The 72089-nt window shown below is 38.9% G+C and overlaps 1 protein-coding gene across 1 annotated transcript; it reads right to left on the reverse strand.

Moving 5' to 3' along the window:
* Positions 1 to 4580: 4580 nt before the first annotated feature.
* PIWIL1 (piwi like RNA-mediated gene silencing 1) lies at positions 4581 to 29141 on the reverse strand. The gene is made up of 20 exons (XM_063087300.1): positions 29064 to 29141; positions 28632 to 28743; positions 26560 to 26685; positions 25828 to 26042; positions 25335 to 25456; positions 24116 to 24196; positions 23314 to 23511; positions 22785 to 22896; positions 19027 to 19153; positions 18703 to 18820; positions 18041 to 18155; positions 16652 to 16839; positions 16195 to 16267; positions 12689 to 12889; positions 12467 to 12570; positions 11507 to 11577; positions 11196 to 11349; positions 7247 to 7372; positions 4906 to 5053; positions 4581 to 4744 (listed from the first exon to the last, which is right to left on the reverse strand). Exons 1-20 carry the CDS (start codon positions 29139 to 29141, stop codon positions 4628 to 4630), a joined length of 2586 nt encoding a protein of 861 aa, XP_062943370.1. The 3' UTR covers positions 4581 to 4627.
* Between the last annotated feature and the right edge of the window lie 42948 nt (positions 29142 to 72089).

Consider the following 72089-nt stretch of genomic DNA (forward strand, 5'->3'; position numbering starts at 1 on the left):
AATAGTCAGGTGGGAAGCCAACAGAGACCTTGGTAAGAACACCAGATTCAAGAGGACAGGGGAAAGGAGTCGAAGATAATAAAGAAGTTTTGCTTTACGGGGAAGATGGAAATGGACCAGTAGCTCAAGGGGAAGTGGGGGCCCAATAGATTTTTGTTTAACATGAAAAATATAACAGCAGGTTCATAGGCTGTTGACATGAGGAAAAGGAGAAAAAACAAACAAAAACCCCCAAACCCCACGACTGATGCAGGAAAACAAGGAGAGATGAGACTTCAAAACAATGTCCTCAAGAAATGATGTCCTGTGCATAAGTGGGTGGGGTTTGCTTCAGACAGGAGCACAGTCCCAGTACAACAGAAACAGGAATAGATGTGGTCCGCTGTAGGTAGCTGCTGAGTTCACGTAGGAGCTTATGAAGTTATGCTTGAATTTTCAGTGAAACTGAGAATTTGGTGGTATTGGGAGTTTGAGAAGCATGGAAAACACCTCTGAGAGCCATAAAGCCAATGACTGGACATAGCTGAGCAGTATTAAAGTCCTGCTCGTGAGCAAGAATTAAAGTGTAACCCACTGAGCATACTTGTATGTTTTTCTCTAGCCATGTTCATTTGCATGGGCATAGACAAGTAGGCAAAACACTGAATTAACTGGTTTGTTTTAGCCAGAAATGAGAAAAGTAACACTGGACAATGTGAGCAAGCCAGGAGCTAAAATCTGAGGACTGAGACCTCAAGGAGCATTAAATAACAAAAGGGAGGGGGAGTAGATGACAAGTCTGATGATAGCAGATTCAAAGCTGAGTTCTTCCGAGGTGGATCTGAAGTATGGAGAGCAAGGAAGAGACACCTACACCACTCCCGGACCCAGACGGACAAGAAATGTGGGAGACATAACAGTAGCACCCCAAGTGGCCTGTGAGAAAGCCAGGCTTGTTAGAGCCAAGAAGGTAAAGGGACTGGTCACAGGAGGGGTGCTGATACATGAATTCCAGAGGACACAGTAAAGTTTAAGAGCAGGGAATGGTGTCAGAAAAGGTAATGAAATGAGCTCCTTGGAGATTAGTCTGAAAAGAGGGATGGCAAGGAGCCCTAAGTTTGTGGTAAGACTTCAGGGATAGGGAGCATAACATTAGTCCTAATGGTTCTCAGGCATCTGAATGATGGGTGGAAGGAGGGCTGGGGCTTATAAAGGCAAAGTTCTGGAGTTCCCACTTGACTTCTGGCAGCACAGGGCTCTAGAAGGGTCTTAAGCACAGAGGCATACTAGCCTCTTTTTTTTTTTTTTTGTCTTTTTCGTGACCGGTACTCAGCCAGTGAGTGCACTTTGGCCATTCCTACATGGGATCTGAACCCGCAGCGGGAGCGTCGCTGCGCTCCCAGCGCCGCACTCTCCCGAGTACGCCACGGGGTCAGCCCTAGCCTCTTTTTTTTTTTTTGTCTTTTTCGTGACCGGCACTCAGCCAGTGAGTGCACCGGCCATTCCTATATAGGATCCGAACCCGCAGCGGGAGCGTCGCTGCGCTCCCAGCGCCGCACTCTCCCGAGTGCGCCACGGGCTTGGCCCCCTAGCCTCTTTTTAATTGTGGCCTACGGTGATGGGTCATCTTACAAGTGCATGACTTTAAGAAGGCTTGAAAATTTTACAATTTATTTTTCACAATGTATTTTTAAAAATAATTGGGTTGGAATAATTAATATAAACTAAACCTAGCCCTTGAAATCTTTTATCTGAATAATTATACCAATCACACACACTTGAATTAAACATTTACTTAAAAATATACAAAATATCTGAAGATTCATTTCATAGCATCAGAATGAAACTGCTGCTGAAAATGGACTTTCCATGTGAATCAGGAGAGAGGTGGAGGAGTCACTATTTACAAACAGTTCTAGGAAGAGAGTACTCAGACAAAATTCCTATGCGCTCCAGGGAAGACGTAAAAGTACTCAACAGAAAGCTTCAACGAAGGACACATTTTTGGGTTTTGAGGAAAAACTCCTATGTATTCAGAAAGTAGACATTTATTGTAGTGATGCACTTTTGCAGAACCACCCTCCAAACCACTTGGCTCACTCAGGAACCTCCGGCGGACTGGTCAGACGAAGCTCTGGGAAGGGGGAGCCTGAGGTCAGTGTGATTTTGACACTGCACATATTTCAGTGCATATTTCTCATTTTAAGGAAGAAAGCTGTGTATTTCACTCAGTTTTTGCTTTGTTCTTTACAAGTGTTACAATGAATTCCCTTATAGGTGCTCTGAGTACATGTGTCTCTAGGGACAGGTGGAATTGCCACTTTTTTGAAGAGCTGATTCACCTTTAATAGATGTGGTAGACATCCACTCTGTTTACCAGTCCATTCCATCTTCTGGTTGCAGCACCCAAATTTTCCTTACCAACTTCCAGATGAGCCTGATCTTATCTAACTCCAAGGTATACAGCACATGAGCCAGGCCCAACCTCTCAGAGAAGTGCATGCCTCAGATTCAAAGATGCATAGACAGCCTGCGTTTTGTTACACCCACTGTGAAAGGGGTGTTCTTTTCATAGGGGTGAGGCCAAAACATAAACCACCTAGACTTTGTGGTGACCACTTGTCACTTCATGCAGGAAGTCTGATTAAAACCAAAGGAGAAGCAGAACCAAGATAGACGTTAACTAGACCCAATATACCTTCTCAATGAGCATTTGCCAAAATTCCCTGACAAATAACTGGAATTTGTTTAACAGACTGTTCACCTGGCCTCTTCCCTAATAGTTCTTATTCCTAGGTCTAGTTTGGAACCCAGTAGTCTGTCTCATCGCAAAGCAAACCAGGTGATGCCTAACAAATTAAATTTGGGAAGCACTATCTAGGATGATGAGAAAGCCAATCAACACTCCTTTGGACTTAAAATAATTTGAGGTTTTCTGTCCCTTGCAACTAAGTCTTTATTAATATAGCAAGGGTCAGGTCTCCACACAACTGGAACTTGTCCAGAATTATCACATTTACCAATTTTTCATGGTTCTAAAGACATTAAAGCCTTTTAAATTTAAGGTAGAGCTTAAAACCTGCTAAAAATGAAATTTTAATAAGTTACTGACTAGCCATAAATATCCATAAATAAACATTAATATTCTGAATTAATCTTTTACAGTTATATGACTACATATCCCTATACTCCTTAATGTGGTGACAACCTTTAGCAACTTTTATCATCTAAATGTTTGTCTTAGGCATTCTTCTGAAAGGTCACAGTCTCCTGTGTTTCTTTTCTTCTAATGCTTGGAAATTGAACAGGTTAAGGAATCTGGCTACCAGCCCAGAACAATGTTAACAACAGTCATTAGCTCTAAGAACTAAATGGAAAATAAAATGGTTTTCATTCATAATGTGTTAATTAGACTAAATCCAAAAGGTATTTATACAATGAGACCAGGTACAATAATGGTAAGACAACTTTACTGAACTGCATTAGTTTGAATTACAGTTCCAAGGACTTGTGTATCATCATTAATGCTTAAATTCATCACATGTGAAAGCAATGTTTAAAGGTGTTCTCATGAAATACAGAATTCATTAATTTCAAGCCTGCTGTTTGCAAAAGTTCCTAAAAATGCCTATAAATCTATAGATGTAAACAATGACAATGCCTAACTTCACAATCACACAGACTTCTCAGTCCGCATCTCCTTACAAGCGATGGACACCCATTCTCATATTACAATTACTGCAGGTGGCAGCATTTCTTAACAGAATTTTACTCTGATATTAAAAGTAACACTAACTTAGCTTTTGTAAATGGAACTGTATCCTTTTTGTGTGTACTCTCCAACAGTTTTAAAAAAATAAGTGGAAAGAAAATGCACATACCTTCAGTAAAAACAAAAACTACACTGTTATTCAAATAAGGTAGCAATCACTTCAATTTTTATTTTATAACAAATAGAATGGTGTCCCACTTGCAAAACAAAATAAATAGTAATGTTAATATAAATCTTCACTACTGGCTTCTTTTGTTAAAGGGTCTTAAAATGTTTCTTTGGACAGAAATTTAAAACTTTTCGACTATCTTATTTTTACCCCCATACCATCTAACCCCCAAAAAGAAATAAAAATAAGAACTTTTTTTTCTATATCTTGTTGTATGTTACGTAATGGTAGCTTTTATCTTTAAAATATGAGATATCAGATACCCAAATAAAATGTGGTAAGCATCCTACTTTATGCCTATTCTCTCCCCTAAATTCAAAATGGATATTTCAAAAATAAAGTTAATACAGGTTTTACAAGCAGGACTTGCTCATTCCTGAAAGTACTTTCAAGTAAATCCCCACTTTTCAAATACTTTCAGAAAGTCTGTTTATAATACAAAGTACCTTATCCACATATCTTTTCAAAATAAACAAAAACAGTCCACACAACATATTTACAAGAAGCAAATAAGATAAAATATAAAATCTTAATTTTTACCTATAAAATATGAAAACCAGCTAAAAGAAATATTAAAAAGTCTAGATCTCCTAATTCCTTTCCCAAGTTTCATCTAGAGATAGTTTAAAAAAAATAAAAGCTTAAAAAAATCCCAAAGTTATAATTTCAAAAAGAAAAAACAGCTACATCTTGTCATCTTCTGTAGGTTAGAGGTAGTAAAGGCGATTTGACAGTGACAGATTTGGTTCTCTGTGAATACTCTGGCCAACAAGGAAAGCCAGTTTGTGGGCATACTGGCAAGGAGCAGGAACACGAATGACACCCTTTAGTGGAAGGAAAAAAAATGGTTCTATTACTCTAGATTTAGTTTCTCTAAATTATAAATCTCAGTATTAACTACAAAAGCCTTTTTAAACCACAGCAATTTCATTTTGTAAAGTGAATCTCATTGATGTGAAAAAACATGAATGATAAAAATACTTACTGGCCAGTTATAATAGACATGACACAGTTTGTAAGTTAACCGTTGTATGTGGTCTGGCTTCAGGCCACTGCTGTCATAGATAACATTATAATGTGTGGGGGAAACGCTACCACTTCTCACAGCCTGGCTCACAATAAAAAAATCATACCTGGAATTACACAAAACATATAAGACATAAGGCTTATGTTTTTGAAAGCTAAAATTAAGATGATTCAAGTTTCTTACAGTGAAAAGAACTTGTACAGTACTGTAACCTAATCTCTTGATTTGATATTCATTCGGGACCACTTATGTGTGAAAGATGTTTAAGACATGATTATTTAGATTTAAAAATGTTTGTTATGATGCCCCACAGCAAAACCAAACATTTAATATGGCTACTAATTACTATGGCATACACCACTAGTTCTTATTTTCCACTTACACACCTGAGGATTGTGAATGACCCATCACAGACGCTCAAAACAGCAACCGTGGGGGAAATGAATGAGTCTAGTTTCAGGGACTGTTATTCTTCAAATATGCTTTTATGATAGAATCTGTTTCCCTCCTAACTGTCTCCATTGTTATTTAATAAAAATATAATTAACTAATTTTAATGATTAAGGATATGAAGCAAATCTTTAAGACAAAGAGAACATTAAAGAATATAAACAGATGTAGTATAGGACCCAAACGGAAAAACAAAAACCAAGTAATACAAATATGAAGAAATATAACATCAGAATTTTTTCATTTTCTTGGTACCAATAAAACATCAATCCAGAAGTACTGCAATCTGGTTTGATAAAATATAGGAAATTAACTCTGCAATTTAATATGTTCATCGAAACAAGAGAAATTAGAAAATCAGAACTGATCTACAACAAACTCTACAGTTTTGGGGGGTTTTTTTTTTGAGGAGGAATGAGGGGTTCATAAATGATAGATGACTTGCCCAAAAAGAACAAAAATCACAACAGAGCTATGATCAAAACCTTAGTTTGTAATTTAAGCACACATCATTCAAAGTACTGGTAATTAAAAGTGATTCTGGTATTCATTAAAAGTGTACTTCAAGTGTTTGAACAGCATCAGCAGGTGTTAAGTTTTAAATGGCATCTAGTAAAAAGCAATGAAATTTTTTCAGACTTCATAATTCAACTTGGATTTTACCCAATTCATTTAAAGCATTTATTGCCTTCAGGTCAATGTTACAATCCGGGCTTTGGTATTCAGAGCAACAGTAATGTCAGAAAGCATTAGGGGTCATTCTGAATGGTTAAAGAGAACCCTGCAGGAAATAAATTTGCTATTTTAATATCTTAGCCAAGTTTTGTCTTTCTAGCTGATTCTTCCCCAATAAGTTAGAATCCTTCTGAACTAATGCCATAACATCTGCCTGAAAAAAAGATAGAAATCCAAGATAATGCATTTCAAAATAAAAACCTCAAGATAACAAAGGTGACTAGACAGAATGAAAATCTGTATTCTATTATCATTTGTCCATATAAAGTTAGTACAGCAATGCCTCATTTACCCAAGGTTCATACAGGAAAGTGTTCCACATATAAACTCTGTACTTAGGGCAACACTTTACCCTGATTAAAGTTGCTTTCTTTAAAAGAGCTCCAAAACACTTATACGTAAAAACAGAAATTGTCCTAACTATCCACTCTCATGAGGAGGGTGAGAATGAGGCTGATAAACTGTACATCTCCCCCAACAAAAGGGTTTTTGAGGAACTCACTAAAAATGAACCAAGTTTCATGACGTTACAGTTGAACACCTGTGTGCAACTAAGGCCTTGTGCCCATTGTTACCTCCCTGTAAATTCTAGCTGGCTTTCTTATCTTAGGAAAATGAGCTACAGAGTATAGCTCCAGGTTACATACAAAAGCTCTGCTTACTCAGAAACCACTTTTCTCACCTGCAGCTGTGTCTCAGATGAACTTTTTTACCTTTCAATAACTAAGTGCATTACGGATCTAAATACTTTCATTAGAAAGCAATAATCTGTGGATGAAGTTATTAAAAGCAGTCTACAGAAGTAGTTCTTAAACCTCTGTATGTGTAATTATTGCCACAGAAAATAACCTTCTAAAAAAAAAAAAAGAAAGTAAACTTCTCCCAAAGAAAAACTGCACAGAGACCTTTGTTCAGTTTCAGATACTAAGAAGTTATGGGCTTTAGTAATAATGTTAGATCAAATTGGTTGAAGAATTTAAATTTAGTATTTATAAGAAATATGGCATAAGAACTTAAAAAATAAACATGTTAAAGTTGAAAAGTATAAAGGTCATGTTCAAAACAAAACAAAAAAACCCAGAAAACCATCTTCATCTAATCATACAGAACTTACCATTCTGGTCTGGTAACCTCTACATCAATAACTGTTCCAGGAAGTGGGTTCTGAAGTCTTCCTCCAGAATGAGCAAAAAATCTGGCATTCACTCTTTTCTTCACCACAATTACCGTTAGTCTTGGGCTTAAAAATGATGATGCATGTAACTACATTTAGTCAGTCATATTTTTAGGGCACTCATTTATTCAGACAGTCATATACTTAATTTAAAAAGGAATACATCTCTCTTGGGGCATATCATCTGTCCAAATTGTGTAGGAAGAATCAGAATCTTCTTCTTGACAGAAAGAAGGACCAGGTATAAATTGTGTGTAAAAAAACAAATGGTATATATGAGGGTACTTCAAAAAGTTCATGGAAATATTCCCATTATCTTTTAATTCTATTTTTCACAAACATTATAAAGTGGTTTTATATATACCTTGTGATGCAAAAGACTAAATACATTACATATCTAACACACCAAAATAAAATCCAGCATGTCTTCAAAATTCACAATTTAAAATTCTTCAGTGGGCATTTTCTACTATGTGAAAAATATATTAACTCTAAAATCTTTGATTAGCTAATTTAAGTAGTCTCAAAGTCTAAACTACTGCTTTTCAAAATTACTGGTTCACAACATATCAGGGAATACATATATAATATGAATACACATCTTCAGGAGGAATAACTTAATTTTGGGGATATTTCATTGGACTCTCAAAGAACATTTTTTGCAAACCCCTGGAACAGCTCAACCACTCTCAACCTATAATACAATGGACACACAAACACTCACTAGGAGGCTCCCTCTATCCACTTACTCCCCAGCTTGATTCCTCAGCTGGCTCTCCCACATCAAGGTCAGCCAGACTCTCAGCATGGTCCTGTGGACCTTCAGCTCTACATCATGTCAGACCCTGTCCCTCCGCTTGCCTTCTGACTTTCTGGGGAGCAACCTTCTAACTGGCAGTGTGTTGTATCCTAGATATTTCCCACACCCTTTGCTGCCCAACTCTTGGAAACAGTCACATTTGTACACACATAGCCTATTTAGGAATCAATGAATTGGAATGTGTAAAGCACTTAGAGGTGCTGGCATATGGTAAGTGCTTGGCAAATATCTTGACTACTAGCACCTCAATTTTTCCAAATAGAACATTAGTTCCTTAAAAGCACAGATGCACTTGATTCCAAACATTGAGGAGCCAGAGGGTTTTACAAAGAATATGGACCTAGTAATCTTTGACTCAGTATTTCTGCTGTTTTTCAGTGAAAATTAAGTAGGGTAGATAGTTTCCAGTATACTGGACAAATGGTCAAAAAGTCCCCAAATTGGAAACTTCTGTTCAATGATAAACCTAACGGAGCTCTTTCATGATAGTACTAACCAAATATAGAGAGGACAGGAAAGTGATTTTACTTAAATAAACAGAACATTTTTAGAAATATCACTATCTACTCACATACAGCTACTACCAGCTAAAAACAGCTCTGGACATAACAAAGCCATAGCAGATGTGCTGAAAAGGCTTAGAGGCCTCAGTTTCAAATGCCTTTGCCACTTACAGAGATTAAGTTCGGAGCAGGGTCTATGGTTATATAACTTGTTGGAAAGTGATTACTACTTAGGGCTTGATAGCGTCCAAAATAAGCATCAGTCTCAGGAATAAAAAGATAAAATGTGGATAGTTTTAATCCTGTTAACATCACAGGAAACAATTTAGCAAATGTGGTAATGGAAAGACAAGTCAGAAATGTGCTGAAGTAATTTTTTGATTTGTTCTTATATCAAACTTTGCAAATCAGCTAATCTGTGATGCATCTCAACATCTCAATTAAAAAGCAAATATTATAGTTCTAAGGATAACTACAAATACTTAATAAGTCCAAACTTTGCATTTCTCAAAAGTGAGGAATAATCCTCAGATATTACTTTACTTTTATACACAACTTGAAGCTTTTTTCTGGAAGAACTGCCTACCATTATTGAGTGCTTACTGGATACTGTATGAGGTGCATTACATATATTCTCATTTATTCCTTTCAACAACCTTGGTGAGCTGTTTCCCCTGTTCCACAAATGAAGGCAAAGCTAGGATTGACCCAAATTATCTTAAGACATATTACTCTTGACCACTAATCTCTACTGCCACCCAGTAACAGTGCAATTTGCAATGTAAAATCTACTTCATGCAATAGTTTGTTAGGTGTTAGTCCAAGAAATTAATTTAAGTTCTCCTTCCCTGCAACAGAGTGCTATTAGCTAAAGAGGCCCTGGGCAAGTAAACCCCACCAGCCAAACCCCTTGAAGACCCCTGTTCAGAGAACAGACTCAGCACTGCATACTGAGGATGACTCTGTTCACAGACACTCACTCACTAGGGCTGGAAGCGCCTCTTCAAGAGCCATTTCTGCCAATCCTTCTGGTAACCAAACCCAAAGGACTCAAAGAATTGGGCCCCAATAAGGATCATAGTGTGTACTCCCAGTAGCCGAATATTTGGCTCATGGGAATAAAATGAACTTGCACTATATTACTTCTATTTTTCACTTCTTAAAAATTTCCTTTACTTTAGGTAAGAGAAAAAGGCAATGAAGACTAGAAAATGCTGAGTGCTAAAGTAGTAAATGATAGAAAAAAAGACTAAGAAAGAAACAACCCATTTCAGACCTTCCTCTCCTCCCCACATGGACAGAAAATCTAAATCAGAGAAAAATATAAAATAAGGCTTGTACAACTTTGAAATCCAAGATTTAAAAAAAAGCATTATTTAAGTGAGAAAATATAAGCATAAGAGGTAAGGGGATAGGAAAGAATATTAAACTTCATTTCTATAATATTAAAAAATGTTTAGCCTTTTAATATGAAACTCAATTATTACAAAAATGAAAAACAACCCTGACTTGCTCTGAGAACATAATGGCATAATATTTCATTTTTAAAAATGTCTAGGGATCAACACTGACTGGAGGGAGTCTTTTAGAATTTGGTTAAAAACGACTTGGAAGGATTTTCTCATTGGTTAGCTAGAAATAAGATGTTTATCCCATGAGCCATGTAAAATCAAACCAAGCCCCAGGTATCATCAATGGCTTTTAAAACCCCTCATTTCTATAATGATACCAAATGCTAGCTGGGAAAGCTGGCAAAAATAATCAATGTTTCAACATGCATGTGCAAGCACACACAAACAAACCTCGCACATGTTCTAAGTATCATTAAAAATCAAAGCTGCAAATCTTTAATATATTATGCACTAAACCCTTAATACAACCTGATCTTGAATTGCTCACAGTCTGATAAAGAGAAACAGAAAAAGCTAAACAGCGTAACATATTAGAACAGCTATCTTGAGGTATTCAGTTTGCTTCCAAATGGTAAGGACAGTGATGTCTGCAGGAGAGCAGACGAAGGCAAAAACCAATAGGGTTTCAAAGAAGAACAAGTGCAGCATTCAGATATAGACAGCACTATCTTGGATGTCCACATCATCTACAGAAAGGAAGTAAAACCATTTCCTCCTAAGAGACTAAACCCTTGCCAATCACCTTATTGACTGAGTACTAGTCAAGTTCACAATGAAGTTAATTATTCACTGTACAATGAGGCTGGAAAAGAGTAAGTTAAGACTATTTGGAATATTGACTCCAATTCTATGAGTGCCTATAGATGTAGCAGAATAACCAGATACTTGCACTTCAAGGCTTTAGGTGAGAAAGAAGGTGGGCACATGATTGTTTCTGGTGTCTCTATCCTCCCATTCAACCCAGTATTTCCCCCACAAAAAATCCCCAAGGGAAACTTTTCTCCTCCCCATTATATTACAACAAGCACTACTGAACCTATCAAGTTAGGTTCTCACTCACCTTTTCATCTTGTGACACTAATTTCAAAGAGAGAAACAAACACAGAAAGGTGTAACTTTACAAAGGGATAATGCTTTACAATTTGCATGCTTACTTGTAACCTCTACCAACAGATTTTAGGCAATCCAAAAACTGTGGTACTTCATAGTTAACCAATGTTTTAAGTTGACCATCTCCTACACCATCCCGATACACAATAATTCGACTAGGCATGTATTCATTGCAGCTATTCCAAGCCCTCAGAGCAGCTGAAAGAAAGCCAGAAAAGCGTGAACTGAATTAATATTTAGAATAGAAATGGTGTTTCTCCCTAATTCTGGCTTATTTTTCAATAACACAGCTCTTAAGATAATTACTTGAAGACCCTTATTTAGAGAACAGATGAAAACCCCGTGAGAGACTAACCTTGCAAGCAGACTTTGAGCCCATCAACCAGCTCTTGTCCTCTATCTTGAAATACACAACGCGAGAACCAGCTATTCAGAGAAAAAACATGACTAAGGTGAGAATGCAACCGTCCACAAATTCTTCCTTTCTGAATTATTCTATATTTTGTGCTTAACAATTCATCATCTCTGTAATTTCCTTTAAAGATATCTGCTAACATCTCCAAATATTTGATGAAACCTTAAATAAACAGAAGTAGCAAGATGTAGTAAACCCCATAATATACATCATAAACTAAGTTTTCTTTTATTGTAAATCAAGACATAATTCATCTACAGGAAAAAAATAAAATTAAAGCAATACCCAGAGGTATTGTCTAGGTTTACACCAAAATACACACAGCAACACACTCTTCTATGCTATGGTCCTGACAAACCATTCATTATAGGCTTCACTCTTCGAAAAGATAAGACCTTGAAACATACCCATAAAGTAATGCTTACAACTAATATCCCTTCAATTTTCATTGTTTCCTATTCATGGCAATTCCCAAGAAATACATTAAAAAATAATTTTACTATGTTGAAATACAAGTAATGGGGTAAACTGAAGTGGTTTTTCTACATGAAGACTTGAAATTACATTTCAGTAGCCAATAAAAATTGTTAAAGAAGTTTTCAGAGATAGTCACATTTAATGAGATGCACCACCCCCCAACATAAACGATAAAAAAAAGAAAAAAAACCATGAAATGCACTTTACTATAGAATGAAGGCCAGTGAGAAGGCAGGATAGGTAATAACTGTTTTTTTCTTTCCTAAGTTTTCTGACTGGGTATACTATAAGAGAGAAATCAACAGGATAAAAATAATTAACACAACTCCTGTACTGCTCTCAGTCCCCAAGACATCAGCCCCAGATCTACATCCTCTCTTGCCTTTATCTAATCGTCACACAGCTATCCGATTTCTCACTCACCGGGTCATCCCTTCATTGATGCTCGCAACAAATCCTGCAATTGACCTCCGTCCAGCTGCGGTATCATGGTAACAATCAATACCAACGATCATCGCTAGCTTCAACTTTAATAAAAATATTATAATTTTAGATATGACAGAATACTAGAAACATCTAAGTAGTAAATCAATTTTTCTTAAATATCAATTTAACGATTTTATCTACCAATTAAATCAGACTTACAGGCATGTCAACCCTCCAAAGCTCTCCACCCATCTTGCAATTCATCTGTAGGGCAATCTTCGTAGCAATGGCCATGACAGTTTGTTGTTTGCCTAAGGTCCGAGCTACCACACACTGACTTGGGGTAGGGCAATCTGTACATAAGTATTTTTTAATAGCATCATATTTGTCCTTCCGGTTACTTGACAACAGACAAACAACCTGAAAACAAACAAAATACTCTTATTACAAAGAAATCAGGAACCTGAGGATTAAGTTCGAAGGAGAGGACAGGAAACCAAACTCACCTGTGGGGTATAAATATCAAAAAATCATTTATTTTACTATTCATTTCTGCCATATAGCTAATCGATGCAACATTAATAACTTTTAGATACTGCTCCTTATATATTCGACTAAATGATAGATGCTCATAAAGGAACGAAACCATGTTAAGCAAACGTTAACTCAAAACTAAATGAATACTCTGTTCAAACTTGAGAACCTTGCTAAATATGCTCTACAATCAGCTTGGAATAATTTAGAGATAAGGAACAGGGACACATAAGTTACCAATAACTTACAGGGGGATAAATAAAAAATTTTCAAATATGTTCAGTTTTAATTTACTAATGATTCGCCTAGGATCATAGTGCTTAAACTTTTAAAGCTCAGGCTTGAGAATCTGATCAAACTATGAACTTTTCTAGGAAGTCCATGGACAATTTGGGGGAACATTCTGGAATGAGTGATCCAAATAGAACCCTGCCCAAATTCTGGGAATCCAAGTTTAAGTTGGTTCTTGAACTCACTCCTGTATTCTCCAAAGTAGATTCCCAGCTTACCATCTTTTCTACTGTCCCCCTCCCAGTCATTTTCCCACATTGGGTATATCCTTTATTCCAGACAACAATAATAGTTACCTGCCTGTGGCATCTAAGCATGAGATGAAGGACTAAGGAAAGGAACAAATTACATGAAGCCAATTAATTTCTTAGGTTTAAAGCAACATAGATATGATGTTTACCATTCAATTTGTCTTTGCCACCTCATTATCATGGGGCCTCCCAGGAGCTAAAGGTGAAAATTCAAAGGTGCGAGAGAAATTCTTTCTAATACTCAATTTCCTACAACTTGTTGCTATCTTCAGAATGTTTCTATATGAAATAGAAATATACTTTCAACTAGTTTTTAAAAGCAGCCAAAGATATAAACTCCTAATAGTCAGTGAAACAGCTGAACTGATTATTAGTTACATGCAGATCAAGTCATTCTTCCCATCCTACTTTCTGTATAATCACAGGTAAGTTTTCCCTTTCCACTGAAGTTTTAATCTCATATTGTCATTCTATTATTTGCTACATGTTCTCCCCAGCAGATCTGTGGGAACCTTATGCTACACCATAAAAAGCTATAGGAACTTACTGAACCACTATGTGTTGGCGACTAGTTTCAGGTTACAAAACTGACAAAAGTAATGATAAAAATAATCAACTGACTAGATCTCTTCTGGAAGCCCAACTCTGTTAAGAATAAGATGTCTGAAGTACCTGTCTTGGAAATTTTTTAGATAGGGTTCTAACAAATGAATGGAATACTCAAACTGGGTAATTTGAGGAGATTTTAATAAAAGTACAATTTGCAAAGTATAAACAGTGCAGAAGTCCCCCTCTACCACACCCAGGGCAAGCAAAAGCAAGCACCACTAAGGTAACAGGGTAGGGAGTGGTCACGGGAACCTGGGGAGGAAAGGGTATGGAGAAAGCTCTTCAGGAGCCGTGGCCTACATTTCAGCCACCAGCTGAGGTCCTGCCTCCTTTTAGTAAATTTCCCAGCTTTACTGTCCTTACATTTTCTTTTACTATGGAACAAGAAGTCTTGAGGCCAAAACTTAAAATTCTTGAGTAAAGACAATGCAAAGAAGATTCTGTACTGATGTGTTAAGATTTGGACAACTCCTACATTCCCTGCTACTGAGTCTAGGAATCCATTTTGCTACATTATACTAGGTATGTGGACTTACAAAGAAAGCTAAGGCACTATCTCTCATGATTATGAAAGCCCCCTGCATTTCACATGGTATTCTAGAGTGGCTAAATTTCTAAGAACATAAAACTGGACAAGTAGTGAAGCCAGGAAGTACCTGCCAGACTGAAAAACTTCTAGTTTGAGAAGAGTGGGATGATGTTCTTTTTAATGGTAATTCAAGAAATTTATCAAAACTGGGAGAAAACAAAGAGTTAACTTATAGACTAAATTTGAGAAGTTGACTGGCATCAGCAGCAGCAACAGTGAGTAACATCTGTTGAGCTAGTCATAGCTCAACATCTGTTGAGTAGTAGTAATGTGCCAGGCTTGGCAATATCACTTAAACTTCAGAAGCGCCTATGAGACCAAACTATTACTGTTATTATTACAACCCTATTTTTTTTCAGATAATAAAACCAGAAACACTTGCCTAAGATCATGCCAATGGCTGAGCCAGGTTGTGAACCCAGGGACTTGACTTCAGAGTTTATACTCTTAATGACTACGCTACAGATTAAAACAAAAATGAACAAACAGAAAAACCCAAACCTGGTCCCAAAGACCTAAAATTTTCAGATTACAGATAAAAATCATTCATGATAACCAGCTGCCATCATCTAATTTCCCCTTCTCCAATTCCCAATCCTCTGTACCCCACAAGCATATACTATGCAACGAGACTCCACAAATATGAACATGGACTCTCTGGAATTCTGTTTGCACCATTTTCCCCAAGTCACTCACCTGGGTGGATAGGTACAACACACACAACAGCACATTAAAAAAAATACGACAAGCATACAGAAAGGACATTGTTGGGAGGGAGCGGGGAGAGGGAGGAGGGGGGGGTTTTTGGTAATTGGCCACAATAATAAACCACATTGTATATTGACAAAATAAAATAAAATATAAATAAATAAATAAATAAATGAATGAATGAATGAATGAATGAATAAAAATTTTAAAAAATTTTTAAAAAGACAAAAGGTGAAATAGCTTAGGAGAGTGATCCCATCTATATGTTCAAACTCTCCAGGTGATTTGGATGCACACTCAAGTTGACAAATTCTAGTTTTTATGGCCTGCTCACTGAGATTCCTGCTCTTCCACAAATCTTACACCATACTGTCTAGGAAGTTTCCATTTAATTGTACTTCCATGTGTGCTGACAACTAAGAGCTCATTTTTAATTTTGTACTTTCTGTTTTTCCCAAGTTTTCTAGAGTAAGTAAAGCTCTTGAGTCAGAATAAATTAAAGACAACTTTGTCTCCATCCTTTCCTCATTTTTTGGAGAGCACAATTACAAGCTCCTAGTCACACAACTAAAGCTAGCATCAGTTTAGCTACCTTATAGAGGAAAATATATATATATATATTTGTGGTTAGTCTGGGAACCTAACTATAACATTGGAATAATGAACTCAAAGTTTTACAGTTTACAAGTGCCCCTTTTAAAACAACTCATTCACTGAAAACTATGTATCAATTAGCTACTTACTATCTGGGTATCTGATGTAACTTTTCGCTGTAAGACTCTTAAATAGGCTTCAGTTCTATCATCCACTTCAATCCTAGAACAAAAGGTATATAATCCAACATTCAGAAAAAGTAACAAAAATGTACCATGCATAAAAAAGTCCTATAGATTATAACAAATAAAACATCTCTGTATAAAATATGAAATAAAACATCAAGAATACTATCGAAGCAAAAGGCTGTTTCTAACAAAAACACCACTTATACTTTAAAGCACATATATTTGAAAACTAGTCTTACTTGATCTTTTTTCCCACCCATTCTTAGTTAAAATATATTTATCTGCATTACAGGGTGCCATATAAAATCTCTAAGATAATCTTGTTACTGTTTTTAACAGTTCCATCAATTTTGAGTTCCCACACCCTCCAAAAGATTACTAGTCAATTTTCAGAGTAGAAATGACTTGATAAACTTACATTACTGCTTTTTTCATTTGTATGCCCATGGCTGGTGTAACTTTAAATAGATTTTGAATCAATGAATTGGCTGCTTCATAATTTCTTCGAGTATAGATCAACAGCCAGTTATCTAGTGGCTTAACACTAATTAATGGTGCACCTCTTGTTTCTTTTGACCAATCTGCAAATTGTGGGTTGTAATCAAACTAGAAGAAAGTTCAGAGACACTGTAAATTCCGTCGTAAGTTCTCAGTGATAAAGCCAAAAAGTCCTCAATAATTCTACCATGGCATCTTTTGAAACTTACAGTACTACTTTTAAATTTGAATTAGAATGACAGATAAAATGCCCAGAGTGGGGAAAAAAGATACAAAAATGTATCTAAAGGACGATAGCAATTTTATTTAAAATATGTTGACAGCTACCACTCAAGTACTTACTTGTACCAAGTACTCTCCTGAGTGCTTTTTTAGTTGTATTCTCCTTAACCTTTTGTACAACTGTACAGGGAGAGATTTTATTTTCTTCATGATATAGATATTAAAAAATAAGACTCTGGAAGTTAAGCAATTTGATTGAGATGTCAGACACTGAATGAAAGCAAAGTGCAAAAACATCTGATAGCAAGGCAAAAAGTGAACACAAACTCAAAGCACAGCAACCTTCTGATAGTCATCATAAAGGAAAAAAATCAAGTGTTGTTTACATGTCCTACCCACCTCCCCAGCTATCCTTACACAGGGATATATATTTTTATTATTTCTACAGGAGATAATACAAACAGCTGCAATTAAAATAAAGTTACATTGTTAGACCGTTATTCATAGAACATTTAGAAGGCAAGAAGGGCACAGTTTTCTATAAAAAGATTTAAAAATTTTTGACATGCAGTGCTTCACTTACATAAAAAGTATTTTTAGAATACTGGCTTTTCCTTTTCTGAAGACGAAATATAAGACATCACAATAGTTAATATGTATTCTTACAAACAAATGCTTGCGGCAAAAATGAAACCAATTAAATCAGGAGTTTTTCATGTAAAAGATTACCTTAGTAGCAGACAAAAATATTAACCCAATCATATAGTTAAAATTCTTCTACACCTTAAGTAACACAGGTTATTAAAAAAATATTAAACCATTTAAGATATTAAAAATCTTTTAGCTAAGTCTTACAGATTACTTTGAGGACCAAGCTACAGACTCTAATCTTCCATATTTCTCCTCCTGGAGTGCACCCATTTCTGAAGTCCTGCGTTGCTCATGAGTTGATAGAGAGTGGAAGTAGATGGTGAGAAGAGAAAGATGAGGAAAGAACCATTTTGATATGTAACTAGGTTATTCCTACTTGCTTTATCATGATCCAACCCAAATCTCACTTGACTGACAACTTTAAAAACCGCCTTACTGTTTTTCCACCTTGGTGAATCTTTTCTGCTTGCAAAATTCTTCCTGAGAAGGACAGTAAGTTGGAGTCAAAGCTCAAACCCCAGTCTCGAAGCTCCCTTTGAACATTGTCATCTCTGAAAATTTAACATATTTACATGCCACTAAACTTCAGGAAACACAGCAAAAACAAATAGACATATGCAAATAGGGATCTACTCCAACCTACGATAAATTTCAATGTTTCTTTCAGGATTGAGATCCTAAGTGAGAATGCTAGGAAACACAGAGAAATATTTTTCTCTCATCACATCTGTGATTCTCTTTATGACATCCTTTAATTTAAAATTCTGATGCCCAAACTATTTCCCCCTCAAAGTAAACCCCTTGATATAACAAAGACAGAAAACAGATTTTTCCCCAAACATTTCATTTTTCTATTCTGCCACCTTTTTCTAATGAAGAATTAGAAAGGGCACGGGCTACAAAGTTTAACTTTATTATTCCTGAGAAATAAGTGAAATAGCCTCATTTACAAACATGAAGAGCCCACCCCAAATACTGCAAATACAAAAGGAGAAAGTTACTTTCTGACACCCGCCCCCAACCACCCCCAAATCCACATAAAATACAAAACAAAAAACTGAAACCATGCCCCAGTGAAATGTACATAACTTAACTTACTTATGAATATAATCAATGAGTCTTCCTACTTCACGCTGCCTTTGTTCTGGAGTGAGTCTTGTATGAACGGCTAAGTCTTTCATCACATTAAAATCATTACGCATTTTATCAGTTAGACCTTTAAACAAAACATTTAAAGGTACATGGTTAAAGAAAAACAATCAAGTCTAAATAATATTTGGTGTGTAATTCCAAGGAGACAAAGCAGTTTCAATAAAAGGGTTTTTGGGGGTGGGGGTGGGTAAGGGAACGTTTAACAACTTTAAAAAAAAAATAGGTAAATAATCTAGAGATTTCATCCACATAAACACAATGTGGCAGTACCTGTGAGGTAGCAGAGCTCAGGAATCAGCATTGCAGGGCCGGGCATTGTGCCCCCTGGGCCCCTCCTCCTCTTAGGCTGACTCACCAACACCGGCTGTTTCATGTCAGTGATTTCTTGGTTATATTGCTATTCAAGAGAGGAAAAGTATCATTGGTTCATAGCAAATGCCTTTAGTAACATGTCAATGGGCAAAAGGTATAATTTTTGCTTTTGTAATTAAGAATTGATATCAATAGTATGGTCGGTATCAGTTTCCAAAGTTTAAAAAATGCATTTTTTAAATCCTCCTAAAACAGGTTGTGATTTGTATACTCTGAGTACCTCATCTTTTTCCCTAAAAACTTAGATGGTCAAGGACAGTAAGGTTCTGAGTCTCAACATTTAGTCAGAATTCTACTTGCTTCATTTTTTCATTTCTTGGTTTAGAAACAGTAGCCTATGTTACTGAGTCTTCACCACACCATAATTCCTCTAAAACTACTTATAGTGAGAATTTCTAATGAACAAAGTCTCACTATAAGAATAAATAGGGGAAGAGGTTTTCATGTTACAGGACATTTTTAACTATAAAATGCTTTTATAAAATCTTGATACTTTCAAAAGTCAAATGAAATGGGCTCTCTGGCCTCCAGCTCATCTCTGCAATTTTAGAATCACAACAGACTTCTCTTATGTTCACTAAAGTTTCTGGCTCTGAGTCTTCCAGATCCTCTTTCCTATCATCTTCTGAATCTCCCTGACATCTTTTAACATCTTACTTAATTCAGATAACACTTTTTATTTTTAAAAATCAAGTATCTCCATTGAGCATACAAGAGGAGCATCATCACGGCCATTAGTCTCAGTCTCTCATCAACAGACTAAGAAGTACCTGCCTATTCCTTATTGCTATCATATGGCAAGATCCTGCTCACCTATTACAACTCTTGTGAATTAAGAAACCACAAACTCTAGCTTGTCCTTGACTTTGTCCTGTATTGAACCAACCATCTAGGCAAAAAGTTCATTTTCTTATTTCAGACAAGAAAATTTCAAGTAGAACACTCATGTCTAATTTCTGCTTCATGTATCTACACTACCTATTTTATCACTCTTCTCTTCATTAAGGTCTAACTGTTAACAGTCACCCTCCTCATACCACATCACTTAATTGGGAACACATGGGACAGAAGAGTGTAGTCATTTCAGAGTGTTCCTGTTTACACTCTGTTCCACCAGAAGCCTCATGTGCACAGTACCTGACACACAACTTGGCAAGTCTGCTCTTTTATTCTTAGGGACCAAACAAAAAGTCTATCAATTCTTTTAACATTTTTCACATATCAATAAAAAAAAAAAAAAAAACAGCACTCTCATTTCTGTATAACATTACTATTAAAACTTTTCTTTTCAAAACCTACTGACCCCAATCTTCCCTTCCAAATGCCCCTTTTTCTTCTGCTGAGCATTTTCTAGATACTATCTTCAGTCCCAAATCATCGCTTACTACTAAAAATGAATTTCTACTAAGAAGTCCTAAGAATGCCTTGATTCTTTTAAATATCTTAGCCTCACGCCCTTTCAATTACTCATATCCACTAAAGGCACCTGAGTACCTACCCATGGCTACAAGAGAAGTCTTCCCTATAGAAATCATCTGAGCTGAGATTTGAACATAAGAACAAGATTCAAGTATGCAGAGTGTGTCCAACAGAGGGGACAGCACGGGCTAAAGCTCCCCTCCAACAGAGGGGACAGCATGGGTTAGTAAAAAGGTCAGGGTGGGGGACAAGCCATGAGGATAAAGAAGCAGGCAGGGACTACATCACACAGGGTCTCATAGAATAAAGACCAACCTGTTTAACAAGAGGCAGAAGCAATGGGAAGCCACCTAATTACTTTGGGTAGAAGAGTAACACCAGATTTGTGTAAGTTTGAAAATGAATCAGAGAGCAGAAGAAATGAATACTAAGAGACTAGTTGAAAAATGGGGTTTGAACAGAACAGTCACTTACAAAAAGAAAAATGAAGATATTTCAGACGAGTTAACGTAATAAGTAAGAACTAACAATGAGTTACGGAAGGTAAGGGAGAGAGACCTGGAGGTCTGAAGTTTGAATTATCCATTATTCATTTGTTCATTCAAATACCTGAGATTCCTGGCACTGATCAAGAGCATTGAACAAGGGCCAGGTTGGGGGAATATAACACGTTCAATACTGGTAACGTGTGAGGGTTATCTTTCAGACAGCCAAATGCTTAGAACAAGGAGGCAGTTGAGCTTAGACATGCCTGGGCTGGAGCTAGAAATCTAGGGATCATTAACATATCGCATCTGAAGCCCAGGCATAGATGAAACTGGAGATTACCTAGAAGTACATATATAGTAACAGGCTGGAAGTATGCTCACATGTAAAAAGCCACTCAGAGAAGAATAAGCCAGCATGTGACATTCAATACTCATCAGGGATGGGAGAATTTTCCCTGACCTTCCTTAAAGTTTAAATCAAATTTTCAACTGATGTTTTCTTTATATTTGCTGTTGACATATACCAGCCACTCCCATCCCTGATAGTGATTAATAAACCACATAAAAATGCCATTAACTCATTTCTCATAGTAAGGTCTGACACCCAGAAGAATCTAGGTTGGGCATGTCTGAAGTCGTCAAAGAGTAAAGAGGGTGAAAACAGCGTAGAAAAATCAAGCTGAGATGACCCCAGGCCTGTATTCATTTTGCCAGGAATAAGATCAGCCCTTAATGCGACTTCTCAGAGAACCCTTTCCCTCCACAGTGGCCTCTGATCTTTTCAGTCGCAGCAGAGCAGGCAAAAAGTAGACATCAGCAAAAAGACATTTTGAAGGCCAGTAGTCAGATGTATACTTTCCATGCAAAATATAAATATACAATAACTCATTTATTCAAATTTTTCTAAACAGGAAATATTCTACTGGAAGTAGAAAAAATTAAAAAAAAATAGTACTTCAAAAACCTAGTTTTAAGACTTTAATAGTTTTTGAGAAATAATTTCCCTGTTCTTTTAACAGAGTATTTCAAATAGAATGTGACCTGAGGATTTAGGGGCGAGATCTGCTCATCACTGAATACTAAAACAATGTTAGTATGCACTTCTATATAAACATTTTATTTTCTTCTAGTCAGTTGTTCTTTCTTGCTATTTGCCTCTAGTGATCTTTTCAAATTGGTGATCACTGTGCCAAAAGCTAGAATTATCTTTATAAAACCATGTTAGAAGATCACCCAATAAACTGATCTAACCTATATGACTAAACAAGCTTGTCTGAATTTTGTCAATATGTAAATCAAAAGTTAAGAATTAACCCACAGACAGTAGATTTAGCACAACTGATACTGAGGGTTCAAAAACCTTCAATTCCCCCTCCACCTGCTCCAGGTGAAAACTGTTGATTGTAGAACGAGAAACAGTACTGTAAGCTATTCTTTTCCACCTGTTATCCTATTTGTCCTCCACACATGTAAATTCAAATGTAATCTGTCATTCTACTGGAAAAAAGAACCAGGACAGGGCACTTCTCATTATGTGAACTATACCAAACAAAAGGAGGCATTTAAATAATTTGATGAGTTAAAATTAACTATGCTGTGATTGTCCTAACACATACATTTGCATATAGACTTAAAAGAAACTTGTTCATAACGTGCAACAAGCCGTGGAAAATTCTGAGGATAATTCAGATTTCTACTAAGTTCTAAATTCCTCATATGAAAAAGAGAAAATCAGTACTAGCATCTTACCTTCCTGTAGTACTCTAAGAAGCTGACTTCAGAGCCATCAGCTTTCTTAAATGTGCTCTTTGGATTCTGCTCCCAGTCAATATCATCCACTCTGTATGTTTTATTGTTATACCTATAGAATGATTGAGATTTGACTGACATTTGATGGAAATGTGGAGAGCTAATATTTAAGAGATAGATATTACATATTCTCTAAAATTTCAAATCACCCAGTAATATTCAATGTTAAGAAAAGAGAAAGGGAAAAGAATTACTTAACTACTATGCCAGATGAATGGGGAAAGTGACTTAGTATTAGAAAATAAATTAAAAAGTATAAAAATCATTAGATACTTATCCTTTCCAGAGGAGTCTGTTCCCCCCAAAACTATGATATTGGGAAAGGTGACGAATATCCCTCCCCCTTTTTTGTGCTTTTCTCACCAATCAACTTTAAACACAATTTTCTTTCTAACATCATAGGACTAAAAAGCCACAACATCTAAAGATTTGCAAAAAGATTATTTTGCATTTTAAAAAGCAGTCTTACTTGGTAAGAACAATTAAACCTGTTAGTTCTTTAGAAACTCGTTCTTGAAATTTATTTTCTTCTGTTTGATGATATAAATTGCGCATGAAATCTAGAACAGTCTCACTTCGAAGGACTTTATGACTGACATCAGTGCAAAGCATGATGTTGTTTTCATACTGAAGAATAGAAGTAGTGAAGCCAGGCCAAATCACCAACCTGTCAAATAAAATGCAAGTCATCAAGTAACCTCTGTGAATAACCAAACATGTTCTGCATGTATCAAGTTGTGTTTTTCACCACTGTTAACTGGGTGACAAAGTTTTTGATTGAATCAGTTTACTTATTTCTAGGTTTTACATGGTTCCAGATAAAGACCTGTCTTTTCAAGACCTTCAACATTATATTACTATAATTTTATAAGTTCCATTTTAAATGAATATACTAACTTTATTAAACTATTCTTTACACTGGCCTAAGACTTGAAAAAGTTGCCAATCTAATCAAAAGAATCTACAATTATAATAAACCTAAACCCACTTGGGCTGAAATTTTGATATACTAAGGAAACTCGTGAAATAACTATCATGAGGTGATAAATTTTATTATCTGCAGTGACAGAAGAATATCATGTGATTCTTTTTTTTTAAATCCAAGTATTCTGGGATGTCTTCTTATTATTTAAGCCAAGTTAAACATTCACTTAGTGTGATGGGTACCATTAACAGTCACAGTAGTAAATTTGATCACTTCAAATTAGGGAATTACTTTCAAAGTTTGTGATTAAGCCAAAGGAATATGAAAGTTCCCACTTTGTACAAACCTATGATTTGGAATATCAATTGGGTCACTTGGGTTATAATAATTCCGGCCAATTTGTTGCAAATTCATGATTTTCAAAAGCCTAGAAATTGAAAAGTCAGAATAGTTAGAAGTGAATATTGATAGATATCTCTGTTGCTACAATCTGAATGGCAAGATGTGCAGTGTCCATCAATAAAGTTTTATTGGGACACAGCTATGATTGTTCATCTATATATTATCTATGGCTGCTTTCGTGCTACAACAGCAGAACTGAATAGCTGCCACAGAGACTATACAGCCTGCAAAGCCTAGCATGTTTACTATCTGACCCTTTGCAGAAAAAGTTTGCCAACTTTTCATTTAGAAAAAAACAAATCTACCAATTACATTAGTTCAAAACAAGTATCTACCAAACAAATTCTCTTATCATCAGTGAGAGTTATCTTATGGCAAACTTAAAAAGGTAAATTATAAATCCAAGTACAGAGACCCTTGAACAACACAGGTTTGAAATGAACAGGTCTACTTACATATGCATTTTTTTTTCAACCAACCACTGATCAAAAAATACAGCATTCATGGGATGTAGAACCTGCATATATGGAAGGCAGACTTTTCATATATGAAGGTTCCACAGGACTAACTGCAAAACTTGAGTATGTAGAATTTTGGTATATGAGGGGGTCCTGGAACCAATCCTCTATGGATATCAAGGGAGGACTGTATTATGTCCCAATGTTCTCATGCAAATTTAAGCCTCATCCAGAATGCTTCTCACCACCCCACCCCCCAAAAATCTCTGCAGAACACGTCTTGATTTCAGATTTGGAAACTGTATGTACACTAAAAGCAAACTATCAACCATGTAGTACGTCTCCTGTGATGAAATGAGTGTTTAGAGCAGCCCTAACTCTCTTTCTGATCAAGTACCCACCATGGGGAGAAGAAATATAAACTTAGCAATAGGCTCCTGCGGGTTAGTGTGCTCTTAACACAAGTTCAAGTAGGATGTAAAATATCTAATGTCAACACAAATAGGGAAGTTAAAACAGAATACTTGCTTAAAGCAAATTTTATATCAGTAAAACACACCTTAAAATGAACACAATTAAGAAAAACCCAATAATCCCAACATTGCAAAATCCACGTAATAAGTGTACAGGTATCCACTGTAAGGTTTAACTTTTCTGTATGTTTTAAGTTTCTCTTAATAAAATGTTGAAAAAATACTAACATACCTTCTGAAAATAATATTATAGAACTGCAAACAAGTTGGTGATGTAGGTGGAAGTTCATTTGTTAAAGTGATTGTTATCTTCACATGTTCTCCATTTCGGGTCTGACTAAAAACTACAGTAACCTGAAGCCAGGGAGGTGGAAAACCAAACTTTTAATTCTTAAAAGAAAACTAAGCCCAATCACTCAATGCCTGTTTAATAAGGTAACACTGAAAAGTATAGAAATTCTTTAAATGGAATTTTTTTTAAATGGCTATGAGAAAAGAGAGACTAAGTGCATGTATTATAATTCGACTGTAATCATTGTTACTCAAGTGGATTTTAGAATGATACAATAAGGGCAAATTACACTTTGGGTTTATTTTAAGTCCCATCAGACAGGAGACACCTGGGTTCTCTATAAAAGCCATGTGAATTACCCTATATTGTGACAGTTTTGCTTTGAAGTGGAAATCCCCCATCTCCCTTTTCCCCATCCAGACACTGAAATAACCTTGTTCTGTAGTCTTTTAGGTAAAAATAATATTGTTCCATCAAAAGCATGACACCTTCCAATTACATCTTCGTGCTGAAAAAGAAGAGCTGAACGGAGTCTTCTGGCTTCCATCAGTGGGTTATAGTCAATGTGATACTGATATAAAGCCCATTGGGGACGGGATGTTAACCGGAAATGGTTAGTGCTCAACCTTACTATAACGCCTGAAGAACCTGTAAAAGTAAGTCACATTCAATTAACAAAATATCAAGCTTATTCTTTTCTGAAATCTTTCCTACCATGACAAGGCAGACAGATCTGTAAACTAAACGCAAAGAGAAGCAGATAACATGAAAATTCTGATATCTGACTTTGGGGACCACTATTCTATTTACTTAGGTAAATTCCTAAAGAATCATAAATTTAGAAATAAATCCTCCTTAGACTAAGTAATTTACAAAGAAACCAACCAAATCCCTTTATGGAGAAGAGTTTTAAAAGAAAAGTGATCTATATAATAATTAATAAAACAACATTTCGAAATGTGCACTTAAAAACAGCTGTTACCTATTTCATCAAAGCCAAGAGAGAGGGAGGAAATGGAAAAGACATGCTCGGTCCTTGACCAAATGTACTTTTTCTTCCTTGTAATGTCATCATGCAAATAAATAAATAAAATAAAGTTCCTCAATGCTCTGTCCTGTGTACTTGAACAGTAATCTCATGAAACTGTATTCTTAATTAACATACCTGTTTTTGATTCTTTAACATGATCTAGGTTCTGTCTCGTATTCACACCAAGATCGTGAAAATCTCTACGACGACCTCCTCTCTCTGCTAACGTTAACTCATGAAATCCAGCAGATATCTGGAGTTCTTTTAAAAGGAAAAAAAATTATATACTTGCGTGATATTAAAAGTGAACTGAAGAATGATAATATTAATTTCCATAATGCCCAAAGTATACTGAGGTATTAAAACACATAACAACCAAAATGTTTTAGGTATCTGCTGGCCAAACAAGAGAATGGTTTCTTAGTTACAACTTCTTTCATAAAGTATTTCTTGTCACTGCCCTAGACAAACTCAGTTGCTCCCATACAAGGCATACACAATTTTAAAAGGTCAAGACAATCAAACTATGATGCAAGAGCTCAGAAGCATGCTTGTTAACTGGGAGACTGTTTTTCTGTATTATAAGCCTGATAACCATCTAAGGGCTTTAATATCAGTATTTTCCACAATCTGTCATGATGCAATTATTGCTACAGGACTTGGTAGTTTAGAGGGCTTAAATCTATAACCTGGATTAGAAAGCTTAAATATAAAAGTGTAACTTCCTCACTATTTGATTCCCACAAGAACCAGAATAGATGCATGCAGCTAGGCATATCCCATGGCCATGATACACAGCTCATATTGGAATAGGTAACAAGGTATTCATTAATCAGTTCATACTTAGTTCCAAAAGCTGTGGTTATAAGAACCTAAATTATTAAGTCATTCAATTTGGAGAAAAGTGTACAATTAAGTATCTCAGGTCAATATAGGCTGTTAAAATTCTAGCTGTCAATTAATAGGTATGTTATCTTGTATAGAGAAGCCTATTAGTTGACTATCCAACAATCCTTCTCCCATTCTTCTTCAGGAAAAATGTTTATTTTGGGAGTAATACACCTAATAGACTAGAATCTCCATCCTCCCTGCTGCTAGAGTTGGCCTAAGATTTCAGCAGAAATTGGCAGAGGAAACTTTTGGAAATGCTCCTTAGGAGAGTCGGTAGACTTGTGCCTTTTATGTCCTCCATGCCCCTTGCACTGCCAATCTTGCCTGGAATCTGGATATGATGGAAGGAAGGAGTTCGGACAGCCATTCGGAGCCAAATGTTAAGTATTAATAATAGAAGTCATGGACTCTAGACAAAAGAACAAAAAGATCAAACAGCCCACTTCTCTTCTGATCACAAACACCAAAACCAGCTCAGAACTGCATTAGAGAAATAACAGTGGCTTAAACAAAATAATTCAGTTCCTGATATACTTTGGAAACAAGTTACTTAATGTGTCAGTTTCTTCACCTGAAAAATTGATGATAAACTTCACAGGCATGTAATTAAGTCTCAAACAAGAATATCAGCTATAAAGCACTTTCAAGGTGCTGCTATGTTGGTTTCAGTACCTCATGATTTGCAGGGACTCTACTTAAAAATCCTTTAAATATGTTACTGTTCATATTCATCTCCCTTAGTGAGTTTTTTATCCCCCAGACTTTCAGTTTAAAGCAATCAATCATGGCTTTGGCTGAGTAACTATACTAACATGGGTCACGCATACCGAATCCAACCTGATGGCAATAAGGGGTCAGGAATTTTTTCATGACAATTTTAATTTGCCTTTAAAAGTTCATTTCTGATGCAAAAATCCAATTATGAGTTTCTGAACATGAACAAAGATAAAGTCTGTTTCCCTTTCTTCATGCAGTATACTACTATTACTTTCAGGCAAAGCTTAACTGTCACTCTATTCAGATCACAGATTTCAGAATGGGTAAGATTAGAAACCTTGCTAATTAATTTCTGCTCCCATGCTGCTGTCAAAGTGGTTTTATTCAAAACACAAATTAGATCTCACCATTGTTCTATTTAAGAGCCCTTCAATGTATCAACAACCCCATTCACAGAATGAAAATCAAGGTCCCAGACAATATTTCAGTAGAGAGAGCCGTGATTCTTTAAAGTACTGCTGGGACCCCCTGAAGAGAATTTGTACACTAGTTACTATTCCATGTTTGATACTATACACACGCGCCCAAAGTCCTTTTACCTTGTGACTTGGCTGCTGCTCCTACTGCTCCTCTCTGTCGTCCTCGGCCAACTAATTCCCCTTCTGCTGGTGGCTGTTGAGGTCTAGGCTGGATATAACCAGGTTGCTGACTCTGCAGTTATATGCAAATAAAGAGTGTGTCAAGAGAGCACAGATAACCAGAGGAAATAACTAATCTTAAACAAGTCTAAGACATTCAACCAACACCTTTCTAAATTAGTAATCAAATATTTTATTCTTAAAGAGAAATCTGAGAGAAGAGTCACCAAATAAAGTCAAGAATTAGCTGCTTATATCCTCAGGAAAGAGAGCACGATCTCCCTCGCTCAGTTCTTATCTCTTTCATGAGACAGTTTTTAGTCTACTTTCAACAGCCTAAGCTGATCAAGGTTCAAAGATGTTTTCTGGAGTAGGAGATGGTAAGGCACTCACTGCAGCAGCCCCGACGTGTTGCACCACCTCCTGGCCACGCGCCCTTCCTCTGGCTCTAGCTCTGGCTCGCCCAATCATTTTTTTTCATGAGAGAAAATAACTGTGAAAGACAATACTCAATGTACACAATTATATTTGACTATTTCTACAATGTTACCTTTAAACTTATTTAATTAAACTTATTTAAGATTCTAAAATAAGCTCCTAGGAAATTTTGTATTTTTCTAATCTTTCTCAACATATGGTTTTTTAAGGCAAAGTTTCTTCATTTAACAAACTTAAGTGCTTACTGTAGAAAAGTTACTGTAACAGAAAATTTAGTTTTTCAACTGAATTATTTACTATAAACAGACTTAAGAGGGGAAAGTGTTAACAGACTCAAGATGTTGTGACTGGTTCACTCCCATTTGGGAAGAGAGAGAGTATATGTGTATATATATCCATGGATATATATACACATATATATAAAATCTACTATGAAACCAGACATTTCTGGCACGTTTCCTGCCAAGCCTCATAGGTAGTTCTTTTGCATATATGTTGTATCCTTCTGGATCTTCCCACAGGTCCTTTGTAGCTTAAACTGAACACACCCAAACTAAAATATCTTCTACTTCATTGTTTATGTCCCATAATTTCATTCTTGGTGAGTGGTGTCACCATCTATTTTGCCTCTAAAGAAAAATGAGTCATTTATCTCTAAACTGCTCCATTATTGCTCCTACATCTGTTCTAACAATTCTCTCCATTTCTTCAACACCTCATCGGTGTTAGGTGCGTACTGTGAGCCAGGATCAGTGTTAGATATTAGGTATATCACCCACTCACTCTCACCACGGAGTAGAAAGCAGTGTCATTAGGTCATTAAGGGTAGAGGCCTCAGAGCTCCATTGCCTGAACCCTTCACCTTCACATTTTAGACTAGTAACCACGAGCAAACCACATGACCCATGCCTCATGCCTTCATTAGTAAAACAGAATAATCTACCACACAGGTCAATTGTGAGTATCAAATGAGAACAGAGTGCTTAGAAAGTACTTGGCACACAGTGAGCAATCAACAAGTATTAGGCCTTAGTGGAAAGGGCAAATAAAATTACAACTAAAAATTTTAAAAAGCGTAATGAAGGAAACAAGCAGAATGTTCTTACCAAAAAGAAAGCAGGAGCTAATTTACATACTATAGAGGCCCACCTCTAATAACAAGTCAACTGGGATGTAGAATTAGGAGCTGAAAGGTAGGTAGTAATAGTCTTCCAGACAAGCAGAATAATCCATACCTAAGTGCTGAGAGCTTGGCTTGGATGCAGAACAGAATGAAAGATGTCCAATGTGACTGAAATGTAATGAATGAGGACAGCTGAGAACTCTGAGGTGGGCAGGGATCAGACTGCACAGGGCCTTGCAGACAACAGTAGGGAGCTTGGACTGGTTGTTCAGTGCATGAGAAACTCACTGAAGGTCCTAAATAGGGGCAGGTTATCTTTTCTTAGTTAACAGTTTCTAAAATTCTCCATGATGATCCTCCTAGAAAGATAAATCTAATGACATTCTCCAATTTTAAAGACCTTGTCAACTTCCTACTGTGTTCTAAAGGATTAAAAGCAAATACATTAGCTCATCATACAAAAAACCTTTTAAAATCTGACTCCAAATCAGCAATTTCTAAAGTAGGTTACACTAGATATTCTGCTGATGTGCCAGTATGTTCCAACTAATTTTTATTCTCATTTTAAACTACTTTGCATTTATTTTATAATACATTTATTATGACAGTGGCTATAAATGCATACTTAGCTTATATATTGGATGTATATGCTCAAAAGTCTCTTACTGATGGTATGCAGAATCAAGTCTGGAACCCTCTGTTGGAGACTCCAGCAAACACCACTTTCTTTCAGGGATCAGACTGCAGAGGGCCTTGCCAGCAACAGTAGGGAGCCTGGACTGGAGTTCAATGAATGAGAAACCACTGACGGTCCTAAATAGCGGCAGGTTATGACATCATTTACACGTAAGATCACTCTGCCACAATCAATTTCATGATTCACCTTATACCAAGACATATCCTTTGCTAAAGTGCCTTACCCTCCTTTCTAAACCACAAAAATCCAGTTGATCCTTGAAGTACCAACTCAAAAGCCATCTCTTCCACCCTTTTCTCAAAGCTTTGTTTCCGCACATATTACAGCAGTTAAACATGGTACTTGAACGCACACTTAACACCTCCAGACTAGGATGCTAATCACAATTTAGTCCTTTGCACCTCCTCCAGTGCCTGGCATCCTAGCAATAACTATGTAAAATAACTAAAAAACAAAACAAAAACCTAGTAATAAGATGACCTGCCATCTCCAATAGAGAATATTCTTAAAGTAGCAGAGTAGTTCTCAAAGTATGGTCTCTGACTGCCAGCATTTGGAACTAGTTGGAAATGCAAATTATGGGTAGGGGCCCTGCTTCCAGGCCTACTGTTAGAAACCAGTTTCAACCAGTCCTCTAGGTGATTCCGATGATCAAAGCCTGACAGCAGCAGCGTACTATTCGTGTAATCAGATACATGTTGGCATGACGACTCAATGTCCAGGTTTACCCGGTAGAGTTCTAGTTTTTAGTTTTGTCTTCTTTGAATTTCAAAAGTATCCCAGTCTGGATGACAAATTAGTCACTCTCAAGGTAATAAAATAAGTCTGTGCTTCCAATAACCACACTAACCAGCAATGACATTTACACCAAAATGATTCTCACCTGGCTAGAAATGTACGTCTAAAATACGCAACAAGGCGTTATTGTAAATGCTACTGCACGATACACTTAAAAATGGTTAAGACAGTACATTTTATGTTGCATGTTTGTTTGCCAGAAAAGGAAAACAAAACACAACACAGGCTGCATGCTGTTCTAGATAGATTACAACGCTGAAGGAAACAGTGGTATTAATCTTCTTTTCTCTCGCGCCAGCCACAACACCCCAGCGGCGCCCACCTGCTTGCCTAGGGGGCCCTCCCCAACGACCCCCGCCCGCGACCCCGCTTTTACCACATTTAACCCAACCACGGTAAAACGGAAGCCCCAGGAGGGCTGAGCCTCTTCCCAGGCGGCTTCCCCGCCTTGGACCGTGGCGGGAGCGGGTGCTGTTGTCGCGGCCGCATCGCTGTTCGCGTAGCCATTGCCTCGCCGGCCTGGGAACACCTCCCGAAGGCCTCTACCGACGGCAGTGAGAGGGTAAGCACCAGACAGGGGTTGCCCCGCCGCCCGCCGCCGCCCTCGCCCCTCAGCCCCGCCGCCCATCCCCGCCCCACCTCAGCCCCGCCACCAGTCGCCGCCGCCCTCGCACCTCAACCCCGCCGCCCATCCCCACCCCACCTCGGCCCTGCTACCAGTCGCCGCGGCTCTGGCACCTCAGCCCCGCCCCCAACAGCTCCAACGGTCCGGCGGGATCCCTCCGCGCACGCGGCCCTCCAGCCCGCGCGCCGCCCCGCCCCGCCGCCAGGCCTCTCGGCCAGCCCTTCCTCGCCTCCCGCCGCCACTTCGCCTTCAGCGCGGGGACCCCACGCTAGCGCTGGCGGCACGGGGCGTCGGGCGGTAGCGGACGTGGTCCTCTTTTCTAGACGGACGGATACTGTCTCCAAGGAGTGAGGAGACCTTTCTCTAGCTCACGCGACGCCAAGCTAACGGCAAGGCGGGCGCATGCACCCTGTTTGGCCACCAAGCGGACGGCGGTTTTCAAATGCCGGGGGCGGGACCGGACGAGCCCCGCCCAGCTCCGCTCCGCCCATTCACCTGCTCAAACCTCACCTGCCCCTCCCCGCCCTGACTAGGTCCCACCCCATCCTGGTCGGGTCGCACTGAGCTGGGTTTCCTCAATAAGGGTTCCCTTAACACCAGTAAAACAATTGGAAATACTGTGCAGTAGAACAGGATTATTTGTATAGCTGGGAAGTGGGACTGATTCTAACTGCGTGGCCAGTTGCTTCCATAACTATAAAAGGAGAGTAGGAAGTAGTAGAAATATGGTGGCATCCAGGGACTTGTTTTAAAGCTGCGTTTATACTGCATGCATATTGCTTTTTATTCCTATGTAAGAGTCCATGCTTAGGGGTGGGGGACTGGAGAGGGCTGAAGGCTCCCAGAGCCACCTACCTCCCCAAGTTCTACAGTTTCATCTCTGCCCTGAAAGGAACAGGCTAGATTTCAGTGTTTCCCACACTACCTGGACTGTAAACATTCACTGGAGAAACTTCTGAGAAATACAGGTTCCCAGATAATCCTGAGTCAGTAGGGTCAGGATGGGGACAAGGAATTTTCTTTTAACAAGTGATACCAAGTGATGATTATGCTCAGAGAAGTCAGAAATTTGAGGCAAGATCTGTCATTCCCACAGGATTTATGGAAAAAAGCAAGACACTTGAAGCGAGGAGCAGTTTGGAAAACATAGCATCTTCACAAAGGTTTTCAGTTTTTAAAAACTAAAAGGCGCAATCTGGAATACAATATGAACATAAAACTTTTCCAGGAAAGATTAAAGATGTAGGTGAGAAATATGTTCCATGAGCTTGCCAGCAGATGGAGCAACAAAACAAGAAATACTGTAGATGTTTACAGCCCCAATTCAGGGGAGAGAAAGCTCATGAATGGACATCAGAGGCGGCTGGAAGTAACACTTTTTCCTGTGTTTATTTTCTCTGTATGCTTAAACTCCTTGCAACCACTAAAGGTAGAGTATTTGTGTGACACATTGCTGGAATGTCTTGGTGTATGATGTGTGAGCGGCTGGCTTCTAAAGACATAAAAAAAGCTGTGATACAGCAAGATGCAGGCAAAACCCCTAACTCTTCTGATGGAGCAGACATCACATCTCACAAAGCTTACCTAAAATTTAAAAAGAGCAGATACAGAGAGAAATTGGAGAAACATTGTGTTTTTAAAAAATGTCTATGTTGACAGTACAACCAGGACCCTTTGGTACAACTATGTGCCTGACTCTGGAAATTTAAAAATGAATAGGCATAGATTCTCCTTCCAGGTGCTGGGTCTAGAGGGGGCACATTTACCACAGACAGTGAACAGAATGCTGCAAAGCCTGTGAGTGCTGGGAGGGAGGGTGTGTGGGGAGAGGCTCCGTATCTTGAGGATGCTGAAGTCCTGAAGGATGAATGGGACTTACAGGAAACGGTAGAGTAAGCATGGACACTGCACATGGTCCAAGTGGGCATGGGTGTTTAAAGAGCTGCAAGTAATTCGACACAGCAGGAGTGACAGGTACAGCTACTATAGTGGCAGGTGAGGATGCTGAAGGGACAGACCAAGTTTTAGAAGCTGAATAATAATAAAAAGTGAGCATCCAGGCTGCTCCACGCACCCTATTAGGTGCTGAGAATAAAATCAGGGAAGCAGAGACTGTGACAAATGGGAGCATGAACTCAATACCAGAAGGGGTCTGTGACTGCTTGGTTCCAGCCAGTTCTTACCACAAGGAAAGCACAAGAGAATAAGGACTCAGATGTGCTGGGTCTAAAGTTATTTCACTGGTTTTGTTTGTTTGTTTTTAATTGAGGTGAAATTCACATAATATAAAATTAACCATTTACAGCGAACAGTTTGGCGGCAGTTAGTACGTTCACAATGTTGTGCAACCCCCTCCTCTATGTAGTTCCAAACATTTTTGTCACCCCCCCAAATAAAACCCCATCCTGGTTAGCAGACGTTATCCATTTCCCCACTTCCCCCAGTACCCTGGAAACTACCTATCTGCCTCCTGTCTCTATGGATTTGCCCACTCTGTTCATTTCAAATGAATGGAATCATGCAGTATGTAGCCTTTTGTGTCTGGCTTCTTTCACTGGACATCAGGTTTTCCATTCACATGATAACATATATCAGTGCTTTATTCCTTTTGATGGCTAAATACTATTCTATTGTATGGATGGACCACATTTTGTTTATCTACTCGTCCATTGATAGATGGTTCTAGCATTTTAAAAGAAAAGCAGAAAGCTTGGACGTGCCCAACTCATTTTCAGCCCATGGTCACTGAGATTGGGAACATTGTTCTCAGGAGCATTCTGGCAAGGATATAATGAAGGAAACATAGAGAACAGAAAAACCCCAAGTTAGTTCAGGTACAGTTGACAATATGGTCTTGGTAGACTGTGGCAGGAGTGACAAGAACAGCTGGCTGGAAAAAAATGTTGAGGGCAAATTGTCCTGAGCACTGAACGCCACGTTCAGGAATTTTGGCCATATTCTGTAACCAGTGAGCTTCTGAAGTTTTTGAAGCAGAAAACCACACAATCAGAGCAAGCTCTGACCTAGTTTCTTTCACTGAAAGTTCTCAAAACCCCTTTCAACCCACAATCCAGATTTTGTTGCTAAAGTGATAGATGGAGTTGAAACAAACAAACAAACAAAAACCACAAAGGCAATTTCTGTGAATCCCTGAAGTATAAAATTTCAAACCAATTCCTTCCTCCCTTCATATTGATCTTGTTATTCTGGTTCAGCTGAATCGAAGAATTGCCTAGCTTCTCACCTCCCCCTCAGACACCTGATCTAACTAGAGGGACAGAGTGGCTGTGTGCACGTGTCCCCAAGACAGATGCTGAGCAGTTTATCTGGGAATATTCATCCAAAGGGGAAGAGCAATGTGTGAGACTAGAGTTCTTCTGTTTTTTGAGTATGAAATGTGAATCAGATTCTGAATATCACAGTCTAGCTGCAAGCGGGATGTTTTGGCGTGGGTGGGATGGTGGAGGGGCAGAAGAGCTTGAACTGTGTCTTCAAAACTGGACTCTATTCTAGAAAACGGGGGATGTTAAACTAAACTGGCACTTCTCAAACTGTGCTCTGTGAGCCAACAGCATCAGCTTTGTCTGGAAGTCTGTTAGAAATGCAGATTCCCAGACCCTTGCCCAGACCTGCTGAACCAGGATCTCCTGGGGGTAGGGTGCAGAGATCTGCATGTAACACGCACTCTGGGTGGTTCTGGTGTCCTGTAACATTTGAGAAGCGCTGGTGTTGCAACAGTCTCCTGGGTGGTCTCTGCTTCCAGGCTTCCCCTTATGGTTTAAAAAACCCTTTGCCCAAATTAAGACTGCACAACACTTCTCAGTGCAGTCAGAATAAAACACCAAAGGCTCCCCAGACTGCATGGTCTGGAGGTCGTGGTCCCCTGCCCATCTCCCTCCAACTACCTCCCTGCCACAAGCCAGCTCTGGGGGCACCAGATGTTCCCTGGCTTGGGGCTGCGTCCTTCACGTGAACCCTTTTGTAAGTGTCTCTGTGTCCTCTCCTCTTCTTATAAGAACACCAGTCGTTGGATCTAGCCAACCCTACATCCAGGATGATTTCGTCTCAAGATTCTTAGTTAATGATATCTATAAAGACCCTATTTCCAAATAAGGTCATATTGTGAGGTCTCCTGGGGACATGAATTTTTAGGGCACACTATCCAACTCCCTACACCTTACTCTATTTATCTTCAAGATAATTTTCTGATACCTCACATTACATACTTATTTATTACTTGTTTAACCTCATAGAATAAAATCCCCATGAGGTCAGGGGATTTGTTGCATTTGCATTGATATTCCCAATTTTCACAACAGTGCCTAGTGCCTGACAAGTCTTTAAGAGCATCTGTGGACTGAAGAATGAATGAATGAATGAACAAAAGAATGAATTCAATCTACCACTCCTCCCTTTACCTCTAGCCAGATGCTGTGGTAATTGCTTCTTTCCCTACTGGCCCTCCCCCAGTACCTTCAACATCTCTGTGACCTTTCTGCCATCCCTGTCCCCTACCTTGGCTACTCCACACAACTGCATCCTGGGCCTGCCTCAGGCTGCACAGCATTGCCTGGGGCAGCACAAACTTTAGCCAGGCACCACCCTGGTCATCATTTTCTCCCCTCTCTCCTGGTTATTTCCATTCTCCACACCCCTCGTGACTATTCCCGACCTTCACAGTCTGCAGAGCCACCTACCATGGTGTTACCAGGCTGGCCTTTCTACTCTCTGAGAAAACTGAAGCCATTGGTCAAGAGCTACTCCATGCAACATCTGTCTGCCTCGTCAGGTTGAAAACCTTTCATCAGTGCTCTGGATTTCCCCTTCCTGCTTCCTCAGATAGTTTCCTCCATCACAAGGCTCACTCTATCTTATTCCCAATGCTTCTTTCTATGGAGTTTTCTCCTTGGCATGTCACATTGTCAGCCCATCCTCATCTTAAAAAACAAAGCAAAACAAAAGTCTCAAAGAGATAGTGTGTGTGTACACCCATGTTTGTAGCAGCATTATCTAAAAAGGCTAATATTTGGAAGCAACCTGAGAGCCCATTGACTGAAAAATGGATAAGCAAAACGTGGTGTATTCCTACATACAATGGAATATTATTCAGCCTTAAGAAGAAAGGAAATTCGGACACATGCTACAGCATGGATGAACCTCGAGGACATTATGCTTAGGTGAAATAAGCCAGTCACAAAAAGACAAATACTGTATGATTCCACTTATATGGGGTCCCTAGAGTAGTCAAAGTCATAGAGACAGAAAGTAGGATAGGGGTTGCCAGGGGCTGGGAGAAGAGGGTAATGGGGTTAGTGTTTAATGGACGGGGACCGAGTTTCAGTTTTGCAGGATGGAAAGAGTTCTGGAGATGGATGGTGGAGATGCTTGTACCAGTTAAACATTATGAAGGTATTTAACAGCACTGCATTGTACACTTAAAAATCATTAAGATGGTAAATTTTATGTTATGTGTATTTTGCCACAATAAAAAATTGGGGGGAAAACCAAAGAAGACAAAATAAGGCAAAAATTAATTTTTATCACTCCTCTTTTCTCTTTTCCCTTTTGAGCGCATCTTCTTGAGAGAAGGGTTTATTGGGCTTCTGCCTCCCTGCTTCCCATCCACTTTTTGTCCTCCATAGTCTGATTTTGATTCTCTTAGAAAGCTCCATGGACTCTAGAACCCTCTTTGTTTCTAAATGCAGTGGATACCTTGCTGACCTACCTGTCTTCTCTGTACCACGAATTGTTGCTCACTTTATCCATTCCAACAACACACTCATTTTCCATCTATAATCTGAGTTTTCTTCCTCCAGCCCTGGCTGGTCCATCTTTGTGTGATATATGGGAGTTCCCGTCTCTGAATGTTGATGCACTGAGGCAGTGGTTCTTAAAGTGTGGTCCTTGGGTCAGCAGCATCGGCATCACCTGGGACCTGCTGGAAATGCAAATGCTTGGGTCCAGCCCCAACCTACTGAATCCAAAACTCTGGGGGTGGGCCTGGTTATCTGTGTGTAACCATCCACACTGATTCCAGCTGATTTGGATTCACTCTATAGTAGAGAACCACCGAGCTATTTGAGCTCACGCCACTGAGCTAAGCTTAACACTGTTCTCATTCTTTTGGGGTGGCTCACTTATTACCATGATTTCAAATAGCCTCTTTGGCTTAATGACCCTGGAGCCTGTGTCTACACTGCCCTGTAGGAGGAGGTATGGGAAGAACTTCTGCTTATAAATAGTTTTTTCTACAAATAAGAAAAGAAATTAAGCTTTAATAATATTTCAGATGTTGATGTCACCTGGTTTCTGCATCTTGTAAGTAAGTGAGGTATCCAGAGAGGAGTCCCACCATGTGGACGAATGGGGGCAGATGCCTGGCTGTCCTTTGTGGTCAGCTTATTGTGACTGCAGTTGATAGCAGCTCAGATAATGGATTACGTAATACAGCTCTCTCTAAATCCATCTTTGCAGAATAAAAAAGCGGTTTGAAAAGATTCCTGCAAAGAATCATGGGTAATGAAAAAATGCCAAAAATAAAAACATAAGCAAACAATAAGAAATGCTTAGAGCTGATACTTCTACTCCTATAAGTTTTTGGCCCATTTAAATAATTATTTTAGTGAGAAAAAGTTCTTATCAAATAAAAATGCTTAAAGTATTTCTTTCAGCTTTGTCTCATTTTTAATCTTTATTTTGGAGTGTGCCTAATACAGTGGTATATTATGAATATATATAGTGGCATATTATAAATAAATATAAATATATTGGGTGTACATGCTCAGAATTTTGACTCTTCTGGGTGCATGATCGAAACCATTTGGAGACTACTGGGTTGCAAGGTCAAGTCTGTGTTCGGTGGTATGGCACGGCTCCCTACGGCTGGCTTGTCCAGCTTTGCTTCTTTTCAAGGATCTTCCCAAATCTCGACTCCAAGCTCCTGCCACAATTAATTTCAAAATTTAGTTCACAGGATGTCCCTCCAAGAAGTTTCCTTTCCCTAATTTTTCCTCTCTGTGGATTAGCATCCCTGTTGTTAAGGACTCTCCTCTTTGTGCATATACCTTAGTATCCTTTACATGTATCTATGATAGCACTTTTCATATCTTATTGTAAGCAAACACAGACTTATGCATTTCCTTCATTATTTTGAAACCTCATTGAGGACAGAATCCTAGTGTTACTCAACTTTGTGTCCAGGTCTCCAACACCTGGAGGAACTCAGGAAGTGTTTCTTGAATAAATGAACATATCTAACAATGTTCAGCTCTACTTAAAGTCTTTGAATTGTAGAATCACTGCCCATTTCCATTCTTGAGTGCTTTTCAGAAGTCAGGTCAGGGAAGGGAAACTCACTTGCCTTTGGCATTCTTAACTCTTAAACACTTGTTTAATTTCTCCTTCCAAGGTTGTATCTTTCTCTCTGAACATTTTTTCCTAGTAGCTGTAGGCTTCTTGTGTTGTGTTGGAGTGGCAAAAGTTACTGCTGCATTACTGCCAAATTAGATTTATCACAATTTTCTGGTACCTGAGATACCCAACGGCCATTAATTACCTTCCTAGCTCTGGGAACCCAGCATTTTGTAGGGTGTCCCCCCCTTCCCCAAGTGACTCATGGATAGTTTTAAGTTAGTCTAAATAAATTGTGGCAGCTCCCTAAATTTTGCTTGTGACTGGTACGTTTTGGTCATCAGCAGGTGAAACAAACCTGGCCAAAGACACACAAGAAGAGGTGGTCTGGGGTCATTAAAAAAAAAAAAAAAAAAAAGGAGAAAAGAGGGCTTAACAAAGAGATGGTTTCTTCCTGCCTCTGGACTTTGAAGTACATCATTTTGGTAACTGCTGTAGTCCTCCTGTGTCTATGAACAAAATTACATGAGATAAATTCTCTTTATTGCTTATGCGGTGAAATTAGAGCTTACTATCATCATAGCCCAAGGCACCCTAACCAAAACTGCAGTGGATCCCACCCTGGAGGTGTATCAGAACCACCTGGGAGCTTGTTAAATGTAGGGATCCAGGACCCAAGCGCAAGCAACAGAACCAGAGTCCGCGGTGTCCTGGCATCTCTATTTTAAAAAGGCTCCCTAGTTGATTCTGATGTCCGTAGGTCAAGATCAAATTTTGAGAATCACTGCCAAGTTCTGTTTTCAGAGTAATGTGTTTTGAAGCAGAAACAAAATTCAGAATTTAGTTGGAGACACATCCATTTTGGACAAATATACAATCTATCTTGGTAAACATAAACGGTAATGGTTTTGAGATAAACAAGTACCCTGTAATAAGTGTTTTTGTTGTATTTATCCATCACTCATTGGTCTCTAATCGGTACAAAGCTGAACCTCCACCTCTACCCAAATTATTTTATGTGTAAAAATTGTCACAAAGTTTCAACATCTGTAATATGCAGAGGATACACATGAGAGAGTACTTTGAAAAATATCATTCAAAATAGGTTCATATTGTTTAAAATGGCAATACTAAAATCACGTATGTATAATTAAATTTGTTGGTAGAAATTTCTGTTTTTCCCTATGTTTAGTAACATAGTTACTCAAGATTTCTAACTATACATATCTCTTCCAAAAATTGTTGAGTATATAAACTGACCAGTATTAGAGGTAGAAATGATTTAGGTTGTGATGTGTCAACCTAATCCATATTACTATTTAATTATTTACATGTGATGCCTTTGGAAATTCATCCATCTTCACTTCAATTCTTTAAATAAAAAGAGCAAAAGTAAAATACCTGCAATTTTATTTGTTACAAAATTACAATAGATTATATTGAGCTGTTTGACATGACATATCGCTGCCCATGGTAAGGATTTTCTTGCTGCATTGATCAGAAGTGTAACTTTGAGACAATATGTACAGTGCAGTGGGCAGAGCTTGGACATAGTGCGAGATAAAGCTTGGGTTGAGTCTATGAGATCAGTAGTTCTTAAGCGTTATAAACGTAGATGCCGTGGGCCCCAGTTTTACAAACACGTGTTCATGAACATACATTCAATTTTCCATACATTATCAGGAAATTCTGAAACCTACTGAATCTTTGGTGTTAGACCTTGGCTGTGGACTAGATTGGACTAGACTGGCCACACCAGGTGTTTTTGTAGGCTAAGCATCCAACCTTGACCCAGTGATAACTTTAGCATCTCTACTGAGGAATGGTGGGGATGAGGGACGCAGTGGGGTGGAAGGAGTTCTGGTGAACTTGTCTGGAAGCTTGTTTTCATGGCAAGCACACTACTATTACTATGACATATTTATTTGGGGCTGATAGATTAGGGAGGGTGGTTAAAGTGCTCCCTAGGCACCATCATTTGCCACCACTTTTGGGACCTCACAGAAAATAGCGGCTCATGTAATGTCTGTTGACTGAATAAATGATGGAATACAACTATGGACATGTGACCCTGAGCAAGTCATGACTCGTCAACAACAAGTTTCCCATCACTGTGTTAGAACTAATCATTCCAACTTCACAGGAGCTTCGTGACAATTAAATGAAATGAGATACATAAAACGCCTAAAACTGTTTCCAGCATGGAGTAGGTACTCAATAAATCTTAAGTGTTGAGCTAAGAATGGGGATCTGTAACTTGAGTGATAGAGAAAGTTACAGTCACTTTAGTTTTATTTATTTTAATGCATATAAAACCTTATTCATTTGATAAGTGATGATGCATGAGAAAATCTTCCTATGTTAAATTTTGTTAATGAGAATACAGGATAATGCAATCTTAATTGGGTTGAAGTTTATCTTTGTACTTCAAGGAGAGTTTCAGATGCAAATCAATTGTCTGAACAAGATTGCAGAGACAGATTTAACCTACTTAGTAGAAAACCTGTTCTCCAACAAATGACATATTGTGTTGCATATAAACTGCTATTGGTGGATTCTTTTATCTGTTTAAGTTGGACCTCTGATTGTAAGCTTACCATTAGCTGTTCATCCTTGTTGCCATGTGTATTTAAAATTAGTCAAATTCTTTTCAGAGGAAACATGCCAAAATTTCTTTTTTTTTGTATAAATCAAATGAGTTGCCCTCGCATTTAATCTGATTATTAACACTTCGTGCCCTTTAAAATAGTCAAAATAAGTAATGATGCTATAAAAGGTTTGGACATAGAGGGAAAAGCTCATCTATCATCTCAAGAAATAAATAATGCTTTTAACATTTTTCTGTATTCTTTTCTGTGCTTTCTCCTACATTTTTATATATTTTCGGCTGTAGTTCATGCATACAATTTTATATCCCACTTTTCTTCTTATGATACGATAATATTACATAACATTGGAATTAACATTTTAATGACTTAATGCTATTAAATGGATTTACCCTACATTGAAAAATTATCTCCTTTTGATTGGATTTTTATGTTGATAGAAAATTTTCAACATGTATTCCACATGTAGCTTTTCTTTTTCTGTTGGAAATATCTTGAGAATAAATTCCCTGAAGCTTGGTGCTCCACAGAAGGGAAATATTCATTTTTATGACCCTTCATACACTGTAAAATTGACTTTTAAAAAGAGTTGAGCTAATTCACATTGCCATCAACCAGGTCAATGTCACGATTTTACTGCATCTGGTCTAGCTTTGGGTATTGTCATTTAGCAAGAGGTATAGGACCTACATGCAGAAACTATAAAATCACATTGAAGGGCATAAGACAAGATCTGAACCAATGAAAAGAGATATCAAGTTCTTGGATGGGAAGATAACTATTTAAATGTAATTTCTTCTAAATTAACTTACAAATTAAGAGCTACATCAATTAAATTTTACATTGGGGAGATTTAAAAAAATTATCTTTATTTATATGGAAGAATAAATTAGAAGTCATTATAAAAAAGTAATGACAAGGCATTAGCTTTCTTACCAAGCGTGAACACTTGATTCAAAACAATAGGGTATTGACATTGGAATAGATGAACAGATCAGTGGAGAGTAACAGAAAGATAAGAAATAGATCCCAGTATAAATAGGAATTTAATATAGCAAAGGTGATTTTTCAATTCATGAGAACAAAGTAGATTTTTTTAATGAATACCTGGTACAACTAACATAGTATCTAGAGAAAATTACACTGTATTTCTAGTTCCTATAGAGCTAGAAATTACATTATATATGAAAGCCAAATTTTGATGGATTAAAGATTTACATGTAAAAAATAAATAATACAAACATTCAAAGAAAAGTTGCAAGACTATAAAATGAAACCTAAGGATTAAGGAGGTTTTTGTAACTTTGAAACCTAGAAACTATAAAAGAAAAGATGAGCATATTTAAAAACCTAAAATTTTTGTATGGCAAAGGGTACCATAAATAAAGTACATAAAAAATAATATTTTGGAGCAAATATCTGTAACATAGATGACAGACAAAGAGTTCATGTCTATAATATTAAAAGAGCATGTGCAATCCAATAGAACAGCAAGAAAAGAATATGAGTAGAAATTTCAGAAAGCGGCATAAAAGTAGTCAGTAAGACACAAAAGACAGTAGCATCAAGGATAAAGAGAATACTGCAGGGCAGGAAAACAGGTCACCACCCCAGGACTGCTGATCAAAATGACATCAGATTACTCAATATCAACACTGAAAGCTAAAAGTCAGGAGATGACATCTTTAGGATCCTGAGGGGAAATGACTTCCATCCTAGAATGCTCTACCATGTCCCTCCATCAATCAAGTATGGCATGGAATAAAGACATTTTGAGATATGCAGGGACTTAATCACTTACTTCCTTTTCTCAGGAAACCTTTGCAAGATGTGTTTCACCAAATAATTACAGAAATAAACCAAGAAAGAGAAAGTTCCACATAGGATAATGGTTACAGGACATTCCAGGATGGTAGTTAAAGGAAGTCTTGAGACAACCATGGTTGAACAATCTTGGGGAGTCATTGGTTCAGATAATGGCAGCAAACCTCTCCTCATGTCTTACTGGCCAGAAAAGTGTGACATGTCCTTGTAGGAACCAGTCACTAGCAAGGGGGTGACATATCCCTAAGATCAATCAGGTCCATGGCTGAATGAGGAATGGATACATTCTTGAACAAAGTCAGATTCTGTTAGGAAGGGGCAAGAGGATATTTGATGTTGGTCAGGAGATGGACAATATCCGCTACCATAACTACAACCATATATTAACATATATGTGTATGTGTGAGTTTGTTTCCAGGCTATGAATTTTGTTCTAATAAACTATATATCTACTTTGTGTCACTGCTCCACTGTATTAATTATGATTGTTTTATAATGTTTTTTAATATCTGGTAGAAATTTTCACCCACTCATTTTATTTTCCTTTCCAGGATATTGTTTTATATTTTTGCCCTTTCTCTCAGACAACACATTAAATTATTTAATCAAATGGTTAAGGCTACAGATATTGGAGTCAAATAGGCCTGAGTTTGACATTGGCATAAGACAGGACTGGTTATTAGCTTTATACACTGGGAAAGTTCCTAACCTCTGTAAGCCTAAGTTTCTTCACTTATAAAATGGAAATGATACTAGCTAACCTAGATAAAATCAACAAATTCTTAGAAAGACACAAACTGCTAAAACCTATCCAAGAAGAAATAGAGAATATGGTAGACTTATAACAGGTAAAAACTTCGAATTAGTAACTTAAAAACTATCCACAGGGAAAAAACCCAGGCCCAGATGGCTTCACTGGTGAATTTAACTACCCATTTAAAAGAGAATTGATATAAATTCTTCACAAACTTCTACCAAAAAACAAAACACAAACAACAACAACAACAACAAGAAAAAAAAAACTATAGGAAAGAATATTTCCTATAGTTCTTTTCATAAGGCCAATTTTACCCTGACAGAAAAACCTGTCAAATATGTCACAGGAAAACTACAAATCAATATTCCTTATGAATATAGCTGCAAAAATCCTCAACAAAATATTAGCAAACTAAATCCAGTATCATATAAAAAATATTATGCACCATGACCAAGTGGGATTTATTCAAGGAAAGCAAGGTTGATTTAACATCCACAAATCAATTAATGTAATATATCATATCAGTAGATTAAAGGAACAAAACAATATTGCCATCTCAATAGATGCAGAAAAATTATTTGACAAAATTCAACCTTTTTTCATGATAAAGAAACTCAACAAACTAGTAATGGAAGAGAACTTCTTTAATCTGATAAAGGAAATCTATGAAAAACCCATGGCTAATGTCATACATAACAATGAAAGGCTGGATGCTTTTCTCCCAAGATCAGGAACAAGACAAAAATGTCTGCACTCACCTTTTCTGTCTAGTCAGGCTAATTAGGCAGGAAAATGAAACAAAAGGTGTCCAGGTTAGAAAGACAATAGTAAAACTATCTCTGTTTGCAGATGATATGATCATATATATATAGAAAATCCTAGGAGTGCAGTAAAAATCTTTTAGAACTAGAAACAAATGCAGCATGATCACAGGATACAACACCAATATACAAAAAATCAGTTGTTTCTATACACCAGCAATGAACAAACTAAAAATGGAATTAAGAAAATATTTTCATTTATAACAGCTACAAAAAGGGTAAAATAATCAGGAATAAATTCACCAAATGATGCACAAAACACTTACTCTGAAAATAACAAAATATTGTTAAAAAAAATTAATGAAGACCTAAAGAAATGGAAGGACATCCAATGTTCATGAATCAGAAGACTTAATATTGTTAAGGTGGAAATACCCCCAAATTGATCTACAGATTCATTGTAGTCCCCATCAAAATACCAGCTGACTTCTTGGCAGAAATGGACAAACCGATCCTAAAATTCATAAGAAAATGCACTTCTGAAAACTAAGTTGATAATAGTTGAGAATTAGATAACTAATAATACTGCTCAAATTTGACTTTTTAAAATTCACCCTAAAGATAATTGTGCACGAGTCAATCTCCAACTAAAAATTATAAATAACAAATATCCTTAAAACAGGCTGTATGAAAACAACAAAAATGTTAATTAGTAGGAGATGTCGGAATAGATTACAGTATGTACAGCTGCAATCTACGTGGTCATTAAAAAACTATTTGTAGGTCTATGTTTACTGGTATTGAAAAAAAGAGCACACAATTCATTGTTATTGGTATAACCTAGTTGCAAACTAGCTTGTATAACATGCCTGCTTTTTAGGATATCTCTTTCCTCCCCTCCTCTCCTCTCCTCCCCACCCATTCCCTTTCCTTCCACTCCTCTCCTTTTAAAACGATTAAAAAAATAGCTTATTTTCATTTTATAAAATCAGGCAGTATATGTGATTTATGTCAGCCTTAGCAGATCAGAGGTTTCAATTGTGTTTTAGTTTTCATTGTAAAGGGTGGGAACCCATCCCACCATATCAAAATCTCTGTGACCCTTTGAAAGAATGGCATTTCACATATCGAGACGGAGCTCATGAAGAGGTTATGGAACTTTTCAACAATAATTTTTATTGCTCTCATATCAATATAGATGAATATTTCATCAAAACGGAGCACAGCCATGCAAGACATGCTTTCTCCTGATAGCACCGAACTTGCCCTGGGCGTTTTCCCCACAGTGGGGAATTTTATTATATAGTAGCCTGCCGAGCTCTCCTGTGGGTCAGGGGGTTAAAGCTACAGAAGTATGATTTGAGAAGCATCTGAGCTCAGCTTTGTCAGAAAGATAAACAGAAGGATTATCAAAGCCTTTTTACAATGTTATTTAAATGCCCTAGATGGGGGTGGGGAGAGAAGGGCAGGGAGAGGAAATCTAATCAAAACCAAACCCGGAAACCCCAGCATTGCTTTCATGAAATATTAAGAATGTCACGTGCCCTCCCCTCCCCCAACTCCCCAAAGTTATATTTACAGATATGAATTATTTCAGTTTGAAACTGATCAAGGTTGTCTCCTCCTGGCCTCTCTTCATTTCGTTAAATGCTACAAATTAAAATAAATGTCCGCAAATGTTGTTCTTAGCTTTTCATTTGCACTGGTGCAAACAGTAACAGCTTCAGAGCTTCTTTGAGTGGATCAAGGGTGGCTGTGTATTTGGGGGTAGTGGGGCTCTCCATGCATATTAAGCAAGCCTTTTTACTTCAATTTTATGCTCATTTGAGGTGACTTTGATGGGGACTAACCTCTACCTTCCTCGCCAAGCTCTTCACCTTTTTGCTCCACCGCTGTTTGGGTGATGTGAACACATCTGCTTATCTTAATGTGGCTGGCTCCAAAGAGACCTGAAGTCAGTATCTTGAGGGGTGTGCGAGGATCTGATCAACAGCTGTATATTTAGGTATATCTGGTGACATTCCAGAAAAGCTTGTGACATGCTCTTCTGTATAAAATTTCCCCCAATGAAGTCTGTGTTTCACCACACCAGATCCTACATAGGAGAAGCAGCCAGTGGTTTTTTGGGAAAACCTGGCTTTGAGATTTGCTTTCTCATAGCCTGAAGTTTTCTTTTTCTTTTTTTTTTTGATAGAGTTTTTGTTTGTTTGTTTGTTTTTCCATAGTTTTGTTCCCTTTCCTATCATACCCCCTGGGTGTAATAAGCCATTTCCCTCACATGTCATCTCTAAATGGAAACAGAACAAAGAAAACAGGACAAAAGAAACCAGGGAATTTTCCAAAGGCACATTTGATGTACAAGTATAAACAGGAATGAGATGCGGGGGAGAGACCGGAATCGCTCCAGTAGACAGCTGTGAGCGTGTGTCCTCGATAGTACTTGGGAAGACAGAGGCATCTGGGAACTTGTAAAGGAAGAGTCTACAGGAAGGGAGCCGGTGCAGGAAAACTCTGCCTTTCTCTTGCTATTGTTTTTAAACCCCCAGCAGTGAAGAAAATAATCTCTTGCTATTTTAAGTTACATTTGTATGAGCAGACTTGAGTATCTAATTTATTCAGTTTTACCAGTAGGAGTTAGTTCCAATATACAGGAATGGACATTTGAAAGGATCTGGACTCTTCATCTTCATGTGATTTTCAAGGTGCACTAAACTTGGACTTAACTCCAAGCTACTCAGGATCAGGTCAATGACAACTTGGGGTCCCCAGTGTCTTTACATAATCCCAAATCAAGCAGTGTTTTGACATAGCCTGGTCCTATTTAAGAAAAGCTGGAACACATCACAGGGTCAGGGTTGCGTTAGGGTGTCAGTAGTTATGGATAAGCAACCTTAATTCTGTTATTCACTTGATTTTTGGGGGAGACCGCAGTGTCTCTGATGTTGCGTTAAATATGTTTTAGAAGATCTCAAGTAAGAAACATTTCTGGTGAAAGCAAATGATATAAAAATGGGAGGGGAATGAAGGAAAAGGAAGCGGAAATTATCATGACATCTTTGAACTTGAACTTCCTGCTTTTTTCAGCTGATGTGATTGAAACTGATGTCCCCTTTCTCCCTAAAATACCATTTGACTTACATATGTGGGACCAGGGCATTTTCTTTTTTCCAAGAGGGTAAGACTACATAAGTCTTTCTCTTCTCTGAGGAGCTTCCAAGGTAATTTTTTGCCTTAATGACAATAAAGTTAGTAGTGGCACTTTGAAGTGTCAGAGCAATGGTCTATATAATATTATCTAATGAGTAAAATCCAAGTGCTAGGTGTTACAAGTCACTTGACATTTAGCATCTCTTCATTTTCACAGTAACTGCACGATAGATATTCTTGTGACTAGTTTACAGATGGTAATGTTGAAGGCCCACAGATCAAGTTATTTGTTGAATGCCACATGCTAATAAGTCACGGAACCATAATTTAAATCCATGTGCACAAATCCGTGTTTTATGGAGATTCTGCATGGAATCGTAGAGTTCAATTTCAATGTTGTTAGTGTTTGCTGGACTTCTCCCCCCTGACCAGACCGTCTTATTTTAATCTTTCTATTGGGGAGTAAAACTAAGGAAATATAGAAGACCAGTGCATGAAAAATTTGGGTAAATCTAGAAAGTGGTATACTAAATTAAGGCAAAGGTGGATTCAATTTAGAAAAACAGAGTTAGGTGTTCCTGGTATGGAATACATTTTTTAAAAAGTTAAATAGTTGACAAGACAGATATTAAATGCCACTTCTCTCCTAAGTTATTTTATTTGATATGCAGCCCTCTGAGGAACACAAAGGTTGAGCTGTGTCATTAACTTGTGTATTCTTCAAGTGTCAGATTTTAAAACTCCATAGCTTAACCTTTTTAATGCTGTAGAACTTTGTTCCCAGTCAGCTAAGTTCTTCTTTTTCTTTCTTTCTTTCTTTCTTCATCTTTTTTTTTTTTTTTTTTTTTTTGTTCACAGGCAGCTGCAGGCCTGGAGCCCTTCTCATAAAGAGCAGGAAGTACCCGAAACCACAGCCAGGATTAAAGAGTTGATCTAAACCTTAGATCTCAGCTTTAAAGTTGTAATGTACAGTGAATTTGGTTACATGGAAAAGGAAACAGTAATTGTTGAAGTATGTTTTCTTAAGCTTCAGAATAATTTTTGAAATGCTTGCCTTTAATCCACAGACAGGCTAGTGTTTGAGAAAATATTGTCTGTTGCTCAAGATGAATCTGAACATCTGAGATACTGGATCTTTGAGCTACATTTAGTCATTAAAAAAAATGACTAGTATCCTATGATAAGGTTTAAAAGGCTGTTTTTTCTAGCTACCATAATTCTGGTGCTTTGGTTATGAGCTCTCGGAATGGTTCAACTCCTGATGCTTCTTACTTAAAATTTGAGACAGTGCCTTATTTATAAAAAAAAAAAAAAAAAAAAAAATGAAAAAAAGAAAAAAAAAAAAGTTACCTGTGAGTTCATTGTGACCAGACTAGGAATCTAATTCTGTTGGATAAAAAGGTTGAGGGATGGAGAGCACAGAATTTGCTCATTAGTGATCAGGACAGATCTTCATTTCAGCCCCGCCTTCCCCAAATTCACTGGTCATGTGAGGAGCACTGACATGTGTCAGGATACAGACCTCCACATTTGATTCTGTCCTTGCTCCTTCCCAGATCTGAGCCCGTGTGTGGTTTATTCAACTCTAAGCCTCCATTTATTGCTGGGAACATTGGGTTCCTGAAAACGATCTCTCCTCTCTGAAATGCTTGGCTCACAATAAGCATCTGGTGTGAGCACGATCCTCCCTCACCACCTTCAGGATTTTTCACAGGCTACTTGCTGGTCTTGACATTGTCTCAGGTATGATGACTCCTGTGTTTCTGCAGAGATGACGTGAAAAGACTCTTTCCAATGTGCTGGTGGGGAAGGGCCATCTTTGTTGTCATTTACTTCCAATGTGCTACAGACGGCTGCTTTTGTGAAGTATGATAAAAATAAATTTCTAGGGAAAAAAAGTACAATGAGAAAACACAAAGATATACAAAACACATGCTCAACTTAAAAAAATCAGAGAGATAGGTAGTTAGCTCAGTTGGTTAGAGCACAGCTTTGTAACACCAAGGTCATGGGTTCAGGTGTCCACACTGGCCAGCCGCCCCCCCAAGAAAAGAAAAAATCAGAGTCAATAAACAACACCATCCAATAGCTATGGTGTCTGCTCCTAATTTCTAATTCTCAGTCTGACATGAGTCTGCAGACCTCACTTTGAGTAATACAGCAATCCAGCTCTGCAGGACTGGGGTTCATCCTAGCGGCAGCATGAACAAACAATGTTCTTCCATTTGCACCGAATAGCAGCAGCACCTGTTTGGGAGTTGGACATGCACACTCAAATTTCAGCATCACATGTATCAAGTGTTATGAGTTGGCGATGCGTTCAGAGCTTTGGGAAGCGAAAGAAACTAGACTTCTATCCTATCCTCAAAGCCTGTAGTCTAGCCTGGAGGTTGGGGAAGAAATGACCCCACGATGAGTATTGTAAAGCAAACATGAGCAAGGCGTGCACATACTCCAGAGGAGTCAAGAAAGCCTTCACTGAAAAGGGATATTTGAGAAATGTTTTTACAATGAAGAGACAGATGTCCATGGGATGGATGCTTTGGTCGGGGAGTAGTCTGTTGAGAGAGCTGAGAGGTGTGGGAAGGATATACCCACTAGGAAGAGCAAACAACAGGAAAAAAGTCTAAGAACCTGGGCAATTATTAAAACCCTTGGAAGCTCATAATCTCCTTCCCTGTGACATGGAGCTAAAAAGCCTGCCTTTTATGGATATTAAAAGTGATTATGTATAAAGCCTCTCCCCCTGTGCCTATGCTGTATCCTAACAAATAAATGCTGCTTTGTTTCTCTGTCCCCTCTTTGCTCCAGAGGAGAGAATGGTGCACAAGCTACTCCTTTCTGTGCTCTTGGGAATCTGCTGCTGGCTCACGTGTCACCAGTGGCCAGGCAGGGCACAGCTTGCTCACTCAACGTGGACGTCGGGAGATCGCAAGAAGGGGCTGCTGGACGAGGTGTATGGAGGGGTAAGGGGCACTGAAAGGGATGCTGGGGTGCCCCAGGGCCAGCATCATGGGGGGCCTTCCTTCACCTCTCGTAGACCCAAGAGGCAAAGGCTTCCAAAACATGGGCAGACGTAAGGAGCTGAGAGCACACATGGAGGACGCATGAGGAGCACACATGGAGGACACATGAGGTATGTGTGTGTGTGTGTGTGTGTGTGTGTGTGTGTGTGTGCGCACACGCACAAATATTGGGGGTAGCAGGATGTGGTTTTAGTTGTGGATTGTGAGGAGTAACACAAAAACTACAATAAAAGGCCAAACATGTTCATGTCTTTTCCAGACTCAAAAGTAAAATGCTATTGGAAGATAACGGGAAAGGTTCTCTCTCTGACTGAGGCAATCAGAGATGTTTCTTGAAGGAAGTGGCATGTAGTATAATCCTTGAACAACAACAAAAACAACAGCTGGCATTTTTGAACACTTACAATGTCCAGGAACTATTCTAAAAACTTACACATCTAAACTCGCTTAATCTTCACAACTCCATGAAGGGATGTTATGGACTGAATAGCGTCACCTCCAAATTCCTATGTTGAAGTCCTAATCCCTGGTAACTCAGAATGTGACCTTATTGGAAATAGGGTCTGTGCAGATGTAACTAGTTAAATTAAGATGAAGTTGCTAGGGTGGGCCCTTCATCCATTATCACTGGTGTACTTTTATAAAAGGGGGAAATTTTGGGTACAGATATGCACATGGGGATAATGTGAAGGCATTGATCAGGGAGATGTGTCTACACCAAGGAACACCAAAGATTGTCAGCAAACCACCAGCACTGGGAGAGGGGCATGAAACAGATCCTCCCTCACAACCTTTAGAAGGAACCAACTCTGTCAATGCCTTGATCTCAGACTTCCAGCCTCCAGAACTGTGAGACAGTACATTGCTGTTTTTAAGTTTCTGAGTTTGTGGAACTTTGTTACAGCTGCCCCACAAAACTAATACAAGGGGATTACTATTACTCTCTTACAAACCAGGAAATAGGCACAGAGAGGTTATATGGTCACATAGCAAGTAAGTAGGGCCGGGGTTTGTCCTCAGGCAGCTGGACTCCACTACTGAGCACTAAGGAAATTAGCACAGGATAGTGATGGAGAGCATGAGCCTGGGGCCAGACTGCAGGTGTGAATCATAACACCCGCCATGAGTTGTCCAGGGGCAGGGACTGCACGCTGAGGCACCAGTTAGAAATCTGCAGTGATAAGGCCAGAAGCCAGGATGGCAGAGGGATTGGGGAGACATATAGATGAGAGAGACTGTGTGGAGCGCGCCTCACCAAGGCTTGAAAACTCATTGGTTTATATGTGTAGAAAAAGATGAAATCCTTCCCAGTTTGTTTTACAAAGCAAGCCTAATCCTCATTCCAAAACCTAACAGTTCCAGAAAGAAAATAGAGATTATTCTTCCTTACTATTAAAGACCTCTAAATCCTAAACAAAATACTAGAAAATTAAATTCAGTCCTATGCTGAAAAGATAATGCACCATAGCCAATTAAGGTTTATTTTGGTAATGCAAGGATAGCTCATTATTTAGGAACTTATGAATATAATTCTTTGCATAAATTGGCTAAAGAAAAAAACACCATACAATCAGCTTGATAAATGCTGTGGAGGCATTTGATACAGCACAAAGGAAGCTGGGAATAGAAAGATAGAGCCTTAACGTGAAAATGAATACCTACCTTCAACTAATAGTAAATGCCATCCTTCACAGCAAAAAGTAGAGACATAACCACAAGAATCAGAATCAAGGATTTTAAATATCACTACTCATGTTTGCTAATCTTCTAGCTACCACAGGAAAACAAGAAACAGACTAAGGGGTATAAATAGTGGAAAGAGACTAAAATAAATAAACAGGAGACATAAGAAGAAACACTAAAACTTTGCTAATAGCTATTAAAATATGTGGAGAGAAATATATACTGCTGGGCAAGAATAGTGAGAATTGTACAGGTATCATTTTCTCCAAAATAATAAAAGTATTTAAGTCTAATAGTATGAATTTTGGAAGTAGGTAAAAATTATTCAAATCTGCATACAGCTGAGGTGTGCCAGGTAGCAGGGTTCCTCAGTGACCTTTAGCCCTGGACCAGCCTCTGATCACTTTCCTGCAGCCCCTCCACATGAGCACTGCATGCTCCAGGCTCCTGACTGCATTGATGCCCCTTACTCCTGCATGCCACGCACCTGGCCACCCGCTGTGGCTCACCTGTGCCCTGGAGGGGGCTTCCTGCTGGCTCAGAAACTGGGAACCCCTCTGGCCTGAGTGAACCAAGGAATTCCTCTGCGATCCAGGGAGCTGCAAAGACATCTTCTCCAATGAGGTCTGAGGCCAGCCTGAGGAGGGAGCCTTCTAGTTTTTCCTTCGTCTTTTCTCTCTCAGTCCTGGGGTACTGCTATGGATTGAATGTCCCCCCAAAGCTTATTGAGACTTAGTCCCCACTATGATAGTGTTAAGAGGGTGGGAAATCCTATTATGGTAATTGAAAGGTAGGGCCTTGAAGAGGTGATTAGATTGTGAGGACCATTTCCTAGTGAATGGATTAATCCATTGATGGTTTAATGGTGGTCATGAGCATAGCTATGATGGCTTTTTAAGGAGAGGGATTGAGGAGCTTAGCTCCCCCTGCTCCTGGTATTCCTGCCGTGTGACACCCTGCATCACTGTGAAGAGTCATCACCCACCAACAAAGCCCTCACCAGATGTGTTCCCTGGACTGTGGACTTCCCAGCCTCTGAAACTGTAAGCAATAAATATTTTTTCTTTACAAATTACCCAGTTTCAGGTGCTCTAAGAAACTGACTATTACAGATACCCTATTTTTATAGTTAATCTTTTATCATTATTAAGTGATTATTTATAGTAAACTTTGCTTGTTTCAATCACTGCAGTTTCTGTTTCCTGACTGAACCCAGACTAGTACAACAGGTAAGTGTGTTTTGAAAAAGAAAAACAAGGAAAGACTTTCATCACAAATTATATTTTATATGTGTGTGTGTGTAAAATTAACTTATATTTGAATAAAATACATTCAAAAATCAAAATCAAATATATATATGAATGTGGGGCATAGGTGTGTGTGTATACATATATTATTTATTGTGGTAGTGGGGGACTGGCAAGGAGATGAATAGACAGATCACTGGAACAAGACACAATGTTAAAGGTAAGACCAAATAAGAATAAAGATAACATTTCAAATCAGAGATAGAAGGTGAATTATTTAATAACTTGTTTTGAGACAACTTGATAACCATATAGAACACAATTAATTAATTTAAATCCCTAATTTATAACTTCTTCTAAATACATTTTAGTTGGTTTAAATATGTAAATGCAAAAATAAAACCATGGGAATACTAGAACACAGTATTACATAGACACGTGTATGTTTCTAGATAAAGAATGCCTTTCCAAGGACGAAAAAGCACACTTCTTAAAAGATGTTTTAAAGAGATTGATATACATGGCCACATAAACATTTAAATTTCTCCATAAAATTAAAGGCTTTCAAAAGCAAACTTAAAATGTAAATGAGAAACAAGAAAAAAATATTTTGATAAAGCTTTAATATTTTGAAAATATGAAGAATCCTCATAAATTAATAAAGTATAGCCAATGTGTCCAATGGAAAAATGTTTAAGACTAGATAGTCATGAAAACAGCTAGTAATATTAAAACAAACAAACAAAAAACAGTAAAGTTCACTAGTAGTCACAGAATGCAAAAACAAGGGAATTTTATTTCATGTTCATCACATTACAAAGTCTAAAAAGATAATAGCCTGTTAGAATCCAAATGAGCACTATCGTTCTGGGTGATACTTTGACAATACATATCAAAATTCTTCAAAGTATGCAAACCTTTGACCTGAATACTAGTATGAAGAAACATGGCTTAAGAAAATGGTCAAAAAATAAGCTCTAAGACTTATAAAGAAGTCTTATTGATTACAGTATTATTTATACTGTTAAAAAACTCCTAATAAATTAAATGCCCTTTATAGACAATTGGCTAAATAATGATAAAAGGCATTGAATGGAAATTTGTGCAGTAATTATCAATAATGTCACAGAAGAATTGTTCATGACATGTGAAAATGCTCACAGTATATTTTAAAAGAAAAAAATATAGCATGTAAGAGAAAACTGCATACATATAACGTATATGCAATTATTGCATAAAATATCCTGTTATTTGAAGGAAATGTATGGTATCAAATTGTCAACATATAAAGGATGAGGTTTCTTTCTTGAGGTGCTTGTTTTGTCTGTGTCTTTCTAAGAGAATGGGCATCCCTCAGTCCTTTGATGCAGCCTAGGTTATCCTTCTGCCTAATTTCCATAGGGGTTAGATATATAAGACCCTCTCTCTTCAGAAATGACTCTGCCTCTCCCAGATGGGTGTACTCCTATCTCTGGCAGCCAGACCTCATAACCAGGATCATAGGACTCTCTGCCTTTTCCAATCTCAGCGAGCGTGGCAGAATATAACAGCAAATGGAACAGTTTACAGGACTGGTCTCTCAGAGGAATATCATCAAATGGGACCTCATCAGTGCTTGATAATCAAACCAAAAGGAGTGGTAAGGAAGACAGTTTATAGGTTAGAAGAGACACTGGAGAATTAAGACACCTTGGGAACAGAGTGCCAATGCTAGGCGACTTAACTAAACCACTGGTCCATTATGACTCCGATTTCTTAATTTTAATTTAGATGTATTACTAGAACTTTCAGCAGAGCCCTGTATATTCTCTTTTTTGCTATTTTGTAGATAAAATGAAAAAGTCACTCATCCCAGTAAGGATTATCTTTCTCGCTTGTACTGAGCAAAATAAGAAAATGATAATCTTTAAATCCATCGGGGTCCCAGCAGGAAAAGAATTTCATTCAGAGGGCTCAATGGAAGGTATTTTAATAAAGGGACTCGCTACAAAGGTAGGTGAGGTTGAAGAAAACAACAAGACAGACTGAGGCCCCCAGGGACAAGCAAGGGATATTCCCACCCCTAGGCTTGGGGGCAAGAGGAAGAAACGGACTTACCAGAGCCTGCAGGGGCTGGAGCCTTGGAAGTGTGCTGGATCATCAGGAGCTATAGGTCGGCAGGCACAAAGCCTGGGCCAAACCCTGAGGGTGCTGCCATGGGAGGGAGTGGGAAGAAACACCACAACTTGTCTCCCCTCCACTCTCTGATTTCTGGCTGGTGCCTCCCATCGACTGAACCCAACTTGAAACAGGTCAGCCAGGAAGGCTGGATGTTGCCACCTAAGATAGGTTAATGGTGAGTGTCTCTACAAAATTCACATCCACATACAATCTCAGAATGACCTTATTTGGAAGTAGGGTCTTTACAGGTGAAATTAGCTAAGGCTCTTGAGATGAAATCATCCTGGATTGAACATGGGCCCTAAATCCAATGACTGGTGTCCATAGGAGGAGAGGATAAGACACAGAGAAAAAGGCCATGGGAAGATGGAGGCGGAGACTGGAGAGAGGCAGGCGCAAGGCTGGGAACACCAGGGATCACCAGCAGCCACCAGAAGCTGGAAGAGGCAGGAAGGACCCTCCCTTGGAGACTTCAGAGGGAGCCTGGCCCTACAGGCACCTTGATTCCAGACTTCTGGCCTCCAGACTATGAGAGAATAAATTTCTGTTGTTTTAAGCCATGCAGTGTGGAGTAATTTGTCAAACCAGCCCTGGGAACTAATATAGCAGCCATGGGTGTCAACATCCCTGAGCACAGAATAGGGGCCTGACATGGGGGAGGAAGAACGTTAACAGAGAATGACCTGCTCAGCCTCTTCTAAGTGAAAAAGACTACTGGTGGCTTCCTGTACATGGGCTGCAAGGAACAGAAACTGGCTCTGGCCAACTTACTGACAAAGGAACTAAGAGGGAGCTCGCAGAATTGGAGGGAAGAGTGGGAAAAGAGCGTTGGAAACAGACAGAAGCAAGAGAGCTCAAGGCTGCAAGGAGTGATACCAGGGCACGAACTTCTGGGTCAGGATACAGGGACTCAGAATAGCCAAAATAATCTTGTGAAAGAAATGCAGAGTTGAAGGACTCACATTTCCATTTCAAAACTTACTGCAAAGCTACAGTACTCAAAATACTGAGGTACTGGCATGAATATGGACATATGGCTCAATGGAATGAATTGAGAGTCCAAGATATAAAAGCTCACATTTATGGTCAATTAACTTTCCACAAGAGTACCAAGACAATTCGAGGGGGTGGGGGATAGTCTTTTCTATAAATAGTGAGGAACAACTGGATGTCCACATGCAAGGTAATGAAGTTGGACCCTGCCTCATACCATATTATACAAAAACTAACAAAGTCCCCAAATTAAGAGCTAAAACTATAAAATTCATAGAAGAAGACATAGGAGTAAATCTTTATGACCTTGGATTAGGTAATGGTTTCTTAGATATGACACTAAAAGCTCAAGGGATAAAAGAAAAAACAGATAGATTTGATTTCATCAAAATTTAAAAAAATGTTTGTGCCTCAAAATATTCTGAAAAGAAAGTGAAAAGCCAATCCACAGAATAGAAGACAGTATTTGTAAATTGTATCTGATAAAGGACTTGTATCTACAATTATATAAAGTATTCTTACAAGTCATCATTAAAAAAATACAGCTTTTGAAAATGGGTAAAGGATTTCAACAGACATTTCTCCATAGAAGTTATATAAAGACCAGTAAGCGTATAAAAAGATTCTCAATATTATTAGTCATTAAGACAATGCATGTCAAAACCACAGTGAGTATTATTTCTCTTCCATTAGAAAAAACAGACTAGAAAAAGACAGACAGTAACAAGGATGAGGATGTGGAAAAACTGGAACCATTATACATCCCTGGTTTGATTGCAAATGGTGCAGCCACTTTGGAAGACAGTTTGTTAGTTCCTCAAGGCCTCAAGCATAGCGTTACCATATGATCCAGGAATTCAACGCTGAGGTATATACCCGAGGGAACCGGAAGCAGATGTCCACTGAAAAACTTGTACCTAAATATTTATAATAGTCAAAAAGTGGAAACGATCAAAATGTTCATCAATGGACAAATGAATATGTGGACAAAATGTGATATGTCCATAAAATAGGTTATTATTCAGCCATAAAAGGAATGGAATACTTAGATATGTGGCAATATGGATGAACCTTGAAAACATTACTAAGTAAAAGAAGCTGGGCACAAAAGACCACATATTGTATGATTCTGTTTATATAAAATATCTTGAAGAGGCAAATCCATAAAGACAGAAATAGATTAGGGGATGCCTAGGCCTAAGGAGAGGTGGAATGGATAGTACTTCTAATAGACACACCATTTCTTCTTGTGATGAAAATCTTCCAAATTCAGATATCAGTGATGGTTATGCAACTATGTGAATATACTAAAAACCACTGAATTATAAACTTTAAAAGGATGAATTTTATTGTATGTGAGTCATTGCTTGATAGATTTATTTCAAAAATTCCAGTCCCTTGAAAATAAGTTATTTTCTTGTGATCTTGCTAAGATCTTTGTAAAAAAAAATACGTATTTTAATAAAATCATTTGGAGGTCTTGGAATTCCCATGAGAATCAACTCATATTACTGTCACTTTACTACATGATTTATATTCTTCTAAGTTAGGTCACTGTTGTTTATTTTCCTGTGGGGTGTCCTCAGCAGGGGAGAGAGGCTTTCTTTTTTTGTAGGATGGTGAAATTTCTTTATACTACATTTATAGAAACATAACAAATTCTTTTTAAATGAGTGATACTGTCACACTGGTCTTTGTTTTCTGTCCTCTTTTAAATATGTCCTAGCATCTTAAGTTTTTTTATCACCTCTCAGCAATGAAATAAGTATTTTTGTTTGTAAACATCAAAGGCTCTTTTCAGAAAATTCTATGCCTCTCACATACTGTAAATCTTTTTTAATAACCTCTGGTTTAGAATTAATCAATCTGTGTAAAATGATCTATAACATCACATCGTATAATAAGGATTTGATCTCCTGGACTCCATAGAAAAGAATATTTGTCATCATGAATAGTTATTATCAAAAGAATATAAATTAAAAATGAAAACGCTGCATGCTCCATACATGCGTGACTCGTTTGTGAGTAGAAGAAATCTCCATGATAGGATTTTTTTTTCTTCAAGGCTAGAATATTTAAAGCTGCATTTCACAATGGAGTTTAGTTTACAAGGGTATTTAAAATGTGAAAATATCTGTGGGTGGCTTTAAGCTAAAAAAAAAAATGTCATATATTTCTAAAACCTTGACATTGGGTTTTATTTTGCAGTCAAATTTACTGGTTGCATGAATAACATGAAATGTCTCGCTTTGGGAGCCCTGACTTTGATACTTCTAAATCCCTTGTGCCTGCAGCAGGCTGTATGTGGGTCTCTCCCATGGGGGTTTAAATCTCTGGCCATTTTGCAGTTCGTATTAAAGACGGGGCGTTTCTTCAGTAAGAGGATCTGTGCTTTCCACTCTCATTTCACTAAGTGATACTGTCCTAAGTGGGCGCTGTGCTAATGGCCCGTGCCATGGATGGGGTGATCATATAGTGTACAGTCCAGACTGGGACCTTTTTAGAATGAAAGAGGGTGCTATTCACAATTACACAGCACAGTAGGTGTAAGGCAGGACTGTTTGAGCCAACCGGGTTGCATAACCACACCAGTCCTAGACGAAACCTCCCTGTCAGAAAATCATCTCCATGTCTAGACCATCTGATGTGTGCTGCGCATTGTGCCAAGATTTTACATGTAATACGTCTCACATGCTTCCCATATCAGCCTGGTGAAGTGGGTACCGTTGTGTCTCTATGTTAAGACAAGGAAGCTGTATGTAACTTGCCTGCAGGATCCCGCTTGAGACATTCCACGCTGTGATTTCCCCCATCCCTTGGCCTCTCCCTCTTTTCTCCTTTGCAAGTTCATCCTTCTCTTTGGGGCCAGTCGATGTTGGGGTTCTTCAAGGCTTCATCCTGGACATCTCACTCCACTCTCTCACATCTGATCCACCCACATGGCTTCACTAATCTTACAAATTTATTTCTTTAGTCTAGACCTCTCTTCTGACCTCCAGATCCTTAAATATCTGTCTGCTCACTTGGTATCTTCTTTTGGATGACTAAAGGTGACTCCAATTCAACATGACACCCATTCACTCTCACTCCCATAGCTAGGTCCTATCTATTAACTTCCCAGAGATCTTTCTAATCCAACCAATTTTCTCCGTTTCTGACACCATCCTGAATCAGGCTCTGCACATCCCTCACCTGGACTATCGCAGTAACAGCCACATCCTCTCAGCAACCCCACCCCTCCAATCTGCATTCCACACAACTCCCTCCTTCACAAAACTTTGCTTTTAGGACAAAGTTGATAGTCGGTCAATATTGCCTACAAACCCTCGCATGATGGGGCTTATACCAACCTATTCTGGCTATTGTGGATTAATTAATTCCATCTTTATTCTGCCCTGGTTTTCTAGTTGTGTAGGGTAGAGAGCTAAACATGACATTTCTCAGACTCCTGCTGCTGAGGCTCTGCTTGCATGAGGCAGAGACCATCTTCCTGTGTCTTTGCTTGTTGTGAAGCACGGGTGTGGACACGTGGGGGTCCTCAGCTGCAGCATGCCTGTGCCCACCCTGCAGCTTCCTGGGGGTTGTTGAAGCAGGTGTATGGGGGGCAGTGGCTGTAGATTCTCGATGTCAGCTTATGCTCACTGTGGCTGCAGAGGTATCATCTCTGATGGTGGATAGTTCTGTGCTGCTTCAGGGACAACTAGAAAGCCCAGAATACAGCCCACTCATTTAGCCATTCCAATGATTTTGTGAGCACCTAACCCCTGTATTCAACTCCCTCCTGTATAAAATAACTAAAGAGGTTTGTCTTCCCTCTAATGAGCCCAGATTGACAGGATACCTCTTCGGCTTCATTTGCCACCTGGCTCTTCCTCTCTAGTTCAGCCTCACCTGCCTTCTTCCAGCTCACTGCATTCACCTTGATCCTCCCAGCCTCAGGGCCTCTGCACAAGCTGTTCCTTCTGCCTAGAATGCTCTTCCCTCTCTCTTGAACTCCTACTTATTCTTCAGATCTCAATCAAGCATTGTCTTTTCAGGGGACCCTGACAAGATCAAATCAATCCATTCCCCCATGGCACTGTGTCCCACTCCTCTAGCACTTTACCATGGTTGCAATGTTTTGTTTGTTTAAATGGTTGATTGATGTGTGTTTTCCCTATTATATTGGCCACCCCCATGGTCAGGGACAGTGCTTGCTAGGATTTTGCTCAGTTTAGCTCTAGTGTCTCGCCTGGTACCCAGTAGACACTGAATGAGTTTGTACAATTAGTTAACTCTGCCCTAGCCACACCACCTCCTCCTGGAACTGCTGAGCAGACTACTCTGCTCCCAGAGGGTTCCCTCCTTCTCTTCCTCCAGTGTATAGAATGCAACCTCTGGGAGGGCAAGAACCTGTCTATTTTATCTCCTCCTCCACCCAGAATCAGAGCAATGTCTGACACTCTTATTTTTTAACAAGTGTATGATTGAGTGAACACATTAAGAAACTTGCTCAGTGTTACTGTCTTTGGAGTATTTTTGGCCAGAGATCAGTCAGGCCCAAGTTAATTAGATGTAAAAAGAAAGAAAGAAAAGAAAAGAAAAAAAAAGCATCAGCCAAAGGACTTTCAACAAAGCCTCTCTGCTCTTTACATAATAGGAGCAAGAATCAGATAGGATATGCCCATACTGGTTTTTCAGCCCCCTGCTGGTGAAGTCTGTCTCCCTCACCTATTCCCAGAGCTGCATAACCCTTGCCACTTATTGCCCAGGTGAGCAGCCAAAGCAAATTCACTGATAGGCCAGCTCTGCAGACACATAGTGGTCCCTGTTCTTTACCTTGAAGTGACCCGCCTCCCACTGAAAGACAGTGATGACATCCAATAAAATGCTTCCTTTTTTTCTTCAAGGTACTGAGAGTCTGACTTTGTCAATTCTCTAGCACAGTTACTAACAGCATGCAAAAAATCCTCATGGCACAGGGAAACATGTAAAGCCAGCATTATCTACTTTGGCTCTCTTCCCCTTGGCTTAGATAAAATCCATCACCCTGTGGGATTAGAACAGCCAGGGCCTGGGGCATCATGGTCTCCTGGTGGCAGTTTCTCACATCCACCTGTGCATGGCATGGATAAAGGAAGCACCTCGCATTGCAAATGGCCAAAAAGCCCAGTGGCCTACTGAGGTAGAACTGATCATGCAGCTAGGGAATGCAGAATTGGGGTTTCAATCCCAGGCATTAAGTAAAATGTTTAAATTGATCATGTGTTATTGCTGTTGGCACAATGTGGTATATTTAGTTTTCTCTACTGCCCTTTGCAGGTATGCATATGAAACCCTGTGGTTCCCCCTCCACCCCAACCCCATGACTGTTGTAATAAAGTACCATAGACCATGGACTGGGTGTATTAGTTTATTTCTGTTGCATATACAGAATAACTGAAACTTGGTAATTCACAAAGAAGAGAGGTCCATTTCTTAAAGCTCTGGAGGCTGGGAAGTCCATGGTCCAGGGAACACATTTGGTGAGAGCCTTTTTTTGGACGGGAACTGTCTCCAGGTTCTGGAGGTGACCAGGGTGTCACATGGCAAGAATGGCATGAGCAAGAGAGCCGACCAACCTTCTCACTGGCTCTCTTTATAAAGCCATCAGAACCACGCCCATGATAACTCATTACTCCATGAATGGATCAATCCATTCATGAAGACCTAGCCCTCACGATCCAATTACCTCTCAAAAGCCCCATCTTGCAAATACTGTAATTGGATTTCCCACCCTCTTAACACTGTTACAATGGGGGGTGAAATTTCCATTATATGAACTTTTGAGGGATACGCTTAACCCATAGCACTGAGTCTCTTAAACAACAGAAATGTATTCTCTCACAGTTCTGGAGGTCAAAAGTCTGAAATCCACGTATCAGTAGTGTTGGTTCCTTCTGAGGCCGTGAGGGAGAATCCATTCCATGCCTCTCCTCTAGATTCTGGTGGCCTCCAGCACTTTCCCTCTGTCTTCACACTGTTTTCCCTGTGTACACGTCTGCCATGTGTCCAAATTTCCTCTTTTTCTAAGGACACCAGTCTAATTGGATTAGGGCCCACTTTAATGATCTCATCGTCACTTGATCATCTGCAAAAGACCCTCTTTCCAATAAGGTCATGTTCAAAGGTAGTGAGGGTGAGGACTTCAGCATCTTGGGGGAGACACAATTCAACCCACAACAATTGCATCTTCCTTCAAAGCTTGGCCAAGTCAACATTCTTCCGGGCGATGTTCCTGTGCCAACAAACAAAGCAGACAAAAATCTCTGCTCTTCTAGAGTTTACACTGTAGTGGGCAAGGCAGACATAAAACAATACACATGAGTCAGTACACGGCAGTCACTTCTACAAAAAAATGTAAAGAATAGAGGAAATAGGGAAGGGGGTGTCGTTTAGACAATGTGGCCAAAGAGGGTCTTACTGAGAAAGTGACACCTGAAAGAGGTCTGAAGGACTTGGGGGAGCTACGTGGGGATGGGAGGGAAGAGCAGCTGGCCCAGGTGGAGACAGGAGCAACTCTGAGCCCTCTAGGCTGGGGTGTGCTGGGGTGCTGGGGTGTGCTGGGGTGTGCTCGGACAGTTAATGAGAGAGCAAGGAGGAGCAGCAGGTGTTGCTGTTGGAAGGAGAAGGGAGACCTTGTAGGCTTTGTGGGCTTGGTGGTGACCTTGGATTTGACTCTGCCTGAGAGAGAGGACATCAAAGGCTGCTGTGTTGGGGAGAGTGAGTGAGTGGAAGCAGGAGGCAGGTTGGGAGGCTGTTGCCCTCCTGCAGATGGGAATCAGGGGCTTGGACCCGTGTCCGATGTCCTTCACAAAACCTCTCTTGCCTAACTCCATTCTGCAATTGGTTTCCTATCCCTGAAATCTTTCATTCTTGTGTCACAGCTGCTGTTCCTGGTGTTTAACATGCTGCAGTCAAGTGACTCTTAGCATCTCTTGAAGGTTTTCTTGGGGCCAGGCACTCTGGTGGTAGCTGGGGCTGAATAGTATCTCAGTGTCTGCCCGCCTTAGGGAGGAGCTCGTGCCTGACCTGAGAGTTGTGGGGCACCGAGACCTCCAGCTGTTCCCCGAGAGCTGCCCGGGAGGTTCTTCCATGGCCCGACATCCCTGGCCCAGGAGAAGTGGGCTCCTGGGAGGCACAGGTGCACTGAGGAGGCGGGGCCATGCTCCGCACTGGACTGTGCAAGGACGGTGGCTGTGGAGTTGTCATGTGTCACACGCTCTCCTCCTTCCTTTAGAAATGCAGCTATATATGAAAAGAGAGGCACAGACCTCAGTCTGAGTGACCTAGGAAAAGGGGAGCAGTCTCTGCCTGCAGATGTCCCTGCCTCCCACGATAGGAAAAATCGGCAAATGAAGGGGCGTGGGGTGGAAGCCTCCAAGAGGGACTTACCTCGGAGTCTTTCCCAGTAAATGGTAGAAAAAAGTAGGCACTGTTCCTGCCTTGACAGAGCCTGCTCTCTAGTGGGGAATACAGACATCCATGAGTGATCACGCACATACATGCTCATCCTCATGCACGCACAACCAGAAGCTGGGACAAGCGAGAATGTCACACAGCAGAAGCCAGCCCAGGTCTGTGGAGCCAGGCTGACAGGGCTATGAGCTTCTGCGTTTTCAGGCTGCCGCTTGTGGTTCTGGGGAGGCCGGGAAATTAATTTCGTGGATTGCAACCAGCATTTTATTTTTATTTTATTTTATTTTTTACAAAAAATGAAATAGAACAGAACAGAAAATATCACAGTGCCTGGCACAGACTATGTATTACAGTGCAAAACTTTTGTTTCGATTCTACGCTCGCACACAGGGTCGTGATATAAAATGCTTTTCTGGCCACAGGCTGTGGTCAGATATGTCTGGAAAGTGCTGATTTGAAGGCTGAGTACGGCGGGGGTGGGGGTGGGGGGTGGGCTGGGAGGAAGGGAAAGCAGGACGGGCACACTGAGGAAGGACACGCCACAGTCCCACAGTCCAATGGATAAGCTGGAGAGTTCTCGCAACCAGAGCGCCCGGAGTGAGGGGAGGCTCCGGACACCGCGCATCCCAGAGGCCGGAGCTCTGCGAGGCCGGGTCGGGGAGATGGTGGAAACCACAGTAAGAGCATGTGCGATTCAGGAAAGGCGGCTGTGCAGAGGGAGGGACAGGGCTGTGCAGAAGCGCAAAGGAGGAGGACAGAGGACAGCAGATGAACCCGTGGATTCGCAGCCAGGATCTGAGATGAGCAGCCTAAAAGCCGTCCCTGAGCAGGTGCAACTCCCTGAACACCATGCAGAGGAAAGACGCGAGCAGGAGGTGAGCAAGCAAGTTCCTAGGATTGAGAGGTGAAGGACTCTTGGTTTTTGAGCTGTGAAATAGGTCCTGAAAACCAAAGCCCCACTCCCGCAGTGTCCATGTAACTGGCTGAAATATCTGCTTTACCTATTGAGTAATTTCAGAGAACAGTTTTAGCTCCAATTACATTATTTTAACCTAAATAAATACCCCTTCCCCAATTTTTTTTGGATACACTTCCTAATTAAAAACTAACAGGCTAATGGGTAGATTTAAAAACTCAATCCTGCTTTTCCTTTTAAAGTACGTCTCAAACTCAGCCACGGAAATAGCCACACACCTGGTGGTATAATAATAGCAGCAGCAGGAGGGACAGCAGCCACCTTCCTTAAGTCCTCAAGTGTGTCTCACTGATTCTAAGACTCACATTTTTCTTCTCTTAAATCAGCATTAGTTTTGCTCTTGCTGGTGTCTTAGAATCGCTGCTGGCAGCAGCATCTGTGGCACGGTTCCCATCTGCACCTGCCCAGGTGCAAGCTTGGTTCCAGCAGCCATCTTTTTTCTCCTCCGATGACTTAGGTATGCTGTCAGCACTGCATATTATGAGTTTAGTCGTCGTCAAAATGTTCCCACAAAACCACACGATGGTTTAGTTTTGAAAAGTGGGCCCCAATAGGCTATCACAAAAGTAAATATTTGTCTTAAGAGGAATGACTCCAATTCCACATTTTCCTTCCAAAGCAACCTCCCAGTGCTTTAGGGAATCCAAGAAAAGAATCCCACACATAGATGAAGCTGAGATAGGAGTAAAAGGATTAGCTCCCACATGCCAAGCAGTGCAACTAATGGCAAAAGGGATTGCCAAATCTCTCTGGAGAGATGAAAGAAATTTCACAGCCAAGAGGGGATGGTATGGCTGTTTCATGTGTCACGTGAGATTATTATTAAGAAGTGTGTCATACTTTATTTGGCAGAAACTTATCTCTTTTAGTGGGTTTCAGCTGCTATGGCTATCTAGAACACCAACCCCAAACTTTATTGGGTTAAAAATAACAACAATCATTTATTTTGCTCACGAATCTTCAATTTGGGCAGGGCTCAGTGGGGACAGCTCATCTCTCTTCCATGAGGTGTCAGCTGGAGCCACTTTCTTCCAGCTCAGTGGGGAGCTCAGCCAGTGCTGAAAGCACACAGGCCTCTCCATAGTCTGTTTCAGCTTCCTTACAGCATGGTGGCCTGGATATGAGAGACAGGAAGTGGATCCTGGCACCATGTCACTTCCACCATATTCTGTTTGTCAACCATAGGTTGCATTATCAAGAGGAGGGACATAGATCCCTGCCCATTTTTTTTTTTAAGTATCGATTTATAATTCACCTGCAATAAAATTCACTCTTTTGAGGTATAAAATTCTGTGGGTTTTTGTATACTTACAGGATGTGCAATCATTACCACTATCTAATTTCAATATATTTTTCACCCCCCCCCAAAGAAGCCCCATACCCACGAGGAGTCACTCTCTACTCCCTTCCTTCAATCACTGGAAGCCATTCATCTGCTTTCTGTGTCTATGTGGTTGCATATTTTAGACCTTTTGCATAAGTAGAACCATACAATACTCACATATGGCCTTTTGTGAGTGGCTTCTTTCACTCAGCATCATGTTTTCAAGGCTCATCCATGCTGTAGCATGTGTCAGTACTCCAGTTCTCTTTACAGCTGAATAATCTTCTATTGTATGTATATACCACATATTATTTATCCATTCATCTGTCCATGAACATTTGGGTTGTTTCCACATTTTGGCTATTATGAATAATGCTGCTATAAACATTCATGTGCAAGTTTTTGTGTGGACATAAATCTTCAGTTCTCTTGGATATGTATACCTAGAAGTAAAATTGCTGAGTCGTCATATGGTAAGTCTGTGTTTACATTTTTGAGAAACTGACAAATATTTTTCAAAGTGGTTGTACCATTTTATAATCCCACTAGCAAATGTATGAGAGTTCCAGTTTCTCTAGATGTTTGCCAACACTTATTATCAGTCTTTTTAATTATAGGCATTCTGGTGGGTATAAAGCAGTATCTCATTATTTTGATTTGAATTTACATAATGACTAATGATGTTGGGCATTTTTTACGTGCTTAGTGGCTGCTTTTTATATCTTCTTTGGAGAAATGTTTATTCAGATCCTAAGACCATTTCTTAATCAGGTTATTTGTCCTTTTTTTTTCTACAGAGTTCCAAGAGTTCTTGATATGTTCCAGATGTAAGTCTTGTTTCAGAATTATGATTTTTAGAATTTTTTCCCATTATGTGAGTTGTCTTTTCATTTTCTTGATGGTGTTCTTTGAAGCACAAATGTTTTTAATTTTGATGTTGTCTAATTCATCTCTATTTTCCTTTTGTTGCATATATTTTTGTTGCCATATCTAAGAATCCATTGCCAACCCAAAGTTATGAAGATTTACCCCTATGTTTTCTTGTAATTTTATAGCTTTAGCTCTTACATATAGGTCTTTGATCCATTCTGAGTTAATTTTTCTACATGGTGTGAGGTAGGGATGTAACTTCATTCATGTGGATATTTAGTTGTCCCACCGTCATTCTTTGAAAAGCCTATCCTTTGCCCTAGTAATTTGTCTTGACACCACTGTTAAAAATCAATAGACCATAATTGTTAGTTTATTTCTAGATGCTCAATTCTATTCCATTGATCTACATGTCTATCCTTATGCCAGGATCATTCTATATTGATTACTGTGGCAGTGTACTAAGTTTTGAATTCAGGAAGTTTCAGTCCTCCAACTTGACTATTCTTTTTAAAGATTGTCTTGACTATTCCTGGTCCTTTGCATTTCCATATGAATTTTAGGATCATCTTAAGTTTTGCAAAAAAGTCAGCTGTGATTTCGATAGGGATTACTTTGAACCTATTGATCAATTTGATGAGTATTGCCAACTTAACAATATTAAACCTTCCAAACCATAAACATAGGATGCTTTTCCATTTATCTAGGTCTTTGAATGATGTTTTATAGTTTTTAGTGTACACATTTTGTATGAGGAGTCTTCAAAAAGTTCAGGGAAAGATTCATATTATCTTTTGATTTCATTTTTCCATCAACTTTTTGAAGTACCCTTGTACTTCTGTTAAATTTATTACTAAATATTTAATTCCTTTTGATGTTATTATAAATGTAATTGTTTACTTAATTCCATTTTTGGACTGATTGTTACTAGTGTATGGAAATTCAATTGAGTTTTGTGTACAGTAGTCCTTCCTTATCCATGGTTTCTCTTTCAGTGATTTCAGTTACTCACGTTTACTGTGGTCTAAAAATAGGTGATTACAGTACAGTGCAATACGAAATTCTGACAGGGAAAGAGAGACCACAGTCACATAACTTTTATTAGAGTATGTTGTTATAATTGTTCTATTTTTTTATTAGTTATTGTTGTTAATCTCTTAATGTGCATATTTTTTAAGTTAAAATTTATCATAGTTATGTATGTATAGAAAAAACATAGTATATATAAGGTTTGATACTACCCACAGTTTCAGGCATTCTCTGGGTATCTGGGAACCTATCCCCAGTGAGTAAGGGAGGACTACTGTATTGATATTTTATTCTGCAACCTTGCTGAACTCATTTATAAACTGTAATAGTTTTTTAGTGTGTACCTTAGAATCTTTTATTTACAAGGATCATGCCATTTGTGAATAGAGATAGTCTTCCTTCTTCCTTTCCAATCTGGATACTTTTTTTTCCTTTACCCCCTCCCCCAATTCCCACTTCTTATGTAGAAGAATATCAAAATATTTGGGGTTCTGTTTTAAAACGGCCCACATAATTAGCAGTGGTACATAATAAATGGTAGATCTTACAATTGGTGGCATCTAAGATTTGAAGATACCTAGTTGATATAAGAAATTTTAAACATAGCTCATTTACTTTTCGCATTTCCAAGAGAAGGACACCGTTATTATTTCCATTTCACAGATGATAATACTGAAGTACAGAGAGGTCAAATCACTTACTTGAGGTGATCCAGTTGTCGGATAGTGGAGTCAAGATTTAAACAAGATGATCTGACTCCACAACTTGCTCTCTCCTATCCTTTAAGTCATAGCATCCAATTCATTGTATTAAAAGTACCCTGTCTACGAAAGTAATCACCGTTTCCCCCAGTGACTGCATCCTTCTCCACAGGATGAAGAATAATACATTTCAAAAGGCATGCATCCCATCCTCAACATATATGGTTAAGTTGCCATTGAATAATAGATATCCTACCTAGTCATTTTGAAATTTGACTATGCCTTTATTAAGGCTAGCTCATTATTGAATTTCATTGTAAACTAGTAATATTTGCCATATTATTTTTATCATTTTTGAATTATTTAAAACATTATCTTTAAGATAGACTTGACTTTAAGCCACCTCATGATGATCACTGGCCTGGGTAGAGCTCCCTATGCTGACAGAAGAAAAATAGCACCTGCCAATCATTGAGTCTTGTGATTTTTTTTTAAAATTTACATTCTGCATAAAAATCATTTGCAACTACATTCCTGGGCATGGAGTGTTTCAATTAACTGGCACCATCTCAGTATCAATTCAAGGAAACTGCTGATGTCTAAATTACCAAACAAACAAAAAACAAAAACAAAATGTGGACTTTCTCTTTAGAAAGAGCACGGATCAATTCTGACTCCAGGTTTATATTAATAACATGTACAATTTTCAATTGTTTCTAAAAAATGATTATATTTCATTATAGTACTAGGAAAACCAACCATTCCCAATACTGAGCCCTCTAAGCAAACATTTTATGTATCTGTTAGGCACTGCATTTGCTTCCACAAAACAAAAACTTGACTATAAGGGCTTTACTAAGCAGGGGGTTGTTTCACTCACATAACAAGAAGTCAAGAGATGGAAAAGTCAGGCTGGTGCAGCAACTCAATTACTTTACTAGTGCCTGAGCATCTTTCCATCTTCCTGCTCCACCATCCTTAGCGTGTGACTTTTATATCCCCAGTAACCTCATGGTTGCAAGATGGCTGCCAACCCTCCAGACTTGTATATGTTCTAGACAGGAGGAAGAAAGAAGATCCCAGAAAAGAGTTAAAGTTAGAAACTGAACCTTTATGGCACTATCAGTCTGTACAACCTTTTGAACAAAATTTAAAGCCATGTTTAGCAGCTTCAGTAGCAACATTGAAAGTAAGTGATTAGAAGTTGCTTAATGAAAGAGTGTAAGAAACTGTTTAGAGTAACAGACAATAGCAGGACAAGGCTTAGTTTATTTACTAGGGGAATGTGGAAGGAAATCTGGCTATTTATATCAGGCAAACATGAGCCATCCAATAAGTAGAGAAGTAGTTATTATTCCCCCTGTTTGTTCCTTATTAATCACGTTCCTTCAATGTGCCAGACAGACTTTCACCTCACGTTCCTGCACTGGTTTCCCCTTCCATCTGAAATATTCATTCCCCAGGCACCAGCATGGCTCTTTCTCTCTCTTCAACTGGATCTTGGCTTGTGCTGCTTGTGGAGTTATCATCTCTCAGCTCCAAACCCATCCTCCCACACTCTGCCTGGTATTACTGGGGCTGGAACTCTGCAGAGCACAATTCCCCTTTCCCTGTTGGTTATGTTAGGTTCTGCTGATGAAACGGTCAGAGCTAGAGAGAAACTTTGAGGAGCAATAAAAGCCTCACTCCTCCCTCTTTGCTTGCTGGTCCCTGTCACAGTCACCCCAGCGGTGGTCCTGTGTGCAGCCAGGGACACTTCACCCTAAGAGCAGCAGTTGGTTCCAGCCCCCAACTCCCTTTAGCACTCTCAGAGCAGCCTCAGACGTACCAGCAGCTGGAGGGTCCCT

Source organism: Cynocephalus volans, chromosome 2 (assembly GCF_027409185.1).
Source record: "Cynocephalus volans isolate mCynVol1 chromosome 2, mCynVol1.pri, whole genome shotgun sequence".
Classification (NCBI taxonomy): domain Eukaryota; kingdom Metazoa; phylum Chordata; class Mammalia; order Dermoptera; family Cynocephalidae; genus Cynocephalus; species Cynocephalus volans.

Bases quoted from the DNA above. Each gene is read 5' to 3' on its own strand.
- PIWIL1 (XM_063087300.1), bottom strand. From the start codon at position 29,141: ATGATTGGGCGAGCCAGAGCTAGAGCCAGAGGAAGGGCGCGTGGCCAG. The intron at 22,897-23,313 runs GTAAGACTGCTT...ATCATTCTATAG, and splicing joins GGTTTAATTGTTCTTACCAA to GTATAACAATAAAACATACA. The intron at 11,578-12,466 runs GTGAGTGAGAAA...TTCTCTGAATAG, and splicing joins ATCAATGAAGGGATGACCCG to CTGGTTCTCGCGTTGTGTAT.